The sequence below is a fragment of the Haliotis rubra genome, unplaced genomic scaffold (genome assembly GCF_003918875.1).
Source record: "Haliotis rubra isolate DU_JTF1 unplaced genomic scaffold, ASM391887v1 Scf1145, whole genome shotgun sequence".
Classification (NCBI taxonomy): Eukaryota; Metazoa; Mollusca; class Gastropoda; order Lepetellida; family Haliotidae; genus Haliotis; species Haliotis rubra.
This window is the reverse complement of record NW_025765054.1, coordinates 62,724-134,489: the sequence shown is the minus strand read 5'-3', so window position 1 is coordinate 134,489 and position 71,766 is coordinate 62,724. Positions and strand designations below refer to the sequence as shown.

The window sequence follows — 71,766 nt, the reverse complement described above, 5'->3', positions numbered from 1 at the left end:
GATCACCGACAACGGAAGGTAGATCACCATACTAGGGTCCATGGGGACTTACAGTACTTTTGCTGGATTTACACCATCCCTTCAGCCGCTGGCGATTGTGCCGAGTTTCAGCCATCATTAAAAACAACAACATTCTACGATTAAAAGTTTGGTAGAGCTTAATTGACCTTAAAGTTTTTGCGACTTACGTACCCTCTTTGGAGGACAACAATTTTACACTACTTCAAATCCCTTTGAGGGCACAGCCGCTAACAATCGCAGTTGGTAGTGATGTGTAACTGACATGGACTTGCATAAATGTATGCATCGTATTTATTTGAATCTTTTAAATCATATATATAACACATTATATTGAGAGCCCGTGTTATGGTAAAACGTGACTGTGAGGTCAACTTTTAAAAGTCATAATGGTGATAATTTAATGGTATATATTTATTTCATGCAGTAATTCTACGAACTATGTGACCCTGCACTATTGCACAAACATTCCAATTCATCAGTATTAAGAAAGGAAAACAGAATATTTCCAAAACGTTTCGTGTCGTCAGAAATATATGCCCACGTACTTTAGCCACCGACCTGACATAAAATGTAGGACAATGACATATTTCCCGACCTCATACAGCAGATATGAAAACGCAGTTACAATGATGATATATAGAATTTTCAATCTATTTTAAGCTTTCTGAATCATGTTTGTGTAAGCTTAAACAGATTAAACACTGCAAAGATAGAAAAGTTTGACGCCATATAATGTCGTCTTTGTAGGATAATGTCTATGCTAATATACACTGACAACTGTTTACAAACTTACACCTCACAAACACACATTATCTTTAAAGAAAGAAAGAGTGACTTTAAAGAAAGAAAGAGTGAGTGAGTGAGTTAAAATTTAACGTCACATCGGCAATATTTCAGCCATATCGTGACGAGAACAATTAATTGTATGCATAATAAGCAATGGCAAACTATAAAAACCTGTCAACGAAGGACAGTAAAATAACTAGATTATCACCGATTCGAATTTAAAACTAGCAATCAAATCTAAAACAGTCTAACTTTAGGACAATACAAGGTAAAAAACGGCTATATATTGCCAACAACTGAAGGTAGATCACCATACTAGGGACCATGGGGACTTACAGTACATTGGCTTCCTGCATGGACCTAAGCTGGATTTACACCATCCCCTCAACTATTAGCAATGTTAGATAATCTAGCCATAAATTAAAGGAACATATATTCTACGATTAAAGAGTAGTAGGTTTAAATTTACTTTGAATGTTTTGGGACTTACGTACCCTCTCAGGAGGACAATAATTTTACGCTACTTCAACCCCCTTTGAGGGCACTGCCACTCACAATCTAAGTTACTAATCAAATCTACCAATAATTAAAATACATATATGTACAGAACATATTAATCAAAATTCATTCATTAAATCAATTTCTTTTAAAAAAAGAAAGAAAGAACATTTTGAAAACCACATTTAGGAATTCTTTTAAAGGAGGTATTTACAGAAATTAAGCAATTCGAAAATGAAGCAGTACGACATTCTGGTCCTTAAGAATGCAGTGGAAATTCCTTTCTCGGATAACGTACGATAAGAATATCAGAGCAATGTATAAAAGTGGCCTCCACAAAGGTAATAAGTACTGACCGAATCTGGGAACAGATGGTGTGTTGATAGCCAGGTGAATTTGAATCATGCTTATTGTGAGTATAAACATCTTTGTTGGCCTACGAATGTGAGGTACATGTTTACGTACATAGCAGATGATTAGAATTAACAGCTCGACTTGCATTCCGACCTTTCCAGGCATTTGCATGAAAATATGATAATCGACAGACAGTTGGTAGTATGGAAAGACAATATTTGGAACTACTTGGGACCCAAAAGCACAAACTTTGCTTTTCTCTTTTGCATACACTTGTTGTACTTATGTTTTGATTTTAATAAATGATTCGTGACAGGTCATTCTGGGAGTGTCAAAAGTTGGTCTCCAACAATTCCCTTATCTTTCTGTGTAACAGTTTCACAAATAAGGGTTGCACTGACACAATTTTTTGCCTTTTGGTGGGAATCATGTTCGGTACAATGTTTGCCTTTAGAAGTTGGACGAACACAACGACGTGGACCAACACAATATTAGATATTTGTTATAGGGATAAGACTACTCCAGGTGTACTGTGAAAGCGTATATATATTGCCATTAATCGCACTCTGAATCAAATATGGCCTCTATATGTAGTACATGAGAGACAAATACTCTATTTAACTTCTGGAGAGTCCCGATGTCAATACTTACTTATATTTGTGACATACTCATTTGTAAACACATCGTCATGTGTCTAGTTATATATACACGGGTACCTGAACAGCTGTATGTGAGTTAGTGAGTGAGGTTTAGTTTTATGTCACCTGTAGCAATATTCCAGCAATATCACGGCTTCACACAATGTGCCCTTGTGGGGAATCGAACTAGGCTACCCCACCGCCCCTCAGACAACTGTCTTGCGATCTATAGCCCGTGCTTTATATTGTATTGTCTGATTTAATTACACTGTTTTAGTTTTACATGCTAGTTTTAAGCTCATATCTGTGATACTCTAGTATTTGTGTAGTAGCGGACGAGGTTCCAGTTGGAAAAATAACGCAGAACAGCTACTGGGTTGTGAGCCGACAGCAATCTCTTTATTGTGTAAACAAAGTTTACTAATCAGTTTCCAGCTCTGTAAATATTATATAAAAATACTATTAAAATATCTGATAAATTAATTACACCAGCCATATCACATTACATCTATGAATCATACATGAATAATATACAAAGGGAACAGTAGATACAGGTAAACTGAAAAGATTAACTAGTGCAGATTACAATGTATACTTAGGAGGCCGACACATTACTGTCGCCACAAATTGTCAAGATATATAGTCAATATATACACCTGACTTACCACTGTGTGGCAATGAGCTGGCAGCTTATTAAGCTGGCAGTGTCCAATCGGGATATTCTACAAATGTGACAACGATGAGCAACGAGGAAAAATGGCAATAAAAATATAGGACATAAGTTCATGGATCAAAAGAGAAATTATATTACCTTCAAAGCTGGTAGAATATCTGAACATTTCAATATACTTATATACTAATTATGAACTACTAGTCAATAACACACACTCAATGGCAAGTTAATTTGTTGGTTCAACAGAGAAATATATCTTATAAATTCATTAACTTAATGCATTTAATTCATATACAACTATACAGACATATCTATAAATACATAAATATGAAAGCAAAACACAAACTGACCTTATATATACATAACAAGTGAGGTCCACAGCCACTCGGTTCACAAAAAGCCAAACTATTTGCTCAGCATTACAGGTGTAAGACCTCTGACTTGTAAGAGTAGTAACTGACAACTGCTTGATGAAGTAAAGTTGAACTGTAGCTATAGGCAAGGAGACTTACATAATAAGGATATGGGACAAGGCAGACAATGCAATGCGCTTGTCATTAGAGTGACAGTGGCTATGGTGAAGTTAAGAGTTATATAATTGCTGGGGTAAATCTATTGTTACTTTCTGTACACTGTGTAAGTGTTATAGCTTGTACAGACACTTAATGGCCCCAAACATATTTCTAAAATATTTACAAAACAAATATAAAATCATCTCGGCCACATCTTTACTGTCACGTCCATCGTTTCATTTTTGTATTGTATAAATTGTTTTCGTCACGATATGGCTGAAATATTGCCGATGTGACGTTAAATATTAACTAACTCACTCACTCACTCAGACAAATGTATGTACTTACATATTGCCATCATATTATTGCCCGGTCCATTAAGAAAAGTGATAACGATGATGATAACGGAGATGTTAGGATCCCACACATGTAAAAGCGGTTTTTGAGTCCGTGTCAAGGTCAACTTCATATTTCACAGGAAATGAAATCGACTCTGGTCTGTTTCACTTTGAGCCTGGCAGTCGTAGGTGTGTACAGTGACATGACGGTGACGATCCACCCTCAGTGGCTGGCACAGGGAGGTAGTGCTCGCTACGACAGCAATAGGTGGAACAAGCACAATAGCCTGGATCATGAGGATATTATTCCCAAATGTCGGAACCTTCGGACTGACGCTGGGCGCTGGAATAACAACGGTCTTCAGTATCAGCTCTTCGCAGATGTGAGACCATCTCTTACGTAATACTAGATACTTAGCTATCACTCCTCATGTTGCTCTCTCAGCAATAACTTGTTTTCACAGGGATATTGCACCCAAACATGTTGACAGTTCAGTGTTGGTTAATCTGTGATGGATTCTAGTCGTTTCAAATTGCTATTCCTTCCATGAACATGAGGATCTATCAGTTAGATATAAATCAGATTCATCAACCTTACGAACAACTTCATGATTTCTCAGAATGTCTCCAACAATATGTTTTCTATTATAAAGGCATCTTTAGTTGTCAACATCTATCCAAGGAGCGTTGTTACATGTCAACAATTGCAATTCTCTTTACAACTACTGCACGTAGGAATGAGTGTGACATCGTATGATTTCAGCTCCTTCAATGGCATGATATATATATTGGAAATAGGGGCATGTGCTGCTATATAACAGGTTATAAAATGTTGTTAGATTGTATTTGAAATCCGACCTCCTGGGTTATGGTTCAATTAGTTAATAGGTATAACATTCCATGTTTGGAAAGCAAGGCATTGCACATACGAACGGGAATACAGTATTCATGTTTTATTGCGTTTATTCCCTTGTCAGAAGTACTGGGTTGTTTTCCTCATGGAAGCGTATGACGTCATACAATTCCGAAATGGCGTCATCTAAGCCGTTTGTGTATTCGTCGAACTAGACTGCTATTTTATAAGACCAGTTATATGGCGCTGAACTCCACAACACCTGGGCATGCTCTAAGCGCATACAATATAACTGACATTATTACCCCGGATAACCCAAGCTGCCTGTGGGGCGCTAGAAAGCATATTATTACGACACTAATAGTCATATGACTTACCCTACCGGTACCCTTTCAGTGCTGTGTAGACAGAGGCAAGTTTGAACAAACTCACTTGCCTAAGGTGAGACCACATGTGTGCTTCGTTGTGGGGCAGGAATGAAGTCCCAGAAACTACCAGGGCCTAGATTTTCGAAGCTCTCTTAGCGCTACGATAGTCGTAAGTGCCATACCTTAACATTAACTTACGACTGTCTTTGCACTAAGAGAGCTTCGAAGATCCAGGCCCAGGAGTCTAGCTGCCAAACACGGTCACCATCCAAGGACTCTACAGGACCAACGTTGCTTAACTTCAACTGATTTGTAACCTGGGTTCTATGCAGAAAACCACTCACCACCACTTGACAATAATAACACTTTCAAATCGGAAGGCCCATCATGTTCCTCACAGAACGTTTACATGATGGAATAAAACTTCATTTTTCAGTGGCCTGAGGACCCAAACCGGAGCGGCTACCCAGATCCCAGCTACCTGAAGAATGCCACCAAACAGAAGGAACTGTTTTCCTTGTATCTTGACAACATTAACAGTGGTTATGAGAACGATATGATCATGATGTCTGAAGGTAAGACTATATTTAATATTATCTATGTACTGAGATGATGATAAACAATAAAATGTTGTAAACATCCAATACGCAAGATTCACAATATTTTATAGAGTTCTTTATCTTTGCTGAGAATGAATAATTAAGCATGTGTTGGCAAGTTTTCAGCTGTTAAGGTTCCGCACCTAATAAATCCGTCTTTATGTGTCCTGCAACCTAATATTTAGGTTTACATGTGCAATAGATTAGCATACATTTAGTTAGTTGTCAAAATCCTGGATTTTTACTTTGTTCATAACCCTTTTATTTAAAATCAAAACATCAAACCAATATCTTCCTCATAATTTATTTATAATGTACGTTACATAGTAAGGCTACTGCAAAAAACATATTGATAACATATATTGCCTATAAAATTAAATGCCTTTCAAAACATGAATCGATATGAGACCTACGCTGCTTGATAATGATATTTTTTTGTCCAATACGAGAAACGTGATTCAGGAGAAAAACTCAGATGTAACCGTGATTTTGACCGTGATCATTGTTTCTTAATAAGGACATACATTCTCAGCATCAAGCCATGAACAGATGCAGCACTGAAAATTAAAAGCATTCAAAAACATTTATTCTAATCTCTTTAAAAAACCTTTCTTCATGTGTTTGTTCATGCCATTTACAGGTCTGAGTATTTACCCGAGTTGGCTGAACCAGTCTGAACATGCAGGTCAGTTCCCAAACAACATCGATGCTGCTGCAGAGTTCATGATGTTGATGGTGCAAGGAATTTACGACTTCACCAACGGTCGGATCCCACCCTACATTGAACCTATAAATGAACCCGACCCCAAATATAAGATCTTGAATTTAACGACTGCTGCTCTATTCCACAAACTAGTTGCGGAGAAGATCCATTCAAGGTTCAACATGAAGGTTGCTGGTCCTACACTTGACGGTTTTGCCAGAAATTCAGATCAAAACAACTTTACCCATTGGAAATCAGTGGCAAATTTCATGGACATTACTCGAGGCTATATAGACGTGTTTTCCTTTCATTCATACAACGCTCTTATTGTTTCTGGAAAATCTCACAAGTTTACTGGGATGAATGAAGCACGATTGGTAGCATTTGTCGACCTGGTTGAAAGTTATGCCTATCTGAAGACAGGGAAGCTTTTACCGCTTGTTATCAGTGAATATGGTCGTGGCATTGTGGAAGGAATTAGCAAAACTGATCCATCACCAATAGTGGATTTTGCAACAATTTACCACTCTAATGCCCACCGATTCACTCAGCTAGGTCTCCGGGAATACATTGACAGATCAGTGGTGTTTCTTTTAGCCCAAGTACAATATCCATATAACAATTGGTCACTTTTCACTCGCGGAGGACAACCCAACAGTGTCACCGACGTATACGAGTTTTGGTACAAATTCACCTCCGATTACTCCTTTATCAGAACTACCAGCCAGTATGATGGAGAAGAACGAATCGTTTCACCGTTAGCAATGTCAAGTACACGGAATAACGAAACGGTCATTCTCTTACATAGTTATTCTCAGAAGTCACAGAATGTCAGGCTAGATTTTAAAGACGACTGGATCAAACCAACTACAGGAGAAGCTACCTGTGTCACCATCAAGGACAACTGGTACCCAGTCATCACCTTCAATAACACATTCGACATCCAGAAGACAAAAGGAATTCTAGAACTCCCTCCTGAAGCAACTTGTCATTTTACATTTAAGACCCCATCAGAACAACTACCTAGAGTCACACTCGATGAAACAACATACTACGGAGCTGCAATACTTATTCCAGTCAAGGGCAATATTGCCATGACAGAAATATCTCTACCTAAAGCCCAATATCACAGCGCTAGACTGAGAGTTGCAGCCAGTTGGCCGGACAATGAAACAAACAGTGTATCATATCTTACCTTTAACGACCACCGCCTTGACTCTTTCTATCAGCTGTTTGATGCCAACATGATTAAAAGCACCACCTACTGGGAGGTTTGGGAGTTCGTAGTCCCTACCTCCCTGTTTGACACTGGGGCTAACCAGGTACAGGTTCACTTCTCAAACAACATGAGAGCTGGACACGTTTCTTCGGTTGCTCTTGTTACAGCTCAGCTCGTTCCTCCTGATTTCAAGTGAAGATAGTGTTAACATTATGACAAATTCCTCAAACTGGATGTCATTAAACAATTGCCATCAATAAACTATTGATGTCACTTTAGACTGATTAGTTTGGTTGTTTAAGGTAAGCTGAGGTGAGGTGAAATTGGGTTTTACGTCGTGCTTGAGAATATTTCGCTTATATGACGACGTGCATGCGTGTGTTTGTGTATGTGCGCCTGCTTGTACTAGCCCAGACTGAAGCTGGTTTTATAGTGTTAGCCCACTGAGATACCATGCCGCAGTGAAGCATGAATACCCCACTCAGACACATTATACTGACTCCGAGCCGACCAGTCCTTGTTATACCCATTAATGCCGAGCGCCAAGCAGGTACCAACAAGTACCATATTTTAACGTCTTTTGGTTTGACGCGGTCTGGGACCGAACCTGCGACCTTCCGCTCTCCGGGCGGACGCTCTAACCTACACCACGGAGGCGGTCAGTTTGGTTGTTTAAGTGTTTGTCATGGGCCTGTATGCTGTATTGATTGATTGAGTTCAGTTTTACACCGCAGCTATATGGCGGCGGTCTGTAAATTATCGAGTCTGGACCAGACAATTCAGTTATCAACAGCATGAGCATCGATTTACACAATTGGTATACGACGACTGCATTAATAATCTGTCTTGAAAACAACGTTCAGTGGCCAACAAAATAAACTGATAAACAATTTAATGACATGGATGTAAAAGTGTAAAGAGAACCATTCTCCGTGTAGCTCCAGGATCCAGCTGTCCAACGACACGCGGCATGCGCGTGTAAGGCGATTTATGCAGCTCCCAAGGGAGCCGTGCTGAAATAAGTGATACAAACAGTGGGTGTTTAGGTAGACCTTTACATTCTGTTTTCGTTTATTGTTGGTATATCCGGCAAAAGCGATTTCGGGATGATTTGGCATAAATATTGCAAATTTAAAGGTCACATGCAACCAAAAAATCAAACATAATTAAAACACAATTATCACTTATTCCTGACATATAATATACATTGCTGGTTACGAAAAAATATATAAACAAAATTATAAGCGTACAATCGCAAATCGAAAGTGCAAAATTGTGTCCTTCGGTTTACTTCCCAGAAACGAAGCAACCGGGATACCGAACCCAGTCAGAGCGGGTGGGTGTGCACTCAAGTGTAACGGCTGGTTCATTTGCAGATGCCTTCACGGCTAATTGTGTGTATATATATAGAGAGACGTTGGGTTTTGTAAATACATGCTCATTTTTTGTGTATAATATTTTGCAATCAACAGATATCATAACATGTCATGTTTTCAAGTATCACACCTGCCTGTCTGTGTAATTACATAATGTGACAGAGACCGAACTCGGGCCATAAATCGATGCATTTTGTTTATGGTGTATATCCTGATTGGTGTTAAGTTCAAATTGCATCTGTGATAGCAGCTGTGTATTGAATATTGTCATTAGCAGACAGGCAGGCAGACACACAGGTCTCAATAAAACAAGATATTGAGTTTTGTCTGTGACAACGACATATCTATATCACAGTTAGAAATTCTGTCAATGCTAAATAATGACATTGCTTTTAAGTATCGAACTGAGAAAGTGTCTCGGTAAGAAGAACGTGTGGTGAAATAGACAAATGAAATTATATAAACAGTTAATTTACTGTCATAACATATAAAAAAGCTCGCGCCTGTGAGATATCAACAAAACATTAGAAAAATAGCTCACACCAAAGCCTTCACCGAGTATTCACCCGACAACCCGCTTCCAAGCTGCGCAAACCTATTTACTTGCGCACGTGCTATGAGCGCAGCCCAGCTGTTGAAACCCGTTTTCCCCAGAAAAGTCTGGGGAAAATTAGTGAAACGTTTGAACTCCGATTTCGCGCGATTTTTTTCATCGCGTTATTTTTCAACTTTATAAGTTGAATTTGCATTTTTGACGATTTGTTTCGGTATGTCCATACCGAAAGGTATCAGAATCTGCAAAGTTGTACTTTACGTTGCATGTGACCTTTAAGCATTTTAGTGGAAATGCTGTATATTATGGAAACTTATGATTTTTACTTCTGTTGGTTGTCTAAAGTTACCATGCCATGTTGTAAGATCGCCACTCAACACAGACACAGTATACTGACTCCGAGCCGCCCAGGGGAAACCGTTCGTAACCGTGTTTGGATGGACAGGGAATGGAACCACCGAAACTTTACACTCTTATTAAGAATACTGTACTGAGGTGGCCAGTGACTCTCCATGTCTACATGTCATCTCTGGTGTATTTAGTTGAAACCATGAAATTGATATGTATTAATCTTTATTTTCGTGCATTGGGCTTCGTGAAAGAAAGTGTCAAAGAGTCACAAACAAATATTTCTCTAAATTTGAATTGTCAGTCTACATGAAGATATCATGTGGAGCAATACTTTGAAACTGGAGCCAAGGCTGAAGAGGTTGGGATGTCTGTCATTTTGTGATGACTTGACAGAACAAGTCAGAACAAATGTTTCGTTCAAGATAAGCTTTAGTCCCTTGCATTTACGTCATTGCTGCACTATCACCATACCACATATGACAACGCAATTCTTTATCATGTAGTGCACATTTTTTAAAACGGTAGTGTCAGCGTCAAAGATGATTTGTGTTTGGATCATAGCAACTCTGAAATGAACATCAAACATCAGTTAAGACATCCCAGTGGCAGAGAATTAAGTAAAAATCATTGCGCATATGCTTAACACTCTTCTTAAATCATAACACTTTGTGTGACAGAATGAAATGCACTTTCAACAAGCCTTTCTCTGTCGCCACACCTACATACCAACGCATACTCTTATCACTTGCAAACATTTATGGAACGGTGCTGCCAAAGGTCCCTCACTTTTTTGTGTGAAATTAAACTATAAAGACTCCCGTTCGTAGTGTAGAGTAGATCCTGAAACATCTCGTGAGTATGCCTTATGTTTGATATATTCACGTCAGGTCGAATGACTTATACCAAAGACTGGTTGTTTTACTTGACATTTCCACACAAACTTGCCAACAAAGTGATTATCGGTTAGTTAGTTGTGCAGTTGTATTGAATGTGGGCACCCGGGGATCAATACTTCTTTTGTCATTTCCCCGTTTTACCAGTTAAGTGTGATACGTACAGAGGCCAAATGAACATGGGAACGCCACTCCAGACTCCAATTATTACCATTCTTGTGTTTGTATTTGTGATATACGTCGTCATATGAGCGAAATATTCTCAAGCACGACGTTAAACCCAATTTCACCTCACCTCACCTCACCTATTTGTGATATAAATGACAATATGTGCATGCGTGTGTGCGTGCGTGCAGGCAGGTATGTAGGTACGAGTGGGACATGTATCGTGTAAGGCAATGTTGACGACACGTTCTATGGCTAATACACTTTGATTCTTGATTCTTCAATGAAACCATACCACCTTATGGTAATCATTTCATAAAATGGGATATTTGTTACAGAATATGAAATGGACACAGGTCTTTTTCATTCTGAGTCTGACAGTTGGCGGTGTCCGTGGCCTATACAGTGACACAACTGTGACGATCCACCCTCAATGGCTGGCACAGGGAGGAAGCGCTCGCTATGACAGCAATAGATGGAACAAGCACAATAGTCTTGATCGGGCATCTCTCATCCCCAAATGTCGGAGCATTGGGACTGACGCTGGGCGCTGGAATAACAGAGATCTTAACGATCGTCTCTTCCAAGACGTGAGAACAACCAATGAACGATACTAACATGGACTTCGTAATAAAACCTGGCCCCAGTATTTTTCAGAACTGTATTTGACAATGATATCATGATGAAGTTATTATATATATATATATATTCATTTAACGCAGCCATTACACAAATATGATTAGCACCATCTCTTCAGATTGAACTGAAACGGTCATCAACAAGAGTAAAATCAAGTACTGTGCTAAGTACTTTAGTCAAACCGGAAAAGTATCTAGGTTATAAACATTTTTATAAGTATTTTATATCCTCCTAAGAAGGAAAGCACAAATTTAATTTGAAAACACCATTATTTTGAAATTTTGGTTAATAGTTCCCAGTGTCCTAGTGGTGTATTCTCTTAAGTTCACAATATGAGTAAATACATCAGTTCCTGGCAAAACAGTGTGTGAGAGAGTACATATCTGTGCTAAAAGGCTTTGACGAATGGCACAAGGTATAACATAATTCTACTAATGCAATACGTATATTGATTGCAGTGGCCAGAGGACCCAAACCGTAGTGGCTACCCTGACCCCAACCACCTGAAGAACGTCACCATGCAACACCAAATGTTCTCCAAGTACGTTGAGAACATTAAAAGTGGTTACGAGAACGACATGATCATGATGGCGGGAGGTAAGAATGATCGATATGATGACATTGTAGACGGGGCGGAACGAAGCAGGATCGGTGAAAACAAACCAAAAAACAAGTTACGTGTGTTTAGTGTGGTTTTTCATTGGGATTCTTCTTGCACGCGTCACTTGGACCATTTGCTCTATCTTGTGGCCAAGGTCATTAGTGAAATGGCTCGACATGACCCCACTGCCGGTTAAACAAACAAACTCCACGAATACTTAATTCCATATTCAAGGAATAAGGATATTAGGAGAAGTACGGTCAAAAACACGAATTTTTAGAATACGCACCAATAGCATGATGTCATGAAATACATATTTTACTCTCACAAGATATTATATTTTGACTGTGCTTCTTTATAAACAAAATGAAAGCAATAAATCCCCGCTCTTTAGAAAAATCGACTGAGGTGACCATGACCCTGACCATGGCATTATTATTTCGTTCACAACAGTCTAAGATTTATGCGAAACTCGCCGATAACAGCCAGCTGGTGGAGGGATGGTGTAAATAATGCCGAGGTTTCATTATGGTATCATAAATACAATATGTTACAATACAATACATAAATACAATATGTTACAATACGATACATAAATACAATATGTTACAATACAATACATAAAACAACATGTTACAATACATAAATACAATATGTTACAATACAATACATAAATACAATATGTTACATAAATACAATATGTTACAATACAATACATAAATACAATATGGTACAACATAATACATAAGTACAAGACCCGTGAAGATCGGGGGTAGAATTGGTCTTCAGCAACCCATGCTTGTCGTAAGAGACTACTAACGGGATCGGGTGGTCAGGCTCGCTGACTTGGTTGACACATGTCATCGGTACCCAATTGCGCAGATTTATGCTCATGCTGTTGATCACTGGATTGTCTGGCCCAGACTCGATTATTTACAGACCGCCGCTATATAGCTGGAATATTGCTGAGTGCGGTGTAAAACTAAACTCACTCACTCATACGTACAATGTTAAATTGCAATACATACATACAATGTTACAATATATAAATACGGCATGTTATAAAACATAAATACAACGTTACAATACAATACCTAAATACATGTTACAATACAATACATAAATACAATACAATCTTACAATACAATACATAAATACAATGTTACAGTACAATACATAAATACAATATGTCCCTAGTTTAAGTGATGTCATTTTGGTTAAACACCAGTTCTGAATATGTCTGTGATATCTAGTTATGATTATGTCTCGTCTTCACAGATTTCTACATAGTTTAGAAGTAAAACATTTGATAGTGACGATGTGGCTGTACGAATTCTGATGGGACTATATTTTCCCCTCACTCCATGCCTCATACGCTATGATGTTTCAAATGCTTTCGAAACCCTTCGTTTCAATAAAATTGGAAATTAGAATCATTAAAAATATCATCAGTATAACGGGTTTGCTCTCATGTTATTTACAGGTCTTTATTGGCCGAGTTGGATAAACACGTCTGAGCATATAGGTCAGTTTCCGAACGATGTCGATGCTGCTGCAGAGTTCATGATGTTGATGGTGCAGGGAGTTTATGACTACACAAAGGGACAAATACCACACTATCTTGAGCCTATAAATGAACCGGATGGTAAAGGGCGTATAATGAACTTCACCACCGTTGCCAAGTTTCACAAATCAGTTGCTGAGAAACTCCATTCCAGATTTAACATCAAAGTGTCTGGTCCAACACTCGACGGAGAAACTGGATTGTCGGATCGAAACAACTTTTCGTATTAGCAAAATGTGGCAAATTTCATGGACACCAATTTAGGATATATAGATGTATTTTCATTCCATTCATACAACTCCCTTATCGTATCGGGGAAATCTCACAATCTAACTGGAATGAATGAAGCACGTCTCGTAGCATTTGTCGACCTTGTTGAAAACTATGCCTCCCAGAAGACCGGAAAGATTATTCCTCTTGTTATCAGTGAATATGGTCGCGATAAGGTCACAGGAGTTGACAAATATGCTCCATCAGGTATAGTTGACTTTTCAACGATATACCACTCCAATGCCCACAGATTTACCCAACTTGGTCTCAGGGAATACATCGACAGAACAGTGGTGTTTCTTATAGCCAACGAAAAATATCCAGGACATGATAGTCTCAATTGGTCACTTTTCACACTTCAAGGCAATGCCACTCGTATGGTCGACGTCTTCAAGTTTTGGTACAAATTCATGTCGGGATACTCCTTTATCAGAACTACCAGCCTGTATGATGGAGCGGAGCGAACCGTGTCTCCCTTAGCAATGGCAAGCCCACTGGATAACGAAACAGTCATTCTCTTGCACAGCTATTCTCAGAAGTCGCAGGCTGTCAAACTAGACTTTGAAAATAACTGGATGAAACCAACCTCGGGAGAAGCTACTTGTATCACCATCAAGGATGACTGGTATCCAGTTATCACCTTCAACGAACCCTTCGACATTCAGAAGACCCAAGGAATTGTAAGCCTTCCTCCAGAAGCAACGTGCCACTTTACATTCAAGACACCATCAGACCAACTACCCAGTACCACACTCGACGAAACCACATACTACGGATCTGATACACTCATACCAATCAAAAGCAATGTAGTCTCGACAGTAATATCTCTACCAAATGGTCAATATCAAAGTGCCAGGCTGAGAGTTTCAACCAGTTGGCCGATCAGTGAAACTAACAGTGTGTCATACCTTGCTTTCAACCACCATCGCCTACATTCATTCCACAAGCTGTATGACTCGGACAAGTTTGCCCGTACCACTTACTGGGAGGTTTGGGAGTTTGCAGTCCCTACCTCCCTGTTCGTCACAGGGGCTAACCGGGTACAGGTTCATTTCTCAAACAACATGGCAGTGGGATATGTTTCGTCAGTTGCCCTTGTCACAGGCAAACTTGTGTAATCTGATTTGAAGTCTTAATAATGATATGGATGCTGAGAAATACCTCAAATTTGATATGATTAAATTTGTTCCATTAATGAGTGTTATGTCGTTGTTACCCAGGTAATAAAACAAAATTGCAACACCTGCAATGGTTCTCTTTGGATTGAATCGTGTTACTAAACTAATATGCTGAACAGCAAAAGAAACGCCATACTGATATTGGTTTCTTAAAGCACACACTTTCATTCGCTCTAATTTACAATCAAAACGGAGGATTGAGTTCAAACTTGACAATTATGGTTACCTATGGTTAGTATTCACACAAACAAAATCACCAAAATGGTACCATTATGATACCTCAAAGTCAGTATCGTGTGTGGCCTCCATGGGCATCGATGACGGCGTTGCATCGTCTGTACATGGAATGAATTAGCCGCTTGCTGAAGGCCATAGGCACTGGGGTCCATACTGAGCAAAATGTCTGATTGAGTCTAGCCGCAGTTGTCGGCCATGGTTGGAGGTCATTCAGTCTTCTTTGAATTTCGTCCCAAAGGTGTTCTTTTTTACTTAAATCCGGACTGAGTGCAGGCAGTAGTAGGGTTTGGATGCCATTTTGTCTTACGAAGTCCAATGTTGCTCTGGCAGTGTGGCCACGAGCGTTATCGTGCTCGAAGATGTGTTTTCTGTGACGTCCAACATGTGGTACAACGTGGGGTCTTATGACTTGATCAATATAGTGAGCAGCTGTCACGCTATTTCCTCGTCCTGGACCGAACATGGGGCCAACTCTCTGGTTCAGGCCGATCGACCCCACACAGTGATGCTTGGACCACCCCACGAGTCTCTTTCAACAATACACTCTTTGGAAAACCGTTCCCCACGCCTTCGCCATACTCTCACTATGCCATCGGCTGTCGAAACACAATATCGAATTTTATCACAGTTCTCCATTGTCAATAACGCCAATTTCGATGCTGAGTCGCCCATTGCAGTCGGTTTGGGCAGTGACGAGCGGCGAGGACAGGATCACGATATGGTCTGCGACAGCACAGGTTTCTTCCGCGCAAACGTCGACGCACTGTTACTGCACTAATGGGTCTGTTGTGAGTCCCAATGGTCTGGCGTGCTGCTTCCGTCCTTCTGGTGAAGCGATCCTGCTGATGGTTGCGTACAATCTGTCGGTCTTGACTTTGTGATGTTACTGAAGGTCTTGGATGCTGTTAGTGGCCTGAAACCGCATTCAGTCGGTAGATTGTCCCAACATGAACATTAAAATGATTGGCTACCTTCCCTGCATTCTGGCAAACTTGCAATCGTCCCGAGGCTTGGTTCCCCTGATCTCTCGTAACTCCTGGCATGGTGGTTGTGTCAAACAAGAATAATTTCAGGCGAGTTTGAGACTCGCTTTCATTGGTAGGGTTGTCACGATATGTACGTGCATGTTCATTTTCACGAATGTCATAAGGTACCTTTTATCACGTCTGCCTTTTTAGGTGCGTTTAGTCGATATGCCTTTTCATCAGAAAACACACTAATGTTGGTAATGACTATCCATTTGGAGTGAAACACACTTTAACAAAACGGTACAATCATAATAAAAACACCACCTTGTGAGAACAAAATTTGGTTTTGGAGGTGACGTTTCGTTTGCGGTTCAGTATACTTGGGAAGAATCGCAACTGCATTAGAATGTATAGCACACAGGCAATGCTTAAGATGAAAACGCAAAAACAAAACTGCAAGTTAAATAAAGAAGACAGTATGCGGGAGCTTCATGTTGGTGAGGTTAATGTTGAACAATCGGTTGCAGTAGTTTCACGATCTCTGGGTTCCAGTCGTCAGAACAAATACACAGTCTGTATGGGGGTGTAGCGTTGTCATGTTGAAATGTCAGTCCAGGGCCAAGTACGTATAGGTGCATGAATGTCTGGGTTCAACTTTGATCCCAATACTGTATGGGCAGTAAGATTCTCTTGCACGACATACCCGGGTTAGAACTGATCTTCAGTAACCCATGCTTGTCGTTAGATGCGACTAAATGGGATCAGGTGTTCATGCTCGCTGACTTGGCTGACATCGTATACCAATTGCGTAGATCGATGATCATGATGTTGATCACTGGATTGTCTAGTCCAGACTCGATTATTTACAGACCGACCTTCATATAGCTTGAATATTGCTGAGTGTGGCGTAACACTAAACTCACTCACTCACTCACTCTTGCACGACAATCAATCGAGATCGACCGATGGCACAAATGCTCCGCAAACCATTGCACAACCACCTTCAAATCGAACCACACAAACACAACACTGGGCATGACGTTCTCCTCCTGCTTCACAATTGCAACCGTCATGGAACGTTATGCACTAGGGCTAAAAATGGATTCGTCAATCCACTTTTCAGCGTTCGTTAAATGGAGACTAGCAACATGATACACATCTATTTTCATAACAGTGCACTCACTTCTTCCATTGTGAGATTCAATGTTACACGTGTCAAAAGTACATTTCAAATATATGTCTGGTTGAAGCTCGTCAATAGACAATCTTTAATCATCGGGAAAATAACCTATTTGACACTGAAAGTAATGTTTAGTCTAGCCCGGGTAGTTATTGGGATTATCTGTTTACACATTTAGACAGATAGATCAAGAACAAATGTGTTTGTGTTACATGAGTGTCTTTCTTCTTGACTTTTTGTGAGACAGGGTGACATGCACTTTTGCCAGGCTGCTCTATCAACAGACCTACATACATACGCATGTTCTTATCATTTCGAAATATTTATGGAACGTTAGTGCCGAAGGTCGTGAAAACCTTATAAACTCTCGTGCTTGTTCTATAAAGGCTCTCTTGTTTTGTCAGGTGTTGAGACGACTAGTTGAGTGTGGATCGCCACGTGAGTATGCCTAATGTTTGTCATTTTCACGTCAGACTGAATAAGTTATATCAATTACTATTGTATTACTTTACATGTAAATGATAAAAATGTAAATACTGATTTACTGAAGTGTACAAAATGTAATTATAACGTCACCCATGATCAATTTAACTTTTTATCTATGTTAACTATGTAGAAAGCAGAAAATTGTTGTTACCAAGTTCTTTTTATACTTATAAAACACATGAACAGTTTAATTTGTTAATGTCTTCGCAAAATTTAGAATGTTTAAAAAATCTTGAATTCATTTTGAAACGAAATCTACCACTTTAATTTAGAAGTATATGTAGATAATCACTTCGATGTCCATGCGCATTGAAACCATGTATATACACTTTTGTACTTTTGACCACGAAGCCTTGAATACGAATAAACTTTTCTTCTTCTATGTGTAAGGAAATACAGACTGGTCAACAAAAGGATAAACGGTGAGATTAGCAATGTAAAATTAGTGCAGGCAGACACTGTCTTCCGAACCCCTTGCTCTTTGGAATCATATTTCAAATATTTGCAAACTTTGTCATTTTATCACTTCCTTGCTACCAGTAACATACTATCCCAAGAAAGAAACGCATAGGCCAGAAATCTGTTGCAAAAATGTATTTTCAAACATGTATAACTCGTCCACAAAGAGACCTTAGTGCATGAATTTTTACATCAGTTTAGAAGAAGGCAATGTCTATACAACCAAGTGGATAATTTTAGATAACGGAGACGGTGAGCGCGATGATGACGACGTAGCACGGTCCAGAAGTCGGGTCCCCTGGCTCTCAGCCCAATCTCTCTCAACCTGTTCCGTACAGTTTGCCCGGATACCCTCCGAAGTCCAGGCACCCTGGCTGCTGTGCTCTCACCCGTGGCAGTACGACCACGCAAATGTAGTACCCAGGATGTACCGATCTTGGGCTGCAGTGGTGACTCGAGGTCTGCCTGTACGAGGAGGGTTATTTGTTATACCTGTTTGGTTGTAACGAGCTGCAAGCCGTGATATCGTCATCAGAGTAACATCCAGACGCCTGACAACAAAAGATTGGTTATCTCCAGCCTGCATTCTTTCAATGGCGTGTCGCAGCGTCAAGACGAGGCGTAGTGATTTGACCTTTGAAACTCCTCCAAAAGATAAAATACACAATGCCATTTTAGAAAGTGGTCAAATATAACATAGGTTATATTTGGGATTACACTTTCTCAATAAAGTACAGATTCTAGTACTTTTTTGGGTTGAGTCCCAAACGGGATTCGAACCCACAGCCAGGCAGGCACCTAATCGCCAGCACTCAAAGTCCGACGCCTAGACCGCTTAGCCTCCAAAACGAATGCCGATTTCCGAAAGTAATCTGGATTTTTATAGCCAGACAGTGCATGCTCTTTGCTGCACAATTTCAACTGGAAGATGATTTTTGTTGCGTTGTGGCGATGCATTTATAATCCTTCTAAGAAATCTTATCAAAATCAACATTTTCAGGTAAAGTCGATTTTTTACTTGTGCAATTGTGTAAAATCATGTTATCAACACTTATGTTACATATATTGACGATTGTTTAAACACAATAGGTAAATAATAGATTTTTTAAAATACAAATGCCTATGCGTTTCTATTTTTGGATAGTATATATGACGAAGCAACATGAATAACAGATATCGGAAGCAAAAGCACTTACATTCTTCAATAGATCGTGGATTTCCTATCATTCCTTTAATTGTAGAAACATAGTATTGTATAATCAAATTTCAATCTGTGGTAATATGGCATGTGAAAATACGCTTTAAAATTGGTCTTCGGCAAACTTGTCGAGGCAGGTGACTAAACTAATCGGGTGGTCAGGCTCTCTGACTTCATTTATGAATGTCATCGTATAACATTTGCGTAGATCTATGCTCATGATGTTAATCACTGGATTATCGGGACCCGCACGATTCTAGACAACCACCAAACATTCTGTGTTGCTAGACATACAAAAATGAAAGGTCCAAATGGCACCATCATCTAGTGTACAGTGGATATATCATGGACATGTATCTTGTGTGATCTACTTTCGGTTGCTGGTGTTCTATAGCCCGTTTTTTATATTATCTTGTCCTAATTTGAAATCCAATTTTAGAGAGTTTTATTTCTTGTATCGGTGATATTCTAGTTGGTTTTACTGTCCTTCGTCGACAGGTTTATATAATTTACATGTATTTATGGTGTATTCAAAACTTGTTTATAGTCACGATATGGCTGAAATATTGCCGATGTGACTTAAAATCTTAACTCACTCACTCAGATATATCTTGTATATACTATTGGGGACCAGTGTCCTACAGCAAATGAATACAGAGTAAACCGATAAGAATAACGTGTTCAAATTTGGCACATGTCATTGACGAGGTTCATCATGACACTTACTCACCAATGCATATATGGCCCTCACGAAAGTCCAGAACTGCCTGGGACCGCCTCCGTGGTGTATTGGGTAGAGCGTCCGCCCGGACAGCGGAAGGTCGCGGGTTCGATCCCCGGCCGCGTCATACCAAAGAGACGTTAAAATATGGTACTTGTTGGTCCCTGCCTGGCGCTCGGCATTGATGAGTACAACAAGGACTGGTCGGCTCGGAGTGTCTGAGTGGAGTATTCATGCTTCACTGCGGCATGGTATCTCAGTGGGCTAACACTATAAAACCAGATTAAGTCTGGGCTAGTACAAGCACCCGCACATACACATACACACGCATGCACGTCGTCATATGAGCGAAATATTCTCAAGCAGACGTTAAACCCAATTTCACCTCACCTCACCAGAACTGCCTGGTATAGTCGCCCTATCGAACCAATCAGATCACCAATTGTGTACTGGGAAATGTTCACCCACCCTTCCTGCAGTGTTTGTGCAGTGCTAGGGTTCTGTGGCTGTTTCTGACATGGTCGCAGATGTTGATTACGAGCATCTCATAATTGTCCGATCTGGAGACCAAGAGGTCCATGTAAGTACTTGGATGTTGTGGTTCTTCAAAAAGTCTTGCTGTGTCAGATCGGGCGTCGTCGTGTTGAAACATTACGTTTGCGTGTTCTAAAATGGGAAGGACGTGTCGCCGAAAACTGTCATCGGTGTAACGTTGTGCTCAGGGAGTGTACCAAGTCTGTTGTACCGGTATGAGATGGCGTCCCATCATTACACTCAGTACTTGCGACACATAGATGGTTCCTCGGTGACCGGGCTGAAATCTTAGTACGTACTCCAGCTGTATGAGGCGGCTGTGGTGAGTCATCAAATAAGTCATGAACCAGTGTTAACCGGTCCTGGGTTTCAATTGTGACACGTGGTCGACTGGATCTGGGTAGTTCACCTCTTGACCCCTCCGTCTGATAAAAGTCACATGTCTTGTAATGGGGCCTGGCCATACATTGAAAACATACATAGAAAAGGTGGTTAATAGTGAATAAAAGCCAGGAGCTCCTTTCACGAAGCAACCTTTACTGAACTTAACCCTTAGCTCCCATTCTTTAACGTTGCACTAAGGTTACCTTCGTGACTTACGATCACCTAGTGCTTTGTGAAAGGAGGCCCAGGTCAGCAGAAATGTAAATAAATCAGATCATTAAAATATGATATTTGTTACAGAAAATGAAGTGGACACAGGTCATTTTCACTCTGTGCTTGACAGTGGGCGGAGTATACAATGACACAACTGTCACAATCCACCCTCAATGGCTGGCACAGGGAGGAAGCGCTCGCTATGACAGCAATAGATGGAACAAGCACAATGGTCTAGATAAGACAACTCTCATCCCCAAATGTCGGAGCATTGGGACTGACGCTGGGCGCTGGAATAACAGAGATCTTAACGATCGTCTCTTCCAAGACGTGAGAACAACCAACGTATAATACTAAATATCAATGCCACTGAAAGCTGTCACTAGCACTGTTAAAAACAAATTTGACATTATCAAACGCCAGTGATGGCGACAATGTAATGGAAACATTGATTTAGTGTAACCCTTACAGGAATACGGTGTCCTACACGAATGAGGTGATACTTTGCTGTTAACATTAAACCTACACTAGCCCCTGGTTCCATTCCCGTAGTTCTTCGCAAATTACCTTGCATACATCCTTGATCTTTAAACCAGGCTATCTTACTTGGACAACTTGGAAAGGGGATGGGCAAGGGAGGTAATTCGTATCCAATACCACTGGGTACCAATACCATCAAAGACTGACTGACTGAGTATGGTTGTACGCCGCTTTTAGCAATATTCCAGCAATATCACGGCGGGGCACACCAGAAATGGGCTTCACAAATTGTACCCATGTGGGGAATCGAACCCGGGCCTTCGGCGTGACGAGCGAACGCTTTAAACACTAGGCTACCCCACCGCCCTCCATCAAAGAGAAATTATGAAGATGTTCTTTTCATGTCACTTGGTTCTTTAGTATTGAGTTCTCGAAAACTCCATAATAAGTAACAGTACTTGCCGTCAGGCTGCTCATATTTCCATCTCAGCGTCGAGGCTGGTTTATTACTGGAAAGATGCTTATATATGAAAGCAAGTCCCAAACTCGCCTGAAATCAATTTTGTTTTGATACAATCACCATGCCACGACTTACGAGAGATCCGAGGAACCAAGTCTTTGGACGATTGCAAGTTGTTCAGGCTGCACGGAGGGGAGCCAATCATTTTAATGTTCATGTAAGGACAATGTACCGACTGCAGGAGAGGTATCAGGTGACTAACAGCATCCAAGACCGTCCACGCAGTGGGCGACCTCCAGTAACATCACAAAGTCAAGACCGACAGATTGTGCGCAACCATCTGCAAGATCGCCCAGAGCGATTGAAACAGTATGCCAGACCATTGGGACTCACAACAGACCCATCAGTGCCGATACAGTGCGTCGACGTTTGCGCAGAAAAAATCTCTGCTGTCAAAGACCGTATCGTGGTCCTGTCCTCACAGCTCATTACCGCCCAAACCGACTGCAATGGACAACTCAGCATTAACATTGGCGTTATCGACAATGGAGAACTGTGCTTTTATCTCATGAAAGCCGATGTTGTGTTTCGACAGTCGATGGCAGAGTGATATGGTGAAGGCATGGGGAACTGTTTTCCAATGAGTGTACCATTGAAAGAGACACTTGGTGTGGTCCAAGCATCACGGTGTGGGGTGCATTCGGTCTGAACCAGTTAGTTGACACCGTTGAGTTCCAGAATCTTGGTCCAGGATGAAGAAATGACGTGACAGCTGCTCGCTATATTGACCAAGTCATCACACCCCACGTTGTACCAAATTTTGTACGTTACAGAATTCACAACTTGCAGCAAGACAACGCTCGTGCCCACACTGCCAGAGCAAAATTTGACTTCCAAAACAACATGGCCTAAAAACACCCTGCAATAGCCTGCACTCAGTCCGGATTTTAAGTCCAATAGAACACCTTTGGGACGAGCTTCAAAGAAGACTGAATGACCTCCAACCAAGGCCGACAATTGCAGCTGGACTCGATCAGGCATTTCAAAGAGTATGGACACAAGAGCCTATGGCCTTCAGCAACCGGCTAATTGATTTCATGTACAGACGATGCAACGCTTTCATCGATGCCCATGGAGGCCACACATAATACTGACTTTGGGGTATCTTAATGGCACCATTTTTGGTGATGTTGTTTGTGTTAACTCTATATGTGATTCCCGAAAATGTGTTAACCAAGTTTGAACTCAGTCCTCCGTGTTGATTGTTAAGAACAGTGAATTAAAGTGTGTGCTTTAAGAAACTGCTATCGGTACGACATTTCTATAGTGGTTCAGTATAGTAGTGTAGATAATCAAACTGGAAGTCAAGGGTTGGTGATTTGAGGGGTTAGTGAAAACGTACCAAACTGTTAGCCCTGAGGATATAGATAATTATTGATTGCAGTGGCCAGAGGACCCAAACCGTAGTGGCTACCCTGATCCCAACCATCTGAAGAACGTCACCTTTCAGCAGAAAATGTTCTCCAGTTACGTTGAGAACATCAACAGTGGCTATGAAAATGACATGATAATGATGGCAGGAGGTAAGAGTTTTCTATTTGGGACAAGAACATGTTTCCCCATTAGAGTAAGTGAGTGAGTTTAGTTTTACACCGCACTCATCTATGTGACGGCGGTCTGTAAATAATAGAGTCTGGACCAGACAATCCAGTGATCAACAGCATGTGCATCAACCTACGTAATTGGGATACGATGACATGTGTCAACCAAGCCAGCGAGCCTGACCACCCGATGCCGTTGTCGCCTCTTACGACAACCATGGGTTACTGAAGATGATTTCTAGCCCGGATTTTCACGGGTCTTCCCCATTAGAGCACTCTGGGAGAACACAGCCCACTGTTGGTCATCGTCCCAATCATGTATAAAACCATCAGTAATAACCAACGTTGTGGTAAAGTCAAAATATCTTAATGTGAACCTGAACTTGCGTTTTAGAGATTTTGCTATGTTTGCCTGTTGTTCCACAAGGCGGTCTATATCGTATGATGCGAATCAGTTTTTCACGCTGGCCATTTCTCATAATTACAACCACTAGTTATTCTGAACAAAACCCTATTATTTGCTGACCATCGTTATGGAGCTTAGATATTGCTGAAGGTTGCTATAAACAACAAACATATTCCATAAATTTCCCGAAATCAAATGTGAACGATACGGAAATACGCAAGGATACAATCTCTTTACATCATTTTTAAAATATTCAGAGTTGAGAAGTGCTTTCACGTGTCCCTTACACTTACCTACATTTTGGGGAAACTATAGGCCACCGATTACTGAGCAAGTTGTTATGATGTGTAGAGTTCATCAAAAACTGTTCCTACTCATAGCGGGTAAAGCGTTCGCTTTTTATGCAGAAAACACGGGTTCGATTCCCCACATGGGCACAATGCGTGTTATTGCTGGAATATTGGTAAAAGCGGCGTAAAGCCCAACTCACTCACTCACTCATAAGGGACCTTATTTGCCAGACAATAAGCAATTAATCAAAATAACTATCTTTGCCTGTCACATATATAACACTTACCACCCTATAAGGATTGAAACCCATCCTTGATGAGGATGAGTCAAGAAAGCAGATGTATCGTGTCTCCCTATCACGTTAGTGTTCCACCAAAAGGCAGTCGACAATGTGACTCAAAGTTGATTTTAAAAAGAAACTTACCTAAATATAGTTAATGTTTTTGTTGAATTTTTATTCACTGACCTAAAAACATTTGGTGCTGTTATTATCGTTCATTCTTGAAACAAAATAATTATTGTAAAATGCTTTCATAGAAATACTAAATGTGATAACCTACATTAAAACAACAAATTATAATGAATACTGGAATGTTCTTTCTTTAAACACCACACAAAAAATATAATGTAATCTTACCGGAACGATCGACAAAAAAGCCACGTCAATGTTTGAAAGGGTCGTTTTCTTCATCAGCATTATTTTTTCTTTCTCTGACTGATATATTCCGCGTCATTAATTCTTTGACAGTAACATTCTTCTATTCCAGACCTTGTCAAACCGTTTTATTTCAGCCATTGCCAAATTCATACAAAAATTATAATATTTTACAGGTCTTTATTGGCCGAGTTGGATAAACACGTCTGAACATATAGGTCAGTTTCCGAACGATGTCGATGCTGCTGCAGAGTTCATGATGTTGATGGTGCAGGGAGTTTATGACTACACAAAGGGACAAATACCACACTACTTTGAGTCAATAAATGAACCGGATGGTAAAGGGCGTATATTGAATTTCACCACCGTTGCCAAGTTTCATAAATCAGTTGCTGAGAAACTCCATTCCAGATTTAACATCAAAGTGTCTGGTCCAACACTCGATGGAGAAACTGGATTGTCGGACAGATACAACTTTTCATACTGGCAAAGAGTGGCAGATTTCATGGACGTCACTTTAGGATATATAGATGTCTTTTCGTTTCATTCGTACAATTCACTCGTTGTTTCTGGAAAATCTCACAATCTTACTGGTATGAATGAGGCACGCTTGGTTGCATTCGTCGACCTTGTTGAAAGCTATGCCTCTAAGAAAACCGGAAAGATTATCCCCCTTGTTATCAGTGAATATGGCCGCGGACCTGTGACAGGAATTGACAAATATGCCCCATCAGGAATAGTTGACTTTTCAACGATATACCAAGCAAATGCCCACAGATTTACTCAGCTGGGTCTTAGGGAATACATCGACAGGGCAGTGGTGTTTCTTTTAGCCAACGAAAAATACCCAGGACATGATAGTCTCAATTGGTCACTTTTCACACTTCAAGGAAACGCCACTCGCATAGTCGACGTCTTCAAGTTTTGGTACAAATTCATGTCGGGATACTCCTTTATCAGAACTACCAGCCAGTATGATGGAGCGGAGCGAACCGTGTCTCCCTTAGCAATGTCTAGCCCACTGGATAACGAAACAGTCATTCTCTTGCACAGCTATTCTCAGAAGTCGCAGGCTGTCAAACTAGACTTTGAAAATAACTGGATCAAACCAACCTCGGGGGAAGCTACTTGTATCACCATCAAGGATAACTGGTATCCAGTCATCACCTTCAATGAGTCGTTCGACATCCAGAAGACCCAAGGAATTGTAAATATGCCTCCAGAAGCAACATGTCACTTTACATTCAAGACACCATCAGACCAGCTACCTAGTGCCACACTGAACGAAACCACATACTACGGATCTGACACACTCATACCAATCAACGGCAATGTAGTCTCGACAGTAATATCTCTACCAAATGGACAATATCAGAGTGCCAGGCTGAGAGTTTCAACCAGTTGGCTAATCAGTGAAACTAACAGTGTATCATACCTTTCCTTTAACCGCCATCGCCTTGATGCTTTCCACAAGCTGTATGACTCCGACAAGTTTGCCCGTACCACTTACTGGGAGGTTTGGGAGTTCGTAGTTCCTCCCTACATGTTTGTAACGGGGACTAACCAGGTACAGATCCACTTCTCAAGCAGCATGACTACGGGATATGTTTCTTCAGTTGCTCTTGTCACAGGCAAGCTTATCCAATCAGATTGAAGACTTAATAATGATACTTATTCTGAGAGATGTCTCAAATGTGAAATTATTCAGTACATTTCATCTATGAGTGTCATGCTTTTGTTTTATTCTTAGGTACATGTATTTGGACAGAAGACAGCATTCAATACATCTAATCAATAAGTGTCATGCTATTGTTGTTTTTCCAGATCATTAGAGAAACAGTTTGTTTAACAACAGCTGCAACAATCGTGTAGATGCAGCCTGAGTGTGTGTGTGTGTGTGTGTGTGTGTGTGTGTGTGTGTTTGTAATTTATCACAGCACAGTGCAACGTTTTTGCACAAGTGTGACAAATATAGCTTTCACTGGATGTGAAAATAACCTGCTGTACATATACACCAAATTCCAACAACATACACTAATTTGTGCAGGCATGCATGAACGCGCACATGCCGGACACAAACGCATAAGAATTATGATGAACAGGTATAAGATTAGCCATCTCAAGCCCAGTCTGTGGCCCGGTTTGGTAGGATCCATGGGTTGTCATGCACGACTGTAATACCTTGTTTAAGGTGTTAGTTGTTAACACTCTCTTGTGTGTGTTTGTGTTTGTGCTGGTACAGACTTATGCCGGATTTTAAGTGTTGTCTCACTGAGATACCATGGTGCATCATATCATATTATCAATCATATTATACTCACTAACTCTTTATCGTATGTATGTATGTATGTATGTATGTATGTATGTATGTATGTATGTATGTATGTATGTATGTATGTATGTATGTATGTATGTATGTATGTATGTATGTATGTATATATGTGTGTGTGTGTGTGTGTGTGACTTATTATATTGATATTAAAAGATCAATACAGAACACTTGTGCTTTGATGAATATTTTTGAAACATGACTGCTACTTATATGGACGTTTAGAGAGTGCATCACCACTTGCACCTCCTTATGACCGTAGTTGTTTGTACAGTAATCGCTCTTGAAAGATGATTCGTGTATGACGTGAAATTAGCATGTACATGATTTTCAGTTTTCAAACAAAACGAAACGAATAGAAGTAAACACTGACAACTATGTGATGCAAGCTGATTGTCAAAATTAATGGTCTGCAGTTATTTATCGACCATCTTGAAAACCGTCAAAATCAAGAATGACACCCCATGAACGCGTATAGGGCTACTGCGTTGGGCACGTGCATCCCGTGCGTTGTGTTTAAATGATGGTGCGTTCATAAGATGTCCGTCCCATCCAAATTGGAAGTTCAGGTTGCCCTAATTTATCTGAAAACATCACCATGTCACAGTCGAAAGCATCAGTTCCAACGTTTTTCTCGATGTTTATATGAGGTGATGTCTACCAATCCATTGCCTGCAAATGCGTTCACAACGTCTCTTCAGAAACATCAACTGTTCATCTATCAATCATTCCATGCCTATTTTCCTTGGTTCGTGGGTCATGTTATAGATGAGAGTGTATCAAGTCGCCATCTGTCTCCAACAGTCAATTTATCCTTTTTTGCTCACAATAGTTTTCAACACGGTACACATCGCCTATGCTGATTTGATCCTATGTGTTCTACTTCCGAAATGACCACTCTGTTTCCAAACGTTTTACACATTGCTTCCTCTCTGTAAAGTTCTTTATCAAAGACGAAAACTGTTGTCATACTTTACAAATATGTCACGCAGAGTCCTCCATATACAATACGGTCTACAACACCCTTTATGTGGGAGAACTACGTGTGAAACCAACACACAAACAAATGTGATGCAATTGACTATTGTATTCTAAAATCTACCATATTCACAAATCATTGAAAATGTATCACAATGGCAGTACAAAATGGTGTGTAAGTACACAATTAATATAAGTACGGTATAATACAAGGGCAGTTGTTGTGACAATAAAGACAATTGTGGTAATATCTACCTCTCGGTAACAGTAATCCATCTTTGAAAAAAGTCTAGCAGTGTTTTTTTAGATGTAATCACCACGCCCTCAATGACTCTAAAGGTACAATGTATGGCGAGTGAACATTGCTGCTCACCGTATTACACTGCCTCTTAAACTATGCCTATGCATTAACAAATACACTTGACAAATTAAGAGAATCAATTACATGTATCCTGGTAAGGTGCAAATGAGGTCCTTACCAAAAGCCAAGTTATTCATTTAGAGGCAAATGTTTATAAGCAATTTAGTTTTCATCTATGGATGGCAAAATCGTGGTTCGTCAGAGCAGTGTCCCGTGGGCATGCAACACACCTATCATCGTTTGTTCGAATCGATGTACTTCCTGACTACGATTCCTTTTTCATCAGCAAAACATCGTGCTCATGAGTTTGACAAACATGGTACATGCCACCTGCATTACTTCAGTATCTCACCTTTTATGTGGTAAATACTGATTGTCAAATCGTATAAAAAGGCTCAATAATGTAAGGTCAAACTATTTAAAGAAAGACAAGAGTAACTTTGCTTGTGACCTCTAGTCTATTCAGTTAAAGTTATGAATATTACAGTGTAGTTGCAGTTATCTTTGTACAGTGATTTCATACACCTCGTTGTGGTTTCAAGTGTCCTTAGCAAAGGTTGTGAAAGGAAGTCACCAACAAATATTGTAAATTGCTCAATGTTAACTGAATACAGCTGGTTGGTGGACAGTGACTTGCACTTATTGCCACTGCGTCACCCTACCTACACAGTAGTGTTTTTATCTTATCACATTTACAGAACGGCAGTGTCAAGGCCAGAGATAATGCCTGTGAATTCTGACTATATAGGCTGTCACAACTCCATACATTTCTTCAACTCTTCATGATGGTACATGCCATTCAAGCAACAATGAAATTGACACTGGTCTTTTTCGCCGTGTTCCTGGCAATAGATTGTGTAAACAGTGACGCAACTTTAACGATTTATCCCCAGTGGCTGGCACAGGGACGTAGTGTTGTCTATGAGACTGACAGGTGGAACAAGCACAATGGTCTTGAACCGGAGTCCCTAATGGCCGACTGTCGGAGCCTTGGGACTGACAGTGGACGCTGGATACATGAAGATTATAGTAACCGACTCTTCCAAGATGTGAGATTTTCTATTTAATTTGATTTTTTTCCTTTCCAGCTCATGTATACTGTTTCAAACTTGTAACATATATTAGTTTCTAATAACAGATTTACAAATTGATAAATAAATTCGAGATACATTAAATCTTTTGTAAAACATGATTATTTACTCGTTCCTTTCACAAACTTGAAATTTCGAGTATTTTCCGTTTGCTTTAGTTATTTTCTCACTGTTTCAACTTTCAAAAATATAAAAGTTCGAGTTTGTGAAAGAAACTTGATATAATATAAAAATCTTCGAAATATTAATCGAATGAGAAATGAGAATATAATCGACCCAGCGAGAAAATAATCGTAGCAGCAAGAAAAAACTTAAATAACGTAAAAATAATCGAAATTTCAAATTCTTGAAAAAAGAACCGTGAAGTAACATGACACTAATTGAAGTGAACAGAGAAAATAGCGGAAAAAAAGAATAATTCAAGCAGAGTGAAGAAAACTTGAAACAACAATACATTTCAATTAAAAGCACTTAATGCTACATACGTGGCAGCACCAGGCTTTCGTAACACGTACCTCGCATTTGTACGAAGTCAGGCCAATGTTAAACTCTGCAACTTTTATCTGTGAACTTCCAGTTTCCATACATTGCCCCGTGTTTCAGCCTTTGTTTCACCTCATAGCAGGTTTCACCTCATAGCCAGCTCTAATCCAGATTGATATGAATGTATTCCCCAGAAGGAGATTTCAACCTTGGTGGGCGTTGTGAAACCATTTGAAATATTGTCTACATGTAAATTACAAATCAGATTTGAGTCTCGTCTCAATGCTAATGCTAAAATAATAGCAACACATACCTGTTTTCTACTCCAACTTATTCCCGTATATTCTCCCCCGTCAAGATTACCCCTAAAGGTCCGGGTTAGAATATCGACCTTGAGTAACCCATGCTTGTCGTAAGAGGCGACTAACGGGATCGGGTGGTCAGGCTCGCTAACTTGGTTGACACATGTCATCGTATCCCAATTGCGCAGATCGATGCTCATGCTGTTGATCACTGGCTTGTCTGGTCCAGACTCGATTATTTACAGACCGCCGCCATATAGCTGGAATATTGCTGAGTGCGGCGTAAAACTCAAATCACTCACTCACTCTCCCCCGTCAAGATGGTTTGGAAAGGTGACGTCGGTAGTCTTTGCCTAGCAACAATACAGACGAATGGGAAGTTAACTTGTATGTATGTACGTGTGTCACAAAACATGTGTCACAAAACAAAGACATACACATACAAGCACACAGATAAATGTGTGTCTCCGTGTCTGTGTGTGTGTGTGTGTGTGTGTGTGTGTGTGTCACGGGTAAGAAGTAGAACAAAAACATGGACATACACGCACACACACAGGCATACACGCACACAATTACGCCCATACGGATACACTCTCATGGTAGAGTGGTCATGGCCAAATGCTGAATTAATATCCTCAATATAACTATGATATTTAGAAAAGATCAATGCAAATCAGTGTCTTGTAATTGCAGTTGTGAGAGCATTAACACATCAACCTTTATTAATATTAATTAGTTTCTTGTTTGGTGAATTTTCATGTTTTCACTTACTGAAGGGAAAGAAGCTCTCACGTATTGTCCAGAACAGCAAAGAAATAATTATTCACAAAGTTACATGACTTCACGTAGACATTTTATTATCATGGTACCTTAATTTACAATTCGTACAGTGGCCAGAGGACCCAAACCGTAGTGGTTACCCTGAACCCAACTACTTGAAGAACTTCACCAAACAGCAGCAATATTTCTCCGCCTATCTTTCTAACATCGAAAGCGGTTTTACGAACGAAATGGTCATGATGGCGAGAGGTGAGCATGTTTTCATAGAAACATTCAATGAACATACTTAACTTAGAAGAGCTGCATTCATAGTCATCTCTGTCTCAAATGAAACGTTTGCAGACATGTATGGTGCATTGTACTCAACTGTCGAGACGGATAATAATATATGTTGTTAATGTTGATTCCCATGTTGACACTGAACATTTACCGTTAATCAGACGGTGGGAGAACTACGTATTAAACCAACAAACAACAAACAAATGATGCAATTAACAATTGTATTCTCAAATCAACTTCTTTCACAAATCAATGCAAAGGGGAACTTACTCAATGACAGTGGCAGGGGCGCCACCTAGCGGGCCCTTGAGATGTACACGGACAATGTCGCTCCATTAAAATACCGCGAAAAGTACAGTTGTGAGGTCAACCTTGGGATATTTTGTTAACCCTTGACTTTCTCAACAACCTGCAACGATGGGATGCGACACAACAGTTTTCAACTGTATTCTAAAATCAACTATGTTCACAAATCAGTGCAAAGGTATCACAATGGCAGTACAAAATGGTGTGTAAGTACATACTTAATATAAGTACGGTATAATACAAGAGCAGTTGTTGTGACAATGAAGACAATTGTGGTAATATCCACCTCTCGGTAACAGTAATCCATATTTGAATTTGTATAGGAGAGTTCCCTCGGTGTAATCACCACGCCCCTCAATGACTCTAAAGGTACAATGTATGACGAGTGAAACATTGCTGCTAACCGTATAACACTGGCTCTTAAACAATACCAATGTATGAATGTCAAATCATGAGAATCAATTTCATGTATCCTGGTGAGATGAAAATGATATCCTTTCCTAAAGCTACGTGTAAGTGTTTAAAAGCAATTCAGTTATCATCTATGGTTGGCCAAATCGTGGTTCTTCAGAGCAGTGTCCCGTGGGCATGCCAGAAACCCATCATCGTTGGTTCGAATCGATGTTCGCCCTGACTACGATTCCTTTTTCATCAGCAACACATCGTGCTTATGGATTTGACCAACATAGTGCATGCCATATGCAGAATCTCCTCTGATATGAATCTGACACGCCATGAAGAACAGGAATACTGTTAAAATGTTGTTAAAACCAACTTAAGCAATCATGCAGGTTTCCAAACAAGGCACTCAGTAATGGAGAAAATGAATTTTCGTAGGATGAAATTATATCAAACAGGAATGTGCATATTATATTGAAAGCAGAAATATGTTTTTATGTTAATTTCATGTTCCGTATTTTGTTGATTTTAGCTCATAACTGGCCTAGTTGGATAAATCAGTCAGAACATGATGGTCAGTTCCCTAACAACATTGATGCTGCTTCAGAGTTCATAATGTTGATGGTGCAAGGAGTATATGACTACACCAATGGAGAGATCCCACCCTACTTTGAGCCAATAAATGAACCGGACGCTAAGTTTTACATCTGGAATTTTACTACTGTTGCCATCTTCCACAAGTTAGTTGCTGAGAAACTCCATGCTCGATTTAACATCAAGGTAAATGGTCCTACACTTGACGGAGAAACTGGGTTGGCAGATAGAAACGACTTTTCGTATTGGAAAAACGTGGCCTATTTCATGGACCACACACAAGGCTATCTGGATGAATTTTCCTTCCATTCGTACAACTCACTGATCGTGTCGGGGAAATCTCACAATCTTACTGGAATGAATGAAGCACGTCTGGTAGCATTTGTCGACCTTGTGGAAGGTTATGCCTCTCGTAGAACAGGGAAGCAGGTCCCCCTTGTTATCACCGAGTATGGTCGCGATATTGTGCTGGGAATTGACAAATTTGCTCCATCGGGTATAGTAGACTTTTCAACAATATACCACTGCAATGCCCACAGATTTACCCAACTAAGTCTCAGGGAATACATTGACAGAACAGTGGTGTTTCTTTTAGCCAGTGAACATGATAGTCTCAACTGGTCACTTTTCACCCAACAAGGAAACGCTACACGTATTGCTGACGTCTACAAGTTTTGGTACAAATTCACTCCAGACTACTCCTTTATCAGAACTACCAGCCAATATGACGGAGAGGAACGAGCAGTGTCACCATTAGTAATGTCCAGTTGCTTGCATAATGAAACTGTCGTTCTCTTGCATAGCTATTCTCAGAAAACACAAAATGTCCAGTTAGTATTTCAAGACGACTGGATGAAAGCAACTACTGGACAAGCTACTTGTATCACCATCAAAGACAACTGGTATCCGATCATGACCTTCAATACACCCTTCGACATCCAGAAGACAAAGGGAATTCTCGAACTTCCCCCTGAGGCAACATGTCACTTTACATTCAAGACCACCTCAAACCAGCTACCTAGAGTCACACTCAACGAAACCACATTCTACGGCGCCGATACACTTATACCAGTAAAGGGCAACTTGGCTTTGACAGAAATAAAACTACCGAAAGGCCAGTATTACAGTGCAAGAATGAGAGTTTCAACCAGCTGGCCAACCAATGTTACAAACAGCGTATCGTATCTTACCTTTAACAACCACCGCCTGAACTCGTTTTACAAACTGTATGATTCTGACAAGTTTAATTGCACCACCTTTTGGGAGGTTTGGGAGTTTGCAGTCCCTACCTCCATGTTTGTCACTGGGGCTAACCAGGTACAGGTCAACTTCCTAAACAACATGACAACAGGATATGTTTCTTCAGTTGCTCTTGTCACAGGCAAGCTCGAGTCCTGATAATCCTCAAATTTGACATCTTTGAATACATTTTGGCAATGTGTCTCAATGAGTTTGAATGCTACACTTATACCAGCCTGCATTAGCCTGCATATCATAGCCCTTGTCAGAGCGAACGTTTCTCATCTGATTTGAAGTCATAATATTGGTGACCCGTTAAGATCCGGGTTGGAACTGGTCTTCAGCAACCCATCCTTGTCGTAAGAGGCGACTAACGGGATGACCACAAAGATCAAACATCTATCAAAGTCATCTATCATTTAGTAGATAGTGTTCGGGCTCAGGTGCACAGATGTACATTTCCCTTTGAATTGAGTTTGTACTGTCATAAAGCAGGCATAAACTAAGAATACTGAACACAATCCCAGACACATCCCAGAATTATATTCCATACGTGCTGTGAAAGTCCTTGTCAACGAAGAATTACCGTTTACATAAAAGTCGAATTAGGAGAATCCTTCGTCAGAGTAGGATTTTCTTATACCTTAACGAGCAAGGAAACTGGCCATGTCCACGTTCAGCAAACGACCTTAGCCCTACAACGATCGTAAGCTAAGGTATTGGAGTTACCATCAAACCCGATACAAAGTTGGTTGGTTGCTTAATTGTTTAACGCAGCACTCAGCAACAGTCGAGCTATATGGCGACGGCCTGTAATACTCGAGTCTGGACCAGACAATTCAGTGATCAACAGCATGAACATCAATCTATTCAGCTGGGATACGATGACATGTGTCAACCAAGTGGGCGAGCCTGACCATCCAATCCCGTTAGTCGCCTCTTTTGACAAGCATGGGTTACTGAAGACCAATTCTAACCCGGGCCTTTACGGGTCCCCGATGCAAAGCAAAATGGCTAGTGACAAAGGTATATTTTGTGATACTCTGCTAGGTTAAAAGAACTTATGTTTCCATAATTCAGTATTGATACTTCTAGACTTAAATCCCACTTGGGTGAGTGAGTGAGTGAGTGAGTTAAGATTTACAGTGACATCGGCAGTATTTCAGCCATATCATGACTAAAACAAGTTTAGAATTCACCATAAGTACAAGTAAATTATAAACCTGTGATCGAAGGTCAGTAAGACCAACTAGAAAATCACAGTATCAAGGAATAAAACATTTCTCTCTAAAATTGGAATTCAAATTAGGACAATACAGTATAAAAACGGGCTATAGATCGCCAGCAACTGAAGGTATATCACCATACTAGTGACAAAGGGGACTTACAGTGCCTTTGCTACCTACATGGACCCTAGTTGGATTTACACCATCCCTTCAGCCGCTGGCGATTGTAGGAAAACTTTAGCCGAAATTTAAAAGAACACCAATACTACGGTTCAATCCAATCTGGATCCAAGTTAGAACAGGACACAGTAACATAAGCTTTACATAATTTGATTAACTGTAAAGGTCACTTTTGTTGCCTGATCAAAACCAGGGAACAGACTTACGTGTGATAAATGCAAAACTGCTTACCAAAGCGCCAAACAAACAAGCCATAGAAGAAGCCCTCACACAACATTCGAATAGATGAACGGAGAAAATGTAATATTAGTAGGACTCATGAATGATTCGTAATTCTAAAACTTTTCAGATCTATGATAGACGTCACGAAGTATGTCTGATGTCTGCAAGATATCTCCCGGAAAACGACTTACCTTTAAAACACTTTTATTATCAAATGGTGTTTGTGTTTTCGTTTATTTCCAAATACTGTATTGCAGGATCATGGATATGACCGACCTAGTATAGGGTCTCTGCTCCGTAACATGGAGACATTTATAATAATCTTCACTTCACTGGAATTAGGTTGGAGGCTTTGTATCTGTGGTATTTAACGCCACTCTCAGCAAGAGTCCATCAAAATCACTGCTATCTCTAAATGTTCAAATCTGGCCAGACAATCCTGTGATATATATTGTCTATAAGGTCGTACTCCGTCGTTGTACAATAAAAGTCTTTCAACTAACCCACGGATCTTTGAAACATAATGAAAAAGACTCATCATCACGTACTGTAAATCATTATATTTAAAGTGCATATATTTTGAAAACAAGGCCAGTATGTATTGTTTGCTGAGTAAGAGTGACATGCACTTACCTGAAGACTATCCTATCAACACACCTACATGCATGTTCTCATATCATGATCTACATTTCATGTTCTTATCATGTGCAAACATCTCAAGAACGTCAAGGTCAAAGATAATTTCCTCGAATCCTTACCATAAATGCACTATATTTCTTTGTGAGGGTCCATAACATTCCTGCAACAATGAACTTAACACTGGTCTTTCTCACCCTGTGCCTGACAATATACAGTGTTTACAGTGACACAACTGTAACGATCTACCCTCAGTGGCTGGCACAGGGAAGTAGTGTTCGTTACGAGAGTAACAGGTGGAACAAGCATAATGGCCTGGAACGGGAATCCCTTATTCCAAACTGTCGGAGCCTTGGGACTGACAGCGGGCGTTGGATACACCCAGATTATGGCAATCGACTCTTCCCAAACGTGAGATTTTCTATTCAGTTGTATTCTCTTTTTTCTTTGTTGTTGTGGGGTGTTTTTGGTCTTTGTAATTTATATGTATTTGTTCTAAAAAGTGTAAGAAACTTGATTGTAACAGACATTAGTGTCTAGTTATAGCTTTAAGAAGATTATGACGTCAAAGTATGATGTCCAAGCTACGGTTATTGGCACAATCTAATACTTTACTTAACGGACACATATTACTGGATGGCCCTTGGTCGTGTAACTACAGACACGTGCACAGAAATTACTCCAGTCTGATATGGAGAAGGCCACCATGTATACTTTTTTGTGAATAGTTTAAACATGGAGTGAGTGACTTTAGTTTAACGCCTCACTCAGCCAAATTCCAGCTATCTGGCGGCGGTCTGTAAATAATCGAGTCTGGACCAGACAAGTCAGTGATCAACAGCATGAGCATCGATCTGCGCAGTTGGAAACCGATGACATGTGTCAACCAAGTCAGCGAGCCTGACCACCCGATCCCGTTAGTCGCCTCTTACGTTTAAACATGGACAAGTGAACCACTATTTAATGGAACTTTTCCTGTTATACACCATACAATGTCGTAAATAAGTGATCAATTACAACATGTATATCAAAAATAAAATTGTCCGTCACAATGGACACAGCCACAGCTGGACGGTATTGTGGCTGCATATTTTCGCACTGACAAAATCTGTCAAAGAAGCAATAAACTGATACTATGCAAATAGCTAAATGATTCTGGTGTCAAGACGACGTACACCATAGCGGCTACAATAACAGGATTCAACAGCTTGCTAAAGTTAACAGTGGTTGCAAGATGTGTACATGTGTGAAAGTCTATTTTAGTGGCCAGAGGACGCACACCACAGCGGCTACCCAGATCCCAACTACCTGAAGAACGTCAGCAGGCAACAGGAAATGTTTTCTATGTACCTGGCTAACATTAACCATGGTTATGAGAATGATATGATCATGATGGCGAGAGGTAAGAGATTTCAGAAACTAGAGCTACCACTAGATTGTTAACATGACTCAGGGAATTAATATTTCTATGTCTTCCACAATAATAATATGAAAACAAGTTTTAACAAATTGGAAGAGTTTTAAGCCGCTTTTAGCAATATTCCAGCAATATCACGACGGGGGACACCTGAATTTGGGCTTCACACATTGTACCCATGTGGGGAATCGAACACGGGCCTTCGGGGTGACGAGCGAACGCTTAAACCACTAGGCTACCCTCTTTGAATCAAAGAGGTAAGGCGTTGGATAGACAAGCAACCGTAATATTGTGTTGCTGCACTCATCAGTATTGCAGCTGTGTGAAGAGGTGACGTATGTGAGGTGACGTGTTAATGAAATATAACATGTAATGATTTTAAATTTCGATCCTGATCCTTTGGCAATCTGTAGTCGAAAACTGGCTGAGGTGTACTCGTATCGTACCTGTTGGTGTCATGTTTATGCAGACTGATTCCCTTGAGGCTGCTTTGATGGCAACTGAAGTGAATAGAAGCAATTAAATATATTCCCACAAAAGATAACCATCCTGTATCTTCTTCAAGACAAAGAGAAGTCTTGTCTCCAAAATTGAAAAACATGTGTACATTCTAATAGGAAGGTATATATAGTTCATGCTCCATTTTGGTACGTATAAGTCCCAAAACAATTCTAAGTCAATTTAAACTTACCAGGTTTTTTAAACGTAGTATTCTTGTTATTTGAATTTTGGCTGACATTCTTACAATCGCCAGCGGCTGAAGAGATGATGTAAATCCAACTAGGGTCCACGCAGGTAGCAAAGGTACTGTAAGTCCCCATGGTCCCTAGTATGGTGATCTACCTTCAGTTGTTGGCGATCTATAGTCCGTTTTTATATTGTATCGTCCTCTATAATTAAACAATTTTAGATTTAATTACTAGTTTTAAATATATATCCGTGATAATCTAGTAGTTTAATTGTCCTTGTTGACAGGTGTTTATAATTTAATTTTTAATCATTATAAATCTATACCTCTATATTGCCGATGTGACTTAAAATCTTAACTCACTCACTCACTCATGCTCCATTTTGTTTTTTGATTTTAGCTCATAACTGGCCGACCTGGATGAACCAGTCCGACCATAAGGGTCAATTCCCCAACAGCATCGATGCTGCTTCAGAGTTTATAACATTGATGGTGCAAGGAGTGTATGACTACACAAACGGTCAGATACCGCCATACTTCGAGGTCGTCAATGAACCAGATGTTAAAGGGGACATCATGAATTTCACCAACACTGTCGCCAACTTCCACAAATCAGTTGCCGATAAACTCCATTCCAGGTTTAACATCAAAGTTGTTGGTCCGACAATTACAGGATATAATACAGTGGTCGATAGGAAAGACTTTTCGTTCTGGACAAAACTGGTAGCATTCATGGACATCACTCTAGACCGTTTAGACGTGTTTTCGTTTCATTCTTACAACTCCCTTAATGTTACGGGCAAGTCCCACCAGTTTACTGGCATAAATGAAGCACGTCTGGTAGCATTTGTCGACCTGATTGAAAACTATATCCATCAAAAGACGGGAAGGATTATGCCTCTTATTATCAGTGAATATGGTCGCGGGGGAGTATCAGGAATTAGCAAAAGTGCTCCATCTGGCATTGTAGACTTTTCAACAATATACCAAGCAAATGCGCACAGATTCACCCAACTTGGTCTCAGAGAATACATTGACAGAACGGTGGTGTTTCTTTTACCCTCTAAACAACACCGCGGATCTGATGGGTTTAACTGGTCACTTTTCACCCGCCAAGGAAAGGCCGCACGGATTGCCGATGTCTTCACATTTTGGTACAACTTCACGTCAGAGTATTCCTTCATCAGAACTGCCAGCCAGTGTGACGGACAGGAACGAACTGTGTCACCATTAGTACTGTCAAGTTCCTCGCGTAACGAAACCGTCGTTCTTTTACACAGCTATTCCACACAATCACAGACAGTCAAGCTAATTTTTCAAGACGATTGGATAACACCAACCACTGGCGAAGCTACCTGCATCACCATCAAGGACGACTGGTATCCAGTCATCACTTTGAATGAACCGTTTGACATCAGTAACACTGGGGGAACTGTTAAACTGCTACCTGAAGCGACCTGTCGCTATACATTTAAGACGACCTCAGATCAATTACCTAAAGTCACATTCAATGAAACTACGTACTACGGCAGTGATATTATAATTCCCATCACGAACGGCACCGCTATGACAACCGTACCACTGCCAAAAGAGCAATTCTATAGCGCAAGACTGCGAATCTCGACAAGTCTTCCAATGAATCAAACAAACAGTCTGTCATCTGTTATCTTCAACAACGAACCTATTAACTTCTTTTACAAGCTGTTTGACTCAGATAAAAATAACAGTAAAATCTTCAACTACATGGATGTATGGGAGTGTGTTGTCGCTTCCACCTTGCTGAACTCCACTTCTATCACGGTCCAAGTTAACTTCTCCAACAAGGACGGGAACGGACATGTGACTTCCGTAGCCCTTGTCACTGCCAAACTTGTCCAATCTGACAATAAATGATAACAATTCTTACAGAACTTGATTTGACTAAATATAAATAACAGAACTTGATTTGACTAAATAAAGGTTGGTGTGAAGTTTATCATCTCTTTGTTGTTTTGTTAGGGAGACGAAGCTTCAAAGTTCCACTTACATTTTGTGCCGATACTTGTGTTTTTTAACCGGATATGAAAGGAAATCATGCAGGTGTAGCCATGGCATAAGGAACATTTTTTCTGCACAATTGAGATCGAGCTTGACACGCTTGTTTCACTGCGAATTGCTGCAACATTGCTGATGCGGCGTTAAGCAACATTCACTCACTCAATCGATAAGCTTTTAGTACTGAAGAAAGCGAGGGACGAATACTCTTGCATCAGTCTGGGTTAGAATATTGATCTACAGAAGTCCATGCTTGTGGTAAGAGGCGACTAACGGGATCGGTGGTCAGGCTCGCTGGCTTGGTTGGCACATGTCATCGGTTCCAAATTGCGCAGATCTATGCTCATGCTTTTGATCACTGGATTGTCTGGTCCAGACTCGATTATTTGCAGACCGCCGCCATATAGCTGGAATATTGCTGAGTGCGGCGTAAAACTACGCACTTACTCACTGTTGCATCAGTTCTCTCGGCTGACTGGTTAGTGACCACCGAGGAACTGTAAGTAAACGGATTCATTCCAAACTGCATCATTTATTTAAGACAGGTTTCATAAAGCGTATTATACATATAATTTGTGTGTGCTCCTCGACTGATTTCTTTTTATAAATGTTGCTTGAAGTTATATTACTTAAATTTGTATTTAAAAAGTCATATATCCTAAGACGAAAATATAGAAAAGGATGAAAATGTATCCCAGAAACATTTCGCCATATAATCCGAAAATGCATTTGTTCTATTTAAGTGAATTTGTGAGGTTCCAGAAATCGTTTGAAACATTTTTTAATTCTAAATTCTTAGTTTGCAAGGTCACACAAAGTTAGTTTATGCTGAATAATCATGTATGAACTGTTAAAGTATTATTGTCATATCGACTGATTTAGGAGAGCCATTGCCCAATACATATTTAATTCCAAAGCCATCTACTATATAGCAAATACATATTGTTTTTTTATGTCACAGATCTCCATTCTTAATCTTCAACACCACTGCATTGTATATTGACTTGTCAGTCAGTCTCATTAATCTGTGTTTATAACCTTACTTGGTCACCCCCAAGGCCGTGTTTGCCAATAAGTTGCCATCAATGCCATTGTCTCTTCTTCTGCCCATTGTTGTCTTTAACTGCATACACATGTTAACATCTATACGGTCAGTCAGTTCGGCATTCCAGCTGCTGTTGAAAGGACGATCACGAGCAGGTTGAGATGGAAATCCACTCATCTCATTAATGTTTTAGCCGGAAAATCAGGTCATTGAGGCCTTTGTTTATCGTGAATTGTATAGCCAGCTAAAGAAGTTTGGACTCGTACTTCGTCTTAATTCCGATCTAGTTCCCCTGTTCACACATCCAAGCGTTGATATTATAATAGGCTTAATCGCAAAATCGTTCTTCCCTTATTGATATCAATTAATAAGGTGATTATGATTTCTTGCCATTAAAAAATACCTCGAGAGAAATACGTCATGATAAATGAATACATAGTGCTAAGACAATACGTCTCTCTTTGATGAGGAATCAATAGTTGTGAAAAACCAACGCTAGTTTTGAAAGCTACATGAGTTTTGATATTCGTGTAGTGGAAGAATGAGAATTCCGGGAAGTCAGTCTTCCAATAGAGCCTATCGTTGTGTCAGTCACTTATTACCTTTGCCAAATTAAGTTCTTCAACATCGAGGCACATTCAAGTTTGACATAAAGTTAATATCATAGAAATATGAAACATATTCCCAAATGACATTAATGTGAGCTAAACAAAAGTACGAGTTCTGCATTTGTTACTAAATCACGTTAATCGCAACTATCTAAAAGAACATTTGCGTATGGTCAATCAAATACATATTTGTATCAATACATAGTCTGTGACAAGCCTCACACAAACGTCATGTGTCTAGAAGGCAGTAGAAACAGCACTTGGTAGCGCTTAATATTGGCTGTGTGGACTACTACGTCACCCAATATAGATCGATGAAGAAGTATGAAGGTTTGTGTCAACACAATAGTTATCAAAAAGAAACAACACGTTTCATAAGAAAGCAGTGTCGACTGTTAAAAGTCTAACAATGGACTTTGCCAAGTGACATTTAGAAGCTGAATAACAAACACATTGGTTAAAGCTACGTTAATAGATTTACATGATAATGACAAAAACACTGAATATGCTTCACATTCCAGAAATCTATGATATCCATTATACATATAAAAATAAATATTTTTATAAAAACACAGGAAGCGGGCACAAACTAAGTCGTTGACAAATTGTTGATTATGGCATACACATATTAGTTTTTATCTGAATATGACTATCTATTTCGGACGCAAAATCTCCATACGGAAAGCTGACTTCAAAGTGGAACCGACCTATTCACATTTACAGTATAATACAATCGATTTATATAATCAAACCACTGTCCAAAGCGTTCAAACACTCAGCTCACACGCAAAACTCAGCTGCAGGTGATTCAGGTGAGGTATAATTTATTGCTTTGGCGTTTGGAGGATCGGGAAAAACACAATTGTCAGTGCTGGTATTTTGAATTTATATTTTGCACTTGGCAGAAATATGTAAGCTTTGAAGAATGTGTTTGTCAGAGATAAACCGTGAAGGTATATACAGCTCATCGTTGTAGAGTGACACAGTGACTTGCACATCTAAGCTACCCTATCAACACACATACATACCAGCTGCTGTTTCTTATCGTAGACAAACATAAGTGGAACGGTAAAGTGAAGGTCAGCCAAAATTTCCATGAAATTGTGTTTGGAGGAGAGATATGAACTTGAACCGTATCGCGAATACGCATGTGTTAATACTCGTGTTAGACCATGTCAAGGTCTTTTGGCTTGATTGGAATTATTCGAACAAGCTAGTCACCAAAGGACCATCCGTGTGAGATTAGCAAGGCTGTATTGGTATAATCGGTATATGATCTACTCACACTTTTATCTGGCATTTTCTTTCCGTTAGGGTTGCGTCCCAAGTCGAAAAAAAAACGTAAAAGCACTAGGGGTGAAACCAACTAACAACACGTAAAAGTTCACTGACAACTTATTCTAAAATGAGTGAGTAAGTGAATTTAGTTCTACGCCGCACTCAGCAATATTCCAGCTATATAGCGGAGGTCTGTAAATAATCGAGTCTGGACCAGACAATCCAGTGATCAACAGTATGAGCATCGATCTGCACGGTGGGGTTCGATGACATGTGTCAACCAAGTCAGCAAGCCTGACCACCCGATCCCGTTAGTCGCCTCTTACAAGCATTGGTTACTGAAGACGAATTCTAACCCGGACCTTCACGGGTGTATTCTAAAACAAAGTTCACAAATAAAGAGCAAAGGTACCACTATGGCAGTACGAAATAGAGACGCAGTACAAGATTCAAATTTAATACAATATAAGAGCAGCGATAAAGACAGTAATGAACATTGATCGTCACACACGATGCTGGATAAGAAACATTTAAATCATCAACGAAAATTGATCCATCAGTTGAAACCTGTCAAAGACTATTTATTTAAATGCTAAATAATGTGACAGACAACGAGCTGCCTTGTGGAACACCCTGATCCTGTTGTAATGATCAGACAGGGTTAACCCTACTCGGAATGGAAATCTCTTGTCAAAACCTGTGATAACAAATTACCTCTCATAAGGTTCTTGAGATGGCATAGAAGTTGGTATTCAACAAAATATTGTGGATGTCAACTTCTTCTTTATTGTATACACAACGTTTCCGGGTTTTTCCTTGCCCCTTTATTCACCTGACGAAGGGGCAAGGAACAACCCAGAAACGTTGTGTATACAATAAAGAAGAAATTGGCATCCAAAACTTATCTTTCAAACCAAACTCATGTAACTCCTCTAACATGCTGTGTTTCTAGGTAGTTATAAATTGCATAAATTGAAACGACGTGTTGTTTAGATACTATGGTATTTTAACACATGATTCCGATCGTACTAAAGGATCAGTAGTTCTTCGACTATTGCGACTATTCCGGAAACAAGTATATTTGTAATTAAGGTATTGGTTTACAGATACCGAATTCATATTTATTATTTTTCCATCACAAGGGATAAGTATTTCAATGTAAAAACTGTTAAGAATCTTTTTAGTACTGTTAATTTTCATTTCATTGAACTAGAATTGAAATTTTGATGAATAGTTTGTAAATAGATAAATATTTTATTATTGGCAGCTTAGATTAGTAAGATGCGGGTTAGAATTGATCTTCAATAACCAATGCTTGTCGTAAGAGGCGACTAACGGGATCGGATGGTCAGTTTCGCTGACTTGGTTGACACATGTCATCGGTTCCCAGTTGCGTAGATCGATGCCCATGCTGTTGTTACAAGAGTGTGTTTTTGTGATTTGTAAAATCATTGGTTAGGTCATAGCTCTTATGGGTCACAATGTTTAAAGTTTTGAGTGCGGGTGTGGGTCACATTTCGCACCATATATGGTCAATGGGAATATTATTTTTAGCGGTACGCCTTTATGATAGCGCTCCAGAGTTGCCTCCCTTGGCTATATTTGATTTTTTGATCGGTCGTTGGTTCCACAGATTTCCATAAAGTTTTCAGTGGATAAAGAATGTTCTAGACCTTTATGTATATATAAAGGCTGGTTGTTGTGTTGACACACACGGGGACTAACACACGGAATTACACGGGACTTTTCATATCACTGGAGTTGTGCCTACCGTTACATATGTCTGCCTTCGTCTAGCTGACCTACATTCAAGAGTGACTGCCTGACTACTGCTCTCATTATAAACAAGCTTCATTTAGAATATCTGCTCTCACTGTAATTACCAAGGCTCGTGGTGAGTTGATATTTTATATTTGTGACCCATTACTTTAGATTTGTGACTCAATTGCATTGTACTAAATATCTGAATTGCCATTCATTGTAGCTTGATCATTGTTTGCTCAATATATTATTGAATATTTTAGACTTGTCTGTGTTATATTTTGCTGGTTCAAAGGGGAATCTTATACCTTTTGGCACGGCAATTATTAACCGTAACAGTGTTAATCACTGGATTGTCTGGTCCAGACTCGATTATTTACAGTGAGTGAGTTAGTGAGCGAGTTATAATTTATCGTCACATCGGCAATATTTCAGCCATATCGTGACGAGAACATTTAATTGTTATACATAGTAAGTGAGTGAGTTAAAATTTAAAGTCACATTGGCAATATTTCAGCCATATCTTGACTAAAACTAGTTCTCACATATAATATATAAAACCCTGGAATGAAGGACAGTAAAATTACTAGATTATCACAAAATGAGTTAAAACTAGCTAGCATATATCTTTAAAAGTAAAAACTATTTTTGAACAATACAATGTAAAAATGGGCTATATATCGCCAGCAACTGCAGGCTGATCACCATGCTAGGGACCATGGCGATTATTTACAGACCGCCTCCATATAGCTGTAATATTGCTGAGTATGGCGTAAAAAAAAACTAAATTAACTCACTTGGATTAGTAACTGAGATTTTAGTGGCTGTACCCTGAAAGGGGGTTGAAGTGACGAAAAATTACTATCCTCCTGAGAGGGTAAGTAAGTCCCCAAACTTTCAAAGCTAACTTTAAGCTTATAAGATATTTAAACTTAGTATTTTTGTTCTTTTAAATTAGGGCTAAATTTTCCTACAATCGCCAGCGGCTGAAGGGATGGTGTAAATCCAACTAGGGGCCATGCAGGTAGCAAAGGTACCATAAGTCACCATGGTCCCTAGTATGGTGATCAACCTTGAGTTGTTGGTGATATATAGCCTGGTTTTATATTGTGTTGCCCTCAATAATAAAAATGTTTTAGATTTAATTACTGGTTTTACGTTTGTACCTGTGATAATATGGTTATTTTAGTGTCCTTCGTAGAAAAGTTTTTTTGCCCCTTTATTATCAAATTATAACTTTTTAAATCACTATATGGCTGAAATATTGCCGATGTGACTATAAACCTTTACTCACTCACTAATATTTATTATCCATGGTTTTACAGACATAAATATATTGGTCTGTAATAACAAGGATCAGTACGATCCCAGCCAGGCTTAGGTATTATGACAGTATGACACAAAGGTGGAACATTTACTGATGTCAGGCACATACGTTGATGACAAAGAATGCTTGGCGAGTGTTTCACAAAGTTTATTGACAATGTCAGCTTCATCAGTTAATAAATTGGCACCATCCTGCAGATGGTGAACGGTAGATTTTGAACCTTTGCCGTTTATCCTCTGTATCTCGTTCTACACCTTTGACATGGGTGTACGCGAATTTACTTTGGAAGCATAGTTCCTTCAAGATTTCTGCTTCTTTTGTTTCTTTGCTGTTGTAAGTGATAAGTGCATAGAGTCTCATATAATGACCAATCAGCCTTGTTGACGTTCCTTCTTGATAAAGATGGATCATCACCAGGGTTAAGCGTTTTGAGAATGGTAGGGAAGTGATCGCTCCCATATAGGTCATCTTGGACTACTCATTCAAATTCATTATATAAGGTGGGATCGGTGAGTGCCAGCTATAGGGCAGAATATGCTACAGTGGCTATATGTAAATAGGTGGTTGAATCATCGTTGAAATACCTAGTATGATATTCACTAGAAATGAATTCCTCAAGGATACCAAAAGAGGGAGCGATACACAAGCTGCGCAGTGTCAACGCAATGAGCAGAGTCAGACGAACAGCTACAGTTTGAAGATTAGTGTTAAGAGCGACAGGGTCATGTATGTTACCCTCCCGTACCAAAACAGAAGCACCTACAGATGTTGTATCTACTGGAGGAGAGAATGAGTGATGGTCTTTATACTAACTTAAACTAAGGGTGTCTGATGTCTTCAGATGTGTCTCTTGGAGACATAATGCTGATGACTGAAAAAACCTGTATCAATAATTGTATTTCATAGAAGATAGTTTAAGCCCTCTGCAATTCCATAGTGTTATAAGGGACAGTTGAGTCAATGGGAAATCTGTCTCGTGAATGCCCTGTGAGGACTGAGTAACCCCCGTATCTAGAGGTTAAAGAAAGTTTCAAAAGATGTTTGTCACTATATGCATCTCTCCCTTTCTTTTTTTTCGAATATATGTTTATTAATGCAGACTTAATCTCGATGTGACGTAAAGCCCAACTCAACTCAACTCTTTTTCGAATGATTGGTGGCCGGTGCTGAAGTGGACGTTTGTGATTGAATCGGGCTGATGCGCAAACTGTAAAGGCCCACATGCTACTTCATCCAGATCCTGATTTTACACCTTGATCCCAAATGTGAGTGACAAATCAGTCTTCAACTTCAATCAGTCTATCACATATTCCACTCTGTAGCAGTGTCACTTCTGCATGTCAGACTGAAGTCATTAGGATCAAGTCACAAAAAAACTATTTCTTTAGCTTCCGCCCTTAAAACTATTGGCCCAGTCACTGAATCTACGTCTGGTTCTTAGATGAAATTCAGCCCAATTCAATCACAAAGGTCCACTTCAGCACCGGCCACCAATCATTCGAAAAAGAAGGCGAAGTGGTTTACCGCCGTAACACCCTGATCTTCAAACTCATGACCTCAATCACTGTATTCACATCAGACCCAACCATATAGCTGGGATACTGCAGTTTTTAATCGTTTCACGTTTCAAAATTAGTTTTGATTTTTGACAATACTATTCACGCGTTGAGGCATTGAGATAATGTTTGTTCACGTTCTCTTGTTGAACTACATGTATATTGTTATCTATATATCTTTCAATCTATCTCTATATGTCAAAGGAGAAATAACAAACTGATCACGTTCCAACAGTGTGGTGTAGCTGTATTAAGGTCAACGATACCTTATCAGCGGCAAACGTCTGAGCTATAAGACACAGCCTCTTCCAACTGAACGAGTTATGACCTTTGTTGGGAAATGCTACAAATCAGGCAAAATGGAATGGACGCCAGTTGTTTTCATTTTGAGCCTTTCAATCATCAATGTATACAGTAACACGACTGTGACAATCTATCCTCAGTGGCTGGCAAAGGGAGGTAATCTTCGCTATGAACCTGACAGATGGAGCAAGCACAATGGTCTGGAACATGAATCCCTGATACCAAGTTGTCGTAGTATTCGGACTGACAGCGGACGCTGGTTGAACAGAGATTTAAATGATAATCTCTTTCAAGATGTGAGACTTTTGTTCCTATGTATGCGTGTATGCAACATTCGCAGAACGAGATGTTGAATCAGATTTGCTGTATCTAACCAGAACAAAACATGACCATTGCCCGTTTAGATCTAGATATTGGCAATGAAATGCATCGTTTCTTTGTTACTTGAATAGTCATCAACTGTGGGATAGTCACTGATCATATCAGGGCTGGTTATTAGGTAGTGTAGTGTTGTTTGAATTAAACTAGATTGTTTGTGAATAAGTAACATAATGAGAATCTTTTGTCATTCAGACAATTTTGTTTAAAAACGGTTAATTTATTATTTATACTAGTATTACCAATAATAAAATTTTACCTAATTGTTAGTGACACGTAATCATCTATATAAACACTAACTGGAAATTGTTTATGTTGTAGTGGCCACAGGACCCTAACCGTAGTGGCTACCCAGACCCGAACTAGCTGAAGAATGTCACCAGGCAGCAGGAACTATTCTCCTCGTATGTTGCAAACATTAAAAGTGGTTACAAGAACGAAATGATCATGGAGACAAAATGTAAGTGCACCCTGAAAACAAGTCATTAGCAGAACTTATATGTAATATATATGGCGTAGCCTATTGACTGATGCTTGGTGTTTACAAATACGAATATGTGTATTGAACTGACAAAAGAAAGAACATTCTACGAGCGAATGTGGGAATTAGACCCACATAACCCTGAGCAACGCATTTCTGCAATACAAATTCTAGAAACTTAGACGCCGGGGTTTTCTCTTTCTGTTAAAGTTATGCAATTACAATATGCTTCCATTCAAAGATGTACATGGAAACAACATTTCGAACTCGATGTTATTTCACAATCAAATGTAAAATTTATGTATGTTAATATCTATGGTGCATTTATTGCGACTGTAAAGTAAGTTTAGCTTCACAGAATTCTGTAAACAAGTTTGAGAATGGTTCTAGTGAACATTTGTCTAAATTCTTACATTCAACAAAAGAGACAAGTGTCTTGAAATAAAACGATCTAATTTAAATGGATTGGCATATTTCTATGAAAAGGAGAACATCACTGCAACAGTATGCATTCATGTGTTGTTCATTCATATCTTCCAGCTCGTAGCTGGCCAAACTGGATAAATCAGTCAGAACATCAAGGTCTTTTCCCAAACAACGTCGATGCTGCTGCAGAGTTCATTATGTTAATGGTGCAAGGAGTTTATGACTACACACAAGGTCAGATACCGCCCTACTTTGAGGTCATCAATGAACCAGAGGCTGAGAATCAGGTTTTGAATTTCAGCACCACTGTCGGCATCTACCATAAAGCAGTTGCTGAGAAACTCCATTCCAGATTTAACATCAAAGTGGCGGGTCCAACAATGACAGGATATAATACAGACGTAGACAGAAATAACTTCTCCTTCTGGCCAAAACTGGTACAGTTTCTGGACATCGCATTAGATCAGTTAGACGTATTTTCCTTTCATTCATACAACTCGGTAGTGGTTTCGGGGAAAACTCACAAATTCACTGGAAATAATGAAGCCCGTTTGGTAGCATTTGTCGACCTCCTTGAAAGCTATGTCCATCGAAAGAAGGGAAAATCTATTCCCATCATTATCAGTGAATATGGTCGCGGGGGGAGTAAAAGGTATTAGCAAAGATGCTCCATCGGGTATAGTCGATTTTTCAACAATATATTGCATCAATGGCCACCGATTCACCCAACTTGATCTCAGAGAATACATTGATAGAACAGTGGTGTTTTTGTTAGCCAACGAGCAACTTCCAGGACATGACAGTCTCAACTGGTCACTTTTCACTCAGCAAGAACGCCACACGTTTGGTCGACGTTTTCAAGTTTTGGAACAATTTCACGTCAGAGTACTCTTTCATCAGAACTTCCAGCCAATCGGACAGACAGGAACGAACTGTGTCACCGCTAGCAATGGCCAGTCCTTTGAAGAATGAAACCGTCATTCTCCTTCACAGCTATTCACAACAGTCACAAACCGTTAAGCTAATTTTCCAAGACGACTGGATCACACCGACCATGGGCGAAGCTACTTGTATCACCATCAAGGACAACTGGTACCCGGTCATGACCTTCAACGAACCCTTTGACATCGGGAAAACTCAAGGAATGGTTGAACTTCCTCCTGAAGCAACATGTCGCTTTACATTCAAGATCCCATCAGACCAACAACCTAAAGTTACTCTCAATGAAACGACATATTACGGAACAGATGTTATTATACCTATCAAGGACAGCATCGCTGTAACAACCATATCACTTCCGGTTGGCGAAATCCAAAGCGCAAATCTGCGAGTTTCAACCAGTTGGCTCACTACTGAAACCAACGATGTGAAATCTGTAACCCTCGACAACCAAACTCTTGACTCCTTCTTCAAGCTGTATGACTCAGACAGACACAACAGTGACATGTATACCAACATGGATGTTTGGGAATTTGAGGTCCCTCCCACCTTGTTGAACTCTACTTCTATCCAGGTCCAGGTTAACTTCTCCGACCAGGAGAACGGTTATGTGACTTCGGTAGCTCTTGTCGCTGCCAGACTTGTCCCATCCGACATAATGATATGATGCTCAAAAACATTGATTTCTATAAAAAAAACAATGTCATGTGATAATGTATCATGCATATTTGTTGTTATATCAGTACTAAGGTATTCAGTGGCAGGTTTTTGCTAGCTATAGAACAATATATATCTGCCAGTTAACTGTTAAACTCTTACATGACCTCAGTGTTTGAGTTCGAAATGGATAATGTTATCCGGGAGTGGGGTTTCCTTATTAACGGAAGGTGCTTTTAGACATTTACTACAACATTGACACGTACCGCAGGACAGATGATGAAGACATTATGTACATATGGGGGCAACTGTGTGTTTGTTCAGATTTTAAAAAATCTAAAGGACGACTTGATAATCTTTTAGCAATTCTTTTTTGAGCACATGGTAAAGTGATTTGTGTCGCGGATTATGAAGATTCCAGTACCGTTTCTGAGACAACCACATACTTCTGGACAATTTAAGCAAGCTCGATGCGGTTTTTCGAACGGAATACAACATTGGACAACTACCTTTGCACGTATATTCCTGTCATCTGCAACTTTAACCTCTTCATGTCACCTATATATTGCATCAGTCTGGCAGATGTGTGGGCGACACCTATTAGAAGTTTAGAGTTTGGGTATTCTTGATATACACGAAATCGTGCATAATGTGGTCAGGGTATATTTCTGCAACATCATGATGGAGGGATAAAATTTTCCCCAGTAGACATTGTCAAATAAATTTTTGTCTTAGACATAGAGGAATGATAACCAATTTCCAAAAACGTTATTTTCTCAGTTGACAATAATATGGTTAAAAGAAGACATATTTACTCACATGTATATCTGTTGTGCATGTATACGTGTCCGACGTCCGACCTAATTAAGAGTGGATATTGTAACCCAGATGGTAACTATATATACACACACGTCTGCATATTATTACACAAGCTATACATATTATGACAGAGAGGTGCAATGCAGTTGATGAGGTAACACGTACAGTCGTCTAGGCAAATAACTTGAATATAATACTATTAATCAACAACAATCAACTGACAAATGAACTTAGTTACAATTGTGTATGCAATATTTACAGTGAGTGAGTGAATCTAGATTGACGCTACATGGACGCTACAATATACACTTAGTTTGTGAAAACACGTGCCCGTACAGTACAACTTTCAATCAGTATTTATTCAGGAGATAAACCATCTGTGTTTTGAAATATAAGGTAAAATAACTGCATTATAATAATTTTAAATTTAATTTATAATTCCTTTATACTACCTCTAATTTCAAAACACTGTAGGGTTATTTACATTCTACCATGAAAACTGTATGAACAATTTCAGTTGGAACTCTTTCTTTGGTTACGTGTCAATACGTCAAGTGGTATCGCCCGAAACGGTATGAGTGAGTGAGTGAGTTACAATTTATCGTCACATCGGCAATATTTCAGCCATATCGTGACGAGAACAATTAATTGTTATTTATGGTAAATTATTAAAACCTGTCAACGAAGGACAGTAACATAACTAGATTACCACATATGAATTTAAAACTAGTAATTAAATCAGTAATTAAGCCAACAACTGAGTGAGTGAGTGAGTGAGTTAAGGTTTTAAGTCACATCAGCAATATTTCAGCCATATCGTGACTAAAACAAGGTATATACTCCATACCTACATCATCGGATTCTACAGCAAATGAATGAATCGTTAAATCACGCTGATTCTCATTCCCCCTGCGACCAAAGCCCAAAGTTAAATCGAACCACACCTTTCTTTGTAACTGAAGTGGTGTGTCGACAGATAGAGAATTTCTAATTTTTGCAAGATCTGCCTGTGAGATGGGTTCGTGGTGTTGTGCATTGTCCAGACCAAGTGTTTTAATTTTCCTTAGCATTCCTAGGAATACATTGTTGGCACTATGAAACGCAATGTCCTGCAAAATGTTGATGTTTCTTTCAAACGGAGGAGATCTCAGATGTCTGTGAATCGCCGATCGGATGCCGACGAAAGAAGACTTTGAATAGTATTTTCCCTCAGTAGTGCGAAGTTCCGCATAAAAGTGTCGGAGGTGTGACGCCAGTTGTTCTTTTGGAAGTGCTTCAAAGTTACTGGATATTTCATGATGTGTGAGCCATTCTGAACGGAAAAAAACCATATCGTTTACCAGGTAGGCACATATTTTACTAACATTTTGCTGTTATCTTTTACATAAATAGGGATGTATTTTTACAAGGCTTTGTGCAATGTTAAATATTGTTTATTTATGGTTGGGCCTATAAATTGTAATTGTGTTTAAAAATTCTTGTAATGGAAGCTTATGTGATAGCGAGGTTCACTCACAAATACGGTGGGAATATTCATATAATTTTATTTGAAACAAGGTTTAATCAATGTTTTATTATTAATATTTCGCTCACGTTGAAAAATCTTAACTCCCCAGTGTGTTGTCCGTAGGGTTGATTTGGGTCGGCCATCCAAGAAAATTGAATCAAGGTCAGCTTCATCTATTGCTGCGAAGCGGCCTTGGCTTTTTCCTGAAGTTTTTTCTTTTGCATCCCTTGTGTCTGTGGGAATAATTTATTAGGTATGTGGTTTTTTTAGAAAAGAAACAACCCATTCACGACACAAAATACAAATGTAGATCTATTCTGTTGGCAATCTAGATCAGGTGGCTAATGACACTGACAGGCCCCTTTATAAAATTGTAAACAAAGCTCGTACAGTCATAGTAACCGGTTGTTTTCGCTTTTTCAATGTTTCCGGATTACTGTCTTTTTCATTACTAGTTATTTTCGCCCTACCCGTATTCAAGTTCCCAACGCCAATTATTTCTTTCTCCTTAGGCATGGTTGGTGCACATGTAATCTGCTCTGCTAAGGCACTTTCTGTGATTTCTGAGAATAAACGAGGTTGAAAATGATTATGTACTTTTGTTATCTTGTAACGAAATATTTACAAATATTTAAGAAAAAGATGTTTTCATCAGACAGGCAGGCTTAGACATTAGCAGACGACATTTTCCAATTGATTTATATCCAAGATATTATTAGGCTAAAGTTTCTGGGGTCAATTCACCTGAACTGGTTACATTTGCCAGGATTGAGTCAAACTCGTCATCGCCGAATTCGTCCAGGTCCGGACCATATACATCCGTAAAACTGCCTATTGAAAATAAACCGAAATCCATCGTGTCGGCTGTGTTTTCATCCTCCATGTTGGTGGTCAAGCGGAAGTAGTGCGTCAGTGTTGTATACGTTCGCAGTGAAGCGGTCATAAAATCAGACGCATTTTCAATCGAAATTGATAGTGTCTATTTTTGTTGATTGACCAATCAAATTCGAGCATTTCATGTAGCCATGGTAGAATAAAAATTAAATCATAAACACCTGTCAACAAAGGACAGTAAAACTACTAGATTATCACGGATATATATTTAAAACTAGTAATTAAATCTAAAACAGTTTAACTATAGAGGACGATACAATATAAAAACGGGCTATAGATCGCCAACAACGGAAGGTAGATCACCATACTAGGGACCATGGAGACTTACAGTACATTTGCTTCCAGCATGGGCCCTAGCTGGATCGAAACGGTATGATTGGTGGTAAAACCGTCTTACTAACAAACACCAGCTTAAGTAATACCAAATAGCATTTGCTTTTTCACTGCATTAATCACCAATCATTAACTGATGAAATGGAAAACATATATCAAATATTTTTAAAAATGTTACATTTTAAATTCCACCGTACACACTTTCCCCACCCAAATAATGGCTGCGACCTCATTGCCCTGACCATTTCTCGGCAGTCATTGTTTACCTTGACGTTACATATTGGAAATTTGGTAAGATGCGACAGGAGTGCTTCTGACAGTTAGTGCATGGCTAACCTGATTGCATTACTGAGATAGAGTCCTTTACATCTAATTGTTGATACCTTGTAAAATGTAAGAGTTGAGGCGCTTGTTTTGATGAGAAGTCCGTGTTGTACGAATTTAGATACTGTTGAATTCTGTGTCAACTTTACAATTTCAAATACCTCTATGCCTGCGTGCGACGAGTCACTGTGGTGACACTTACACACTTATTTCTGTACTTTGTGCTCAAATGCGATTCACCGGATATTGTTTTCATCATTTTGGAAAATGTGTTGTGACCTTGTGGCTTCAAAGCGTAGTGTAGGATTCCCTGTCATGTTCGCAAGGCTGTTGACAAAAAGCCGGATTTGGGGTGATATTTCCGAAAGAAAGGAACAGGACGTGAGGGGCATAAATACGTGAAGGTAATTAATGTTACTTAAATACACTACTTTAGATCAAGCGATGTAATGGAGAAGAGGGATCGTGACTAGGCTAAATAATTTTTTCAACGACATTATATCTTTTAGAAAAAGAGCCAGAACGGTTCTAAGTGAATTTTGCAGCTTCTGATTGTCCTCCTGAGAGGGTACGTAAGTCCCAAAACTTTCAAAGTATAATGTAAATTTGCCACATTTTAAACGGAGTATTTTTGTTGTTTTAACTGCCGGCTAAATTTTCCTACAATCGCCAGGTTGTTTAAACGTAGTATTCTGGTTATTTTTATTTTGGCTGACATTCTTACAATTGCCAGCAGCTGAAGGGATGGTATATATCCAGCTAGGGTCCATGCAGGTAGCAAAAGTAATGTAAGTCCCCATGGATCCTAGTATGGTGATCTACCTTCAGTTGTTGGCGATCTATAGCCCGTGTTTTATACTGTATTGTCTTCTTTAATTGGAATGTTTTAGCTTTGCTCGCAAGTTTTATATTCATATCTGTTATTCTCTAGTATTTGTACTGTCCATCGTCGATAGTACGAGTTGTTGGCGATCTATAGCCCGTGTTTTATACTGTATTGTCTTCTTTAATTGGAATGTTTTAGCTTTGCGTGCAAGTTTTATATTCATATCTGTTATTCTCTAGTATTTGTACTGTCCATCGTCGCCATACATTCTACCATGACAACTGTATGAACAATTTCAGTTGGAACTCTTTCTTTGGTTACGTGTTAATACGTCAAGTGGTATCGCCCGAAACGGTATGAGTGAGTGAGTGAGTTACAATTTATTGTATAAATTGTTTTCGTCACGATATGGCTGAAATATTGCCGATGTGACGTTAAATATTAACTCACTCACTCACTCACTCCTGTGGACAGAAGGCTTTTCTTCGGTGTTCGATGTTCGGATCAAGATTCGTGGCGATATAATATCGTCAACGAAAGCTGATAATATATTTAAATTATGTAACGGTCAGCTCCTTAATCTGCTTTGACAAAACATTGAATCAACGTAGACATATTTTTCTTGCTGAATTTTATTCGGAAAGCAGAGGATATTTTGATCTTGTTCGCCTGAATATTGGTTTCTATGCTTGTGAAGTATGTTTGCATGTATTGAGACCTATTTCTGTTTTTTACGCAAGTAATGAGTAGAACCCATCATCGCTAAATCAATCTTTAAAGACATACGTGTAACTTCCGTCAGTATAACCGCCGTAATCTATCCATGTACTTGTAGGTTGTTTGGTGAGGGACATGTTGGTGGGCAGACGAAAATAGTGCTTAACCGTAAACCATGCAATGCATATTCATGTATAATCAGATATGGAATAGCCAACCCTTCCGATAGACCTAAATAACAGTTGACCCTGCGTAACTGATCACGTTCTAACAGTGTGGTGTATGTGTATTAAGGTCAGCGATACCTTATCAGCGGCAAACGTCTGAGCTATAAGACACTGTCGCTTGCAACTGAACTAGTTATGACCTTTGTTGGGAAATGCTACAAATCAGGGAAAATGGAATGGACGCCAGTTGTTTTCATTTTGAGTCTATCAATAAGCAATGTATACAGTAACACGACTGTGACAATCTATCCTCAGTGGCTGGCAAAGGGAGGTAATGTTCGCTATGAACCTGACAGATGGAGCAAGCACAATGGTCTGGAACATGAATACCTGATACCAAGTTGTCGTAGTATTCGGACTGACAGCGGACGCTGGATGAACAGAGATTTAAATGATAATCTCTTTCAAGATGTGAGACTTTTTTTTCCTATGTATGTGTGTATGCAACATTTGTAGAACGAGATGTTGAATCAGATTTGCTGTATTATGACAATATAACCATTGCATATTGTATTCACTTTACATACATAACACTATGTACTTTTAATTGGATTTCCATTTATCCCTGTAAAGCCCTATCGAATTGATATATTGTTTCGATCTATATATCATTAATGGAAGTCATTGATCCATTTTTGCTTGGATAGACATTAACTGAAGGATGACCGCTGGTAAGGATAAGGTTGGTTATGTGGCAGGAATATCTAGTAGTGTTTGAACTGAGTTAGATTGAATTAAATTACTAAGATTTTTTACAATCTGTACGTGTATATTGTTTGTGAATAAGTATCATTGGTATAATCATTCTTTTTGTTTAAACACGATTAGATGTATTTATATAAGTATTGCCAAACTTATTTTCATCTAATCGTCAGTGACGATCATCCATCGAAATTGTTTATTTTGTAGTGGCCACAGGACCCTAGTCGTAGTGGCTACCCAGACCCGAACTACCTGAAGAACGTCACCAAGCAACAGGAACTGTTCTCCACCTATCTTGCCAACATTAACAGTGGTTACAAGAACGAAATGATCATGGTGACAAGATGTAAATGCATCCTGAAAACAAGAACTTTACCAGTACTTATATGTGATATAAATGTAAGTGTCTGGGAGGTATCCATATCCGTAATTAAATGTCTGAGTACATTTCGATGAAAAGGAGAACATCCCACCAACAGTATGCATCAATGTGTTGTTCATTCATATGTTTCAGCTCTTAACTGGCCCAACTGGATGAACCAGTCAGAACATCAAGGTCATTTCCCAAACACCATAGATGCTGCTGCAGAGTTCATTATGTTAATGGTGCAAGGAGTTTATGACTACACCCAAGGTCAGATACCGCCCTACTTTGAAGTCGTCAATGAACCAGATGTTAAAGGGGACATCATGAACTTCAGCACCACTGTCAGCATCTACCATAAAGCAGTTGCTGAGAAACTCCATTCCAGATTTAACATCAAAGTGGCGGGTCCAACAATGACAGGATATAATACAGACGTAGACAGAAATAACTTCTCCTTCTGGCCAAAACTGGTACAGTTTCTGGACATCGCATTAGATCAATTAGACGTATTTTCCTTTCATTCATACAACTCTCTAGTTGTTTCGGGGAAAACCCATAAATTCACTGGAAATAATGAAGCCCGTTTGGTAGCATTTGTCGACCTCCTTGAAAGCTATGTCCATCGAAAGAAGGGAAGATCTATTCCCATCATTATCAGTGAATATGGTCGCGGGGGAGTAAAAGGTATTAGCAAAGATGCTCCATCGGGTATAGTCGATTTTTCAACAATATATTGCATCAATGGCCACCGATTCACCCAACTTGGTCTCAGAGAATACATTGATAGAACAGTGGTGTTTTTGTTAGCCAACGAGCAACGTCAAGGACATGACAGTCTCAACTGGTCACTTTTCACCCAGCAAGGAAATGCCACACGTTTGGTCGACGTTTTCAAGTTTTGGAACGATTTCACGTCAGAGTACTCCTTCATCAGAACCTCCAGCCAATCGGACGGACAGGAACGAACTGTGTCACCGCTGGCAATGGCCAGTCCTTTGAAGAATGAAACCGTCATTCTCCTTCACAACTATTCACAACAGTCACAAACCGTTAAGCTAATTTTCCAAGACGACTGGATCACACCGACCATGGGCGAAGCTACTTGTATCACCATCAAGGACAACTGGTACCCGGTCATGACCTTCAACGAACCCTTTGACATCGGGAAAACTCAAGGAATGGTTGAACTTCCTCCTGAAGCAACATGTCGCTTTACATTCAAGATCCCATCAGACCAACAACCTAAAGTTACTCTCAATGAAACGACATATTACGGAACAGATGTTATTATACCTATCAAGGACAGCATCGCTGTAACAACCATATCACTTCCGGTTGGCGAATTCCAAAGCGCGAATCTGCGAGTTTCAACCAGTTGGCTCACTACTGAAACCAACGATGTGAAATCTGTTACCCTCAACGGCCAAACTCTTGACTCCTTCTTCAAGCTGTATGACTCAGATAGACACAACAGTGACATGTATACCAACATGGACGTTTGGGAGTTTGAGGTCCCTCCTAACTTGTTGAACTCTACTGCTATCCAGGTCCAGGTTAACTTCTCCAACCAGGAGAACGGTTATGTGACTTCGGTAGCTCTTGTTACTGCCAGACTTGTCCCATCCGACATAATGATATGATGCTCACAATCATTGCACTGATTTCAATAAGAAGAACAATGTCATGAGATAATGTATCATGCATATTTGTTGTTGTGTCAGTACTAAGGTATTCAGTAGCAGGTGTTTGCTAGCTATGGAACAATATGTATACCAGTTAACTGTTAAACACTTACATGAATGAGTTAATATTTAGCGTCCCATCGGCAATATCTCAGCCATATCGTGACGAAAACAATTTATACAATTTAAAGTGAAAACATTTGGGAAAGTAAACCTGTCGACGATGAACAGTAAAACTACTAGAGTATCACAGATATGAATATAAAACTAGCATGGAAAGCTAAAACATTTTATTTAATGAAGACAATACAATATAAAACACGGGCTATAAATCTGAAGGTAGATCACCATACTAGGAACCATGGAGACTTACAGTACCTTTGCTACCTGCATTGACCCAGCTGGATATACACCATTCCTTCAGCCGCTGGCGATGGTAGGAAAATTTAGTCGTAAATTAAAATAACAAAAGTATGGCTGAGCGAAATTGACTGTGAACGTTTTGGGGACTTACGTATCCTCTTATGAGGGCAACAGTTTTACGATACTTTAACCCCCTTTGAGGATACAGCCACTAATAATCGCAGTTGCTGATTGAAACTACCATTTATAAAAAAGCATTTATCTATTTACAAAACATATTGTTCACAATTTATCCAATATTTCCATTTTTGTTAAAACCAATTATTAAATGATAATTTACATTATAAAAAAGATGCTTAATTGTTTTGACACTAAAATATTTATTCCTTGTGATGGAAAAACCAATACAGTTGTTTCCTTATGAACGGAAGGTGCTTTTGGACAATTATTACAACTACAACATTGCAGACATGGGGTAATTGTAATTTGTAATTGTAATTGAATGTAATTAATTACAAAAATCTATGTAATTGCATGTAATTTGTAATTGAATGTTTAAAATGTAATTTGTAATTGTAATTTAATTAATTAATATCTCAATGTAATTGAATTTTTCAATTACTTATTCAATTACATCAAATTACATCTCACTTTTTTATTTTGGTGGTCATCAGGCAACCCTTGCAATTATATTCTGTACAATAAGGAGGACAAAGCAGTGTTTTTCAAGAAGATGCTTGTTGACGGTATATACTCTAGCAGGTGTTAAGTTTTGAAAGAGATTTGAATGTCTAAGCCTTTGTAACTATCACCATCTGCACATTTGTGAAACAAAGGGAATCAGTAACGCATGACTGAATGTAGGTTGGTATTTGAGGAAATGGGGGATTAACAGTACTATTAGTCAAGTTCCTATCAAAATGGCCTCTTTGTTTATTTCTCATAGGATATGATATTCAAAATCTTACTGAACTCAGAGACCATATAATATTATATGGTCTCTGCTGAACTGTAGTCCTATTTTTATAATCATGAAAGGTAATAAGCCATAAATCCAAGTTGACAAATCCTTTAGTATGTTAATGTGGATTATGTCAGATAGAGAGACCGGCTGATTATATATTGTAATGTAGGCCTGTAATGATGTCATGATACAGTACACCTAAGGTAACAGTGGTGGACAAAGTGTTTTTTGCAACAAGAGATGATAGAGGTGGGTATTTGATAATAAGCCCAAAGAAATATGCAAAATACAAATTTGATCAAATAGTGTACATTGTAGATATAATCTACTTTTGCATTTCACTTTTTGATGACAAAAATATTAATTGGATTTAGTGACCTCTGCTTACCAACATCGATATGTTGTTGATTAAAGGAATACAGAAATATATTTGTTTTGGTTTTTTTTAACAAAGTAATTTGTAATGTAATTGATTACATTGGTAATGTAATTGTAATTTAATTAATTACATTTGAATTTAAGGTGTAATTGTATTTGTAATTGTAATTGAGGAAAATCAAAGTAATTGTAATTTAATTAATTACATTTCAAAGTAATTGAACCCATGTCTGCAACATTGACACATTCCGCAGTAAAGAATGATGAACACATTATGTACACATGGGGGCAAATCTGTGTTTGTTCTAAAGGACGACTTGATAATCGTTTAGCAATTCTCCCTCTGCACACGATAATGTGATGTGTGTCGCGGATTATGAAGATTCCAGTACCGTTTCTGAGACAACCACATGCTTCTGGGCAATTTAAGCAAGCTCGATGCGGTTTTTCGTACGAAATACAACATGGGACAACTACCTTTGCATGTATATTCCTGTCATCTGCAACTTTAACCTCTTCATGTCACCGATATATATTGCATCAGTCTGGCAGAAGTGTGGGCGACACCTACAGTTCGGTTCATAATTATTGAGAATCCCACGAACGTTACTAAAAAGCATATAATGAGTGAAATCTGAAATTACTCAGTAGTCAATACGTGTACATACCCTGTGGATTTCTGCAGGTATCAAATTAATATTTTATCAGATCCCCGTTACTTTCCTTTCACAGTCTAATGCGGGTAGGCATACTCGCTATCAGAGAGGTTAGAGTTTCATGGGGGATACTGTCCCAATATCGCACTACCTCTCTCTTCATGTCTTCAAGTTTGCTGAGTCCCTTTTGGTTGACATTCTCTTTCATCATCCCCCAAATGTTCTCAATGGGATTCAGATCCTGGCTGTAGCTGGGAAATGGGAGCAATGTCACGTTTTTCTCTTGGGACCACTATTTAAAATGCTTTGCCGTGTGTTTTAGGTCATTGGCCTGTTGCAAAATCCAATCATTCCCACAAAAGACTCCTGCATTTGGAAGAAGAAAGTTCTCAAGAATGTCTGTGTACCGTTCACTAGTCACATTTCCCTCAAACACTTACAAAGGAGTTGTTCCCAGTAACGACACTCCACCCAACACATGAAACTTGGGACTGTATTTCGGCCTGTGGTACGCCGGTGCTGAATCAGATTTTGTCCACATCTTAACATTATTAGGATACACCCAGACTGAACTTTCATCAGTGAAAATCATGTTGCTCCAGTCAAAGTTTTCATGGTCCTGACACCACAAAACACGGTTTTCCTTATGTCTGTCTTTCATGTCTGGAGTCGGCGTTCCCCTCTTTTTCTCCCATCCAAGATCAATTAAACTTCGTCTGATAGTGGATTTAGAAACTAGGTGACCCTCTATTTAGCATCTCATACCTGATGTTGGATATACTTTACTTGGATATAGATAAAGCCAAAATAACAAGTCTGACCCGATCTCCAAATTCCACTTTTCTTGGCCTCCCTGCTCCTTTCTTGTGCTCAATTCCAGCTCCACTCTCAACATTCTTCTTAACCCTGTACACAGTTGATAGAGGAGTGTCTGCTCTTTCTGACAGTTTATGGACATCAGTGATACGTCCATTGTAATCTATCTAAAATCAACCTTCTTTTCTCTTCAGCAGCCATTTTGGACATTGTTTTGGAAAATGTCTTCTGCTTAAATTTCAGGGGAGGTAACTCTAATCTGACATGTCTAGAAAGACAGGAGTTTCCTCTCTTGAACTGATAGCAGAATTCCATCATCAGTGGAGCTCATGAATAAACCTAGGAGTTCAAACTGACATGAAAAATTCTCAATAATTATGAACCGAGTTTAGAGTTTGGGTATTCTTGATATTCACCGAAATCGTGTATAATGTGGTCAGAGTATATTTCTGCAACATCATGATGGAGGGATACATTTCTTCAGTAGACATCGTCAAAAATATTTTTACCTGAGACATAGAGCAATGACAACAATTGTCTTAAATCGTTTTTTTCTCAGTTGACAATAATATGATTAAAACAAGACATATTTACTTACATGTATGTCTTTTGTGCATGAATACGTGTCTGTCGTCCGACCTAATTAAGAGTGGATATTGTAACCATTATATATACACACATGTGTGAAAGTGTGTGAGTGTAAGTAGATCAAGCAGTGTAATGGACAAGAGGGATCGTGACGAGGCTAAATGATTTTTTCAACGATATTATATCTATTAGAAAAATAACAGAACGGTTTTAAATGAATTTTGCAGTTTCTGTAATTTAATGTGGTATACTACCGCTAAATTTGGACCAGTACATATTTCTCATAAATATGTCATTTTGTTTGAATTCATAACCCAACTTCCCTTGTGATGAAAAAGTCACAGTCAAGCATGTTTTGCTTTACTGTATTGAGTTTGCCATCACACTGGATAAATATTTTAATGTTAAAACAGTGACGGATCTTTTTAATGTTAATTATCATTTAATCATTGAATTTTTAAAAGAAATAGAATTGCCAGATAAATTTTGATGAATAGTTTGTTAATAGATATATATTTGATAATTGGTAGTTTAGATTAGATTGTTAGTGGCTGTGCCCTCAAAGGGGGTTAAAGTACTGTAAAATTATTGTCCTCTTGAGAGGGTACGTAAGTCCCAAAACTTTCAAAGTAAAATGTAAATTTGCCACATTTTAATCATAGTATTTTTGTTCTTTTAACTGACGGCTAAATATTCCTACAATCGCCAGCGGCTGAAGGGATGGTATATATCCAGCTAGGGTCCATGCAGGTAGCAAAAGTAATGTAAGTCCCCATGGTTCCTAGTATGGTGCAAATGTTCTCGTCACGATATGGCTGAAATATTGCCGATGTGACGTTAAATTTTAACTCACTCACTCACCTAGTATGGTGATCTACCTTCAGTTGTTGGCGATCTATAGCCCGTGTTTTATACTGTATTGTCTTCTTTAACTGGAATATTTCAGCTTTGCTCGCTAGTTTTATATTCATGTCTGTGATTCTCTAGTATTTTTACTGTCCATCGTCGACAGGTTTTAATGTTCAAAATGTTTTCACTTTGTATTGTATAAATTGTTTTCGTCACGATATGGATGAGATATTGCCGATGTGCCGTTAAATATTAACTCACTCATAACCCAATTTCCTGAGAGGGTACATATCCTTAAAACTTTCCAAGTTCAATTTAACCTTACCAGATTTTTAAACGTAGTATATTTGTTCTTTTAAAATTCGGCTTATCTTTTCCTACAATCGTCAGCGGCTGAAGGGGTGTGTAAATCCAACAAGGGTCCATGCAGGTAGCAAAGGCACTGTAAGTCCCCATGGACCCTAGTGTGGTGATCTACCTTCAGTTGTTGGCGATCTATAGCCTGTTTTTATATTGTATCGTCCTCAATAGTTAAAGTATTTTAGATTTAATTACTAGTTTTAAATATATATCTGGGATAGTCTAGTTGGTTTTACTCTCCTTTGTCGACAGATATTTTAAAATGATTACCTTGTTTTCATCGCTATATGGCTGTAATATTGCCGATGCGATGTAAAATTTTAACTCCCTCACTCGCGTTTCTTCGGTGTTCCATGTTAATGTATCCTCAGTTGCCGGATCAAAATTTGTGGCGATATCGTCAACGAAAGCTGATAATAAATTAAAAAATGCAATTATGTAACAGTCAGCTCCTTAATCTGTTTTGACATACCACTGAATCAACGTAAACAAATGTTTCTTGCTGCATTTTTATTCTGAAAGCAGACGATGTTTTGATCTTGTTCGACTGAATATTTGTTTCTCTGTTTCTATGCTGTTTGCATGTATTAACACCTATTTCAAGTAATGAGTCGATCCCATCATCGCCAAATCCATCTTTAAAGACATATGTGTAATCTCCGTCAATATAGTCTTCGTAATCTATCGGTGTACTTGTAGTTTGTTTGGTTAATAATAATAATAATAATAATAAATGGATATTTCTTATGCGCCATAGTCCATCCAGAGCATGCTCAAAGCGCTACATATAAAAAGAGTCACTAGAGTTCAAGAAGAAGATATGACAATTAGCCAAAAATAACCGTGAGAGTATTTTACAGTTATAGGTTGTAGACTTTTTTGAAGAGGAAGGTTTTGAGTCCCGATTTGAATGCTTCTAGGGATGAAGCATTTTTTATGGGAGTAGGAAGACTGTTCCATAGGGTTGGTGCTGCAAATTTGAATGACCTATGGCCAAAGTGTTTGAGACGAACTTGGGGAACTGAGAGAAGATGTTGATTCTGAGAGCGGAGAGAACGGGCAGGCATATATGTTGACAACATCTCAGAGAGGTATGGAGGAGCTAGGCCGTGTTTGCAGCGGAAAACAAGAGTGCAGATCTTGAAATGAATTCTTGCTTCAACCGGCAGCCAATGCAGACTCTGGAGGATTGGGGTTATGTGAGTCCATTTGGATGTTTTAGTGACAACTCTGGCGGCAGCATTCTGAAGTTTTTGAAGTCTGAAGAGAAGATCATTGGAGATTCCAAACAGTAGGCTATTGCAATAGTCAATCCTGGAGAGAACAAGTGACTGAGTGAGAACTTTAGCAGCATCTGTGGTTACAAGATGGCGGATGTTTCCAATAGAGTGGAGATGGAAGTAGCCTACTCTACAGAGATGGTTCACATGTTGCTCCATGGTGAGACAAGGATCAAGATGAACACCTAGGTTTTTTACACTGGATGAAAGTGGGATATCTGAGTTGGCTACTGTGATGTCCGTAGAGTTTATCCTTTTCAGACATTGCGATGTGCCAATCAACATAGCCTCAGTCTTATCATCATTGAGCTTCAGCTCATTTGTTAGGGCCATGTTGGTGGGTGGGCGAAAATAGTGCATTACCGTAAACCATGTATATGTATAATCAGATATAGAATAGTCAGCCCTACTGACAAACCTGAATAACAGTTGACCCTGTGCAACTGAACACGCTCCAATAGTGTGGTGTAGCAAGGTCAGCGATATCTTATCAGCGGCAAACGTCTGATCTATAAGACACTGTCTCTTCCAACTGAACGAGTTTTGACCTGTGTTGGGAAATACTACATATCAGGGAAAATGGGATGGACGCCAGTTGTTTTCATTTTGAGTCTATCGATAACCAATGTATACAGTAACACGACTGTGACAATCTATCCTCAGTGGCTGGCAAAGGGAGGTAATGTTCGCTATGAACCTGACAGATGGAGCAAGCACAATGGTCTGGAACATGAATACCTGATACCATGTTGTCGCAGTATTCGGACTGACAGCGGACGCTGGATGAATAGAGATATACATGATAATCTCTTTCTAGATGTGAGACTTTTGTTCCTATGTATGCCTGTATGCAACATTTGCAGAACGAGATGTTGAATCAGATTTGCTGTATTATAACAATATAACCATTACATATTGTTTTGACTTTACATGCATAACATTATGTTCTTTTCATTGAATTTCCATTTATCCCTGTAAAACCATATCGCATTGATATATTGTTTCGATCTATATATTATTAATTGGAGTCATTGATCCATTGTTACTTGGATAGACATTTAACTGAAGGATGGATGTTGGTCATGTTTGGGTTGGTTATTTGGCAGGAATATTCAGTGGTGTTTGAAATACATTGCTCAGATTTATTAGAATCTGTACGTGTATGTTGTTTGTGAATAAGTATCTATGGTATAATCATTCTTTTCGTATAAACACGATTAGAAATATCTACATTAGTATTTCCACACATGTAATTTTAGCAAATCGACAGTGACAATCATCCATGGAAATCGTTTATTTTGTAGTGGCCACAGGACCCTAACCGTAGTGGCTACCCAGACCCGAACTACCTGAAGAACGTCACCAAGCAACAGGAACTGTTCTCCACGTATCTTGCCAACATTAACAGTGGGTACAAGAACGAAATGATCATGGTGTCCACATGTAAGTGCATCCTGAAAAAAAGAAATGTACTATATAGAACAAACTTTATGGAAAGTACTTCCCAACTTCTAAAATGCCACTCAAAGATAAGAAATGTACTGGTGGTACATACAGTCCGTTTGAGTCAGAAACGGACCGATGAATTGCAAATTTGATCATTGTACAAAACTGCCACAGAAATATAAATAGTACACATGTTTATCATTTACTAATACCCAACAGCTTTCTTATATTTGAAAATTTTCCGGACTCCACCAAAAACTCCTGCACATGTGATATAAATATAAGTGTCCGGGAGGCATCCATATCCGTTATTATAATTCGAGTACATTTCGATGAAAAGAAGAACGTCACTGCAACAGTATGTATCCATGTGTTGTTCATTCATATTTTTCAGCTCTTAATTGGCCCAACTGGATGAACCAGCCAGAACATCAAGGTCATTTCCCAAACAACGTCGATGCTGCTGCAGAGTTCATAATGTTAATGGTGCAAGGAGTTTATGACTACACACAAGGTCAGATACCGCCCTACTTTGAAGTCGTCAATGAACCAGATGTTAAAGGGGACATCATGAATTTCAGCACCACTGTTAGCGTCTATCATAAAGCAGTTGCTGAGAAACTCCATTCCAGATTTAACATCAAAGTGGCGGGTCCAACAATGACAGGGTATAATACAGACGTAGACAGAAATAACTTCTCCTTCTGGCCAAAACTGGTACAGTTTCTAGACATCGCATTAGATGAGTTAGATGTATTTTCCTTTCATTCATACAACTCACTAGTTGTTTCGGGGAAAACTCACAAATTCACTGGAAATAATGAAGCCCGTTTGGTAGCATTTGTCGACCTCCTTGAAAGCTATGTCCATCGAAAGAAAGGAAAATCTATTCCCATCATTATCAGTGAATATGGTCGCGGGAAAGTAGAAGGTATTAGCAAAGATGCTCCATCGGGTATAGTCGATTTTTCAACAATATATTGCATCAATGGCCACCGATTCACCCAACTTGGTCTCAGAGAATACATTGATAGAACAGTGGTGTTTTGTTTATCTAACGAGCAACGTCAGGACATGACAGTCTCAACTTTTCACTTTTCACCCAGCAAGGGAATGCCACACGTTTGGTCGACGTTTTCAAGTTTTGGTACAATTTTACGTCAGAGTACTCCTTCATCAGAACCTCCAGCCAATCGGACGGACAAGAACGAACTGTGTCACCGCTAGCAATGGCCAGTCCTTTGAAGAATGAAACCGTCATTCTCCTTCACAGCTATTCACAAGAGTCACAAACCGTTAAGCTAATTTTCCAAGACGACTGGATCACACCGACCACGGGCGAAGCTACTTGTATCACCATCAAGGACAACTGGTACCCGGTCATGACCTTCAACGAACCCATTGACATCGGGAAAACTCAAGGAATGGTTGAACTTCCTCCTGAAGCAACATGTCGCTTTACATTCAAGATCCCGTCAGACCAACAACCTAAAGTCACTCTCAATGAAACGACATATTACGGAACAGATGTTATTATACCTATCAAGGACAACATCGCTGTTACAACCATATCACTTCCGGTTGGCGAAATCCAAAGCGCGAATCTGCGAGTTTCAACCAGTTGGCTCACTACTGAAACCAACGATGTGAAATCTGTCACCCTCAACAACCAAACTCTTGACTCCTTCTTCAAGCTGTATGACTCAGATAGACACAACAGTGACATGTATACAAACATGGACGTTTGGGAGTTTGAGAATCCTCCTAACTTGTTGAACTCTACTTCTATCCAGGTCCAGGTTAACTTCTCCAACCAGGAGAACGGTTATGTGACTTCGGTAGCTCTTGTCGCTGCCAGACTTGTCCCATCCGACATAAAATGATAAGATACTGAAATAACATTGCATTGATTTGATTAAAGAGAACATGACTGTGATAAAGTATCATGCATATTAGTTGTTCATGTAAATATGTTAATAGTAATGTATTGGGTGGCAGGTGCTTGCCAGCTATAGACCAATGTTTATGCCAGTTAACTGTTAAACTCCTACAGCGTTTGAGTACAAATTGGATAATGTTTTGGGGGAATGGTGTTTCCTTATGACCTGAAGATGCTTTTGGACACTTATTTACAACACTGACACGTGCCACAGGACAGATAATGAACACATTATGTATTCTTAAGGACGACTTGATAATCTTCCATCAGTTCTCTCCCAGCACATTATAAAGTGATGATTCTTGCATGTTGTCACAACTAGATGAAATATCCGAGCATAACGAAGTGGTAAATGAGATGAGATTAAAATATACAGCTAACTCACTGATTTCCCCACGGTTAACGTTGAACCACATTTCACCTCGCCATTCCGCACTGCTAGCCATTTTCTTTATATTTTGATCCGTTATGTGAAAGTTACAGCTTGTCACTTTATGTTGAAGCACATTGTGGATACAGGCATTTAAACATTTATATTTCACATGTTGAAAATGACAAAGCTTTGTTAGTCTAAAATTAACACTCTACAGTCACAATACTGTGAGAAAAACATGTCGTACGATATCGTAAAGGGTCAAGGGTGTGTAGTTCACGTAGGTATATTGTCAGTTGTACACAATGGCAGTTACTTACGTAAATAGTGTCAAATTTGATATTCAAACATTTTCTGCATAAATACTGATGACCTAGAATTTCGAACGGTCAGTCCAAGAATCTGACAAATTACTCTCTCTCACATCTTCCAATCTCATGATGCAATCTATAAGTCGTATTTCTCCTGGTTTTGTGACGGTACATATTGAAAGGTTGGAATTTTGTTGTTAGAAACTATTCGTTATTCCCCATATATAACCGGGATATATTCCCTGCACCAATATCGGAACGTTATGTCAGCAGCCTTTTCAACATCCAAGCTATTGTCCTAGTTATGAAACATTATATCCCTAATAAATACCGTCTCATAGATACCGTATGGATGTGGCATCCCTATATAGTGGAATAGCATCGCAAGTCTAGCACTTGAGATTGCTGCCTTGAAGTGCCAGAAAGAATGGATCAAGACTGCAGTTCTGCAACAAGGATGGTTTGATGTAACATGCCATTGTAGAATGAAGGTATACTCATACCTAAGGTACTTTATTTGGACCTTTAAAAATGTTAACTTTTTTAAAAATATGTCGAAAGTTACGATTTGAACCTGAGATGATCTCCAAGCAAGCGTGTGTGTCAAGTGACAACGTCCCACTTGATCTGTTTCTTAATGCATATTATTAATAGGTACTAACGTTTATTCATTTAATAAAGAATAACAATAGGTTGAGAGATAGCTGACCTAGAATACAGACCGGTTCCGAGCCATGTGATCATGACTTTAGTTGGAATCTTCTGATGTCACCATAACGATAGGTAATGATTGTGGAAACACGCATATTAACGATACACATATACTGAGGTGTTGATTCAGCCATGGGCAACGAAAGAGCATTGATTCAAAGGTACTTTTGGGAAATCGTTTTCGTGAGTATATACACACATTTTCCTTCCTTCTGTGTATATATGTCATGACGTACAAGGGTTTCCATGATTAATCAATCTGTTGGCAAAGTGAGCGAAAGAACCTCGTCTAGCAGTACTAGAGGCTCTTATGTCTACTAGAACTCTGAATCACAGCTATTTTCTATGCAAGTGGATTTCTATTATCATGATTGGAGTTTTTGAAACTGGTAATTAAAGTTGTGGGGATGTATTGAAAAGTGTAATAATCTTTCATCTAAGAGTGTTCAGAAATTATCGAGGTCACGATTATTTAGCATTTGAAAATCAATGTACTCAATTAATTAATTACGTAGCTGCACTTGTACTTAGACGTAGACGATATTCTTTTTGGGTAGCGGCCTAGTAAAAATGAATGACGAAATGGGATTACCCATTCTAATGGAT

At 39.2% G+C, this 71,766-nt stretch overlaps 7 protein-coding genes across 9 annotated transcripts; 6 read left to right on the top strand and 1 right to left on the bottom strand.

The window, feature by feature from the left end:
* The first annotated feature begins 1,659 nt into the window (after positions 1-1,659).
* Positions 1,660-7,840, top strand: LOC124253847. The gene is made up of 4 exons (XM_046687701.1): positions 1,660-1,717; positions 3,961-4,203; positions 5,478-5,616; positions 6,281-7,840. Exons 1-4 carry the CDS (start codon positions 1,709-1,711, stop codon positions 7,756-7,758), a joined length of 1,869 nt encoding a protein of 622 aa, XP_046543657.1. The 5' UTR covers positions 1,660-1,708; the 3' UTR covers positions 7,759-7,840.
* A 2,788-nt stretch (positions 7,841-10,628) lies between these two features.
* Positions 10,629-27,229, top strand: LOC124253770 (beta-porphyranase A-like). 3 transcript variants are annotated; one of them, XM_046687614.1, is made up of 6 exons: positions 10,661-10,694; positions 17,942-17,975; positions 18,414-18,445; positions 21,620-21,862; positions 23,917-24,055; positions 25,602-27,229. In XM_046687614.1, exons 4-6 carry the CDS (start codon positions 21,623-21,625, stop codon positions 27,077-27,079), a joined length of 1,857 nt encoding a protein of 618 aa, XP_046543570.1. In that variant the 5' UTR covers positions 10,661-10,694; positions 17,942-17,975; positions 18,414-18,445; positions 21,620-21,622; the 3' UTR covers positions 27,080-27,229. The 3 variants fall into 3 exon arrangements, with proteins under 3 accessions (XP_046543558.1, XP_046543570.1, XP_046543564.1); XM_046687608.1 differs by lacking the exon at positions 18,414-18,445 and having other exon boundaries at positions 10,667-10,694; XM_046687602.1 differs by lacking the exons at positions 17,942-17,975; positions 18,414-18,445; positions 21,620-21,862; positions 23,917-24,055 and adding exons at positions 11,239-11,490; positions 11,998-12,136 and having other exon boundaries at positions 10,629-10,694.
* Positions 27,230-29,819: 2,590 nt separating this feature from the next.
* LOC124253819 lies at positions 29,820-34,725 on the top strand. Its single transcript, XM_046687668.1, has 3 exons — positions 29,820-30,142; positions 31,860-31,998; positions 33,266-34,725. Exons 1-3 carry the CDS (start codon positions 29,876-29,878, stop codon positions 34,723-34,725), a joined length of 1,866 nt encoding a protein of 621 aa, XP_046543624.1. The 5' UTR covers positions 29,820-29,875.
* A 2,240-nt stretch (positions 34,726-36,965) lies between these two features.
* On the top strand, positions 36,966-40,828 carry LOC124253809 (beta-porphyranase A-like). The gene is made up of 3 exons (XM_046687658.1): positions 36,966-37,241; positions 38,094-38,232; positions 39,336-40,828. Exons 1-3 carry the CDS (start codon positions 37,002-37,004, stop codon positions 40,826-40,828), a joined length of 1,872 nt encoding a protein of 623 aa, XP_046543614.1. The 5' UTR covers positions 36,966-37,001.
* A 12,387-nt stretch (positions 40,829-53,215) lies between these two features.
* LOC124253800 lies at positions 53,216-54,937 on the bottom strand. Its single transcript, XM_046687650.1, has 5 exons — positions 54,799-54,937; positions 54,525-54,617; positions 54,141-54,287; positions 53,388-53,859; positions 53,216-53,222 (listed from the first exon to the last, which is right to left on the bottom strand). The coding sequence occupies exons 1-5, from the start codon at positions 54,935-54,937 to the stop codon at positions 53,216-53,218; spliced, it is 858 nt and encodes a 285-aa protein (XP_046543606.1).
* Positions 54,938-57,504: 2,567 nt separating this feature from the next.
* On the top strand, positions 57,505-60,084 carry LOC124253790. The gene is made up of 3 exons (XM_046687641.1): positions 57,505-57,786; positions 58,285-58,423; positions 58,592-60,084. Exons 1-3 carry the CDS (start codon positions 57,511-57,513, stop codon positions 60,082-60,084), a joined length of 1,908 nt encoding a protein of 635 aa, XP_046543597.1. The 5' UTR covers positions 57,505-57,510.
* Positions 60,085-66,936: 6,852 nt separating this feature from the next.
* LOC124253784 lies at positions 66,937-69,053 on the top strand. The gene is made up of 3 exons (XM_046687628.1): positions 66,937-67,199; positions 67,685-67,823; positions 68,221-69,053. Exons 1-3 carry the CDS (start codon positions 66,960-66,962, stop codon positions 69,051-69,053), a joined length of 1,212 nt encoding a protein of 403 aa, XP_046543584.1. The 5' UTR covers positions 66,937-66,959.
* Positions 69,054-71,766: the final 2,713 nt, after the last annotated feature.

Excerpts from the sequence above, each read along its gene's own strand:
- LOC124253847 (XM_046687701.1), top strand. Across the intron at positions 4,204-5,477 it reads AGTATCAGCTCTTCGCAGAT|TGGCCTGAGGACCCAAACCG; the intron begins GTGAGACCATCT and ends TTCATTTTTCAG. Across the intron at positions 5,617-6,280 it reads TATGATCATGATGTCTGAAG|GTCTGAGTATTTACCCGAGT; the intron begins GTAAGACTATAT and ends TGCCATTTACAG.
- LOC124253770 (XM_046687602.1), top strand. The coding sequence starts at position 11,242 with ATGAAATGGACACAGGTCTTTTTCATTCTGAGTCTGACAGTTGGCGGT. Across the intron at positions 11,491-11,997 it reads ACGATCGTCTCTTCCAAGAC|TGGCCAGAGGACCCAAACCG; the intron begins GTGAGAACAACC and ends TATTGATTGCAG. Across the intron at positions 12,137-25,601 it reads CATGATCATGATGGCGGGAG|GTCTTTATTGGCCGAGTTGG; the intron begins GTAAGAATGATC and ends AATATTTTACAG.
- LOC124253819 (XM_046687668.1), top strand. The coding sequence starts at position 29,876 with ATGATGGTACATGCCATTCAAGCAACAATGAAATTGACACTGGTCTTT. Across the intron at positions 30,143-31,859 it reads GTAACCGACTCTTCCAAGAT|TGGCCAGAGGACCCAAACCG; the intron begins GTGAGATTTTCT and ends CAATTCGTACAG. Across the intron at positions 31,999-33,265 it reads AATGGTCATGATGGCGAGAG|CTCATAACTGGCCTAGTTGG; the intron begins GTGAGCATGTTT and ends TGTTGATTTTAG.
- LOC124253809 (XM_046687658.1), top strand. The coding sequence starts at position 37,002 with ATGAACTTAACACTGGTCTTTCTCACCCTGTGCCTGACAATATACAGT. Across the intron at positions 37,242-38,093 it reads GCAATCGACTCTTCCCAAAC|TGGCCAGAGGACGCACACCA; the intron begins GTGAGATTTTCT and ends AGTCTATTTTAG. Across the intron at positions 38,233-39,335 it reads TATGATCATGATGGCGAGAG|CTCATAACTGGCCGACCTGG; the intron begins GTAAGAGATTTC and ends TTTTGATTTTAG.
- LOC124253800 (XM_046687650.1), bottom strand. The coding sequence starts at position 54,937 with ATGGAGGATGAAAACACAGCCGACACGATGGATTTCGGTTTATTTTCA. Across the intron at positions 54,618-54,798 it reads GGCAAATGTAACCAGTTCAG|AAATCACAGAAAGTGCCTTA; the intron begins GTGAATTGACCC and ends GTTTATTCTCAG. Across the intron at positions 53,860-54,140 it reads GGGAGTTAAGATTTTTCAAC|AATGGCTCACACATCATGAA; the intron begins GTGAGCGAAATA and ends TTTTCCGTTCAG.
- LOC124253790 (XM_046687641.1), top strand. The coding sequence starts at position 57,511 with ATGACCTTTGTTGGGAAATGCTACAAATCAGGGAAAATGGAATGGACG. Across the intron at positions 57,787-58,284 it reads ATGATAATCTCTTTCAAGAT|TGGCCACAGGACCCTAGTCG; the intron begins GTGAGACTTTTT and ends TTTATTTTGTAG. Across the intron at positions 58,424-58,591 it reads AATGATCATGGTGACAAGAT|CTCTTAACTGGCCCAACTGG; the intron begins GTAAATGCATCC and ends CATATGTTTCAG.
- LOC124253784 (XM_046687628.1), top strand. The coding sequence starts at position 66,960 with ATGGGATGGACGCCAGTTGTTTTCATTTTGAGTCTATCGATAACCAAT. Across the intron at positions 67,200-67,684 it reads ATGATAATCTCTTTCTAGAT|TGGCCACAGGACCCTAACCG; the intron begins GTGAGACTTTTG and ends TTTATTTTGTAG. Across the intron at positions 67,824-68,220 it reads AATGATCATGGTGTCCACAT|CTCTTAATTGGCCCAACTGG; the intron begins GTAAGTGCATCC and ends CATATTTTTCAG.